General features: G+C 41.8%; 1 protein-coding gene across 2 annotated transcripts; it reads left to right on the forward strand.

Moving 5' to 3' along the window:
• The first annotated feature begins 3,498 nt into the window (after positions 1–3,498).
• Positions 3,499–59,177, forward strand: LOC138260835 (ranaspumin-like). Of its 2 annotated transcripts, XM_069209260.1 has the most exons (11): positions 3,499–3,658; positions 6,781–6,842; positions 7,576–7,641; positions 23,802–23,861; positions 24,158–24,211; positions 25,917–25,982; positions 38,164–38,214; positions 46,433–46,465; positions 46,741–46,770; positions 48,272–48,343; positions 58,997–59,177. In XM_069209260.1, the coding sequence occupies exons 1-10, from the start codon at positions 3,610–3,612 to the stop codon at positions 48,335–48,337; spliced, it is 537 nt and encodes a 178-aa protein (XP_069065361.1). In that variant the 5' UTR covers positions 3,499–3,609; the 3' UTR covers positions 48,338–48,343; positions 58,997–59,177. The 2 variants fall into 2 exon arrangements, with proteins under 2 accessions (XP_069065361.1, XP_069065363.1); XM_069209262.1 differs by lacking the exon at positions 46,433–46,465.
• Positions 59,178–72,089: the final 12,912 nt, after the last annotated feature.

Below are 72,089 nucleotides of genomic sequence, written 5' to 3' on the forward strand. Positions count from 1 at the left end.
TTGATTGAATGATTAATACAAACCGACACCAGTTTCTAAATATAGCTTATATTTTTATGAATAAAATGACACCAAAACAAGTCCAATGTAGGGAACTGGAGTTATGAATTTGTAAAGAATAGATCAAACAATGTGCTTTCTAGTGCCTAAAAAACAACAGTGCCAACTGAGGACATCTGGCCACACTTGACTGGTACCAAGTCACAATTTGAGGCTGACCGCAATGGAGCCCAACTCGGATATGCGGAGCAGGAGGCCTCAGTCAAAGTTTTACCTTCTGACTTATTCGTTTTTCTGGAGCTCTTCCTCTCCTTTTGGGGTGAGGCTCCTCATCAGCCCAGGATTCTATACAACGTCATCGACTTGGCTAAGTGTGAGCTCCTGGTCAACTCCTGGAAGTCTCATTGTCCGGAAAAAGCTCTGGAGTTTGTGTGGGGTGAACCTGAAATTCAGGCAGGGTTGTGGCTTGCCTCTCCTCAACAGGTCCGTCACCTTACGCAGCCTTTTTCCAAAATTGCCCGACAATTCTGGGTCTCCTTCTAGAAGTTCTCCTTTGGGTCTCCAGTGGTCCACAACACCAACCCAAGGGTCTAGAAACTCTGAGATGGCCCTTGAGATGTTGGGACTACATTTCCCAGAATGCACCTGGCAAAAAGTCCACTTGAAGCTGGACAGCTGGGTCCTTGTTGGTACGGAAGTTGCAGGTGACGCTCTTCTAAACTATTGCTTTCAGGGAGTCTACTCCTTCACTTCTGGAAGTCAGGACTTTGTCTGAGCTGTAGTTCCTCACTGTGTAGCAGATGCAGTCAAGCAGAGTGCAGTGTTTTGTGGTTTAGACCAGGGCTCCTGCAGGGCAGTCCTTCTTCCCTTTGTAGTTGCAGACAGTGATCTGAGTTACTGGGCTACTCTCCCATACTTATTCAGTGTTATTGGGCTAACAAGCAGGGGGCACCCCTGGCCAATGGGGTGCCGGCTGTCACACTCTGGGGTAACGACTTCCTGTGAAGTGAAAGCACTATTCTTTCAAAATCCAAAATGGAGAAAGTCTTGCCTTGGCGTTAACCTATGGCTAAGCCAATCCACTGGTGTGGCCTAATTTCTGTAACGTTCCCCTTCCAGCCCCTCTGCTAATCTATTTACTGGGATCCCGTCCAGCTGGGGTGGCAGGACTTGAGAGTGATTCTGGGTCTTGTCCTAACTATGATCTCTACCCACCAGATGTATCTTTGTCTCAATGCAGGCCTCTTCACACCTCATTAAGGGACTGATTTAGGTCTTGTGAGAGAGAAATACTCAATCACAACCAGGACGGATATTCCGGCTGCCGTATTACAATCCCATTATCTCCTTTGAAGATCGTAATATGGTGGATGGCATATCCGTCATGTTTGTGACAGAGTATCACCTCTGCCAAGACCTAAACGAGACCTTAAGGCAGCTTGGCCCAGCCTGGCAGAGGATGGACAATCAAAGAAGAACTGCTGGAAGGCTGGATGTTGGTTCATCAGAAAAGCGAGTTCTATTGCTTCTTTTCTGTGGTAGTTGTAAGAAATTTAACAGTTACAAGTTGTTGGATGTATTCTATCATTTTAAGTCTAATAATGACAGTTATAGCTCTTTCCTAGCACTAATTATACTTTAATAATGTATTCCCATTTTAAACTATGGAGCTCATGTACTACAATGGGGAAAACTAAATTGGTGTTTTTTCGTTCACCAAGGCATATAAAACACATTTCATAATGTTCCTGCTTATTGTTACAAGGCACCCTGCCCATGGGGCACCTAGAGGAGACCTTAGGGGTGACATATATGCTGAATGAAATAAGGTAGTTTGAAACTTTGGAAGTACTTTAATTCCAAAGTCGAATTTGTATATACATTTACTTTAAAAGCAGCCTGCTAAGCAAGGCTGGCTTTTAAAGTGACAGCAGGGCACACAGCAGTGCACACTAAGTGCATTAAATCTGCTGGGCCTCTAAACCTACACACTCTACTATATACTAGGAATGTACAGGTAGGTTGTCATGCCAGTTATAATTATGACTACTTTCCATACACCTTTAATCAGAGACCAGGCCCTGGGTCTGGTTAGCAGAGCCCAGTCAACCCTCAGAGTCAGGAAACCAGCATATAGTAGTCAAAAGTGGCGGCAAAAAGTGGGGGGACACAGCAAAAAGCTCTGGTTTCTCAAACATAGATTATGAGGTGGCCCTGGAAGAAGAGTCTAAGTGCTACCAAAAATATGTGGTCTCCCAAGTTGATGCTGGTCAGCAATCAAGCTTGTCCTGCATGCTTTAGTAAAATTCAGCAAACAAAGAGAGACGGTTGGAAAGACCCAGTGAAATGTCTCAAAAGAAGCCATGAAATATGACAGGGTGGGAGTGTGTTACTAGGACAGGTAAGAATGGATGGCAAGTATGAGAATGAAGCAGAGGTATCCCGACGTGGATGAAGAGGTTGTGCAAGTAAGTAGCAGTGCAAAATAAAGTTAAAAAACAAATATATTTAATCACTAAAAAGTGAAGGAAACAGGAGCTGCCATGTGAACGTAGTTAAATTGAGGTAAGGGAGTCTCTAAATGCCTGATCTAAGCATAAGTGCACAGGCAAATTACTTTCGTGAAATCTGTGCATTTTATATTGTCAAGTAGTCATGTTTTTCTTTTCTGGTATGATCAGAAATGCAATAATGCTTATTTCAGTTCTTGCCATAAAATCCCACATGGGAATCAATGATTTCTAAGTATGGGATTAAGCAAATGGTCAGAAGATATCCTCTTTTGTATTAATGAATGCAGTTGGTCTTTGAGGGGCACATGGTTTGCTGGTGCAGGAAATAACACTCTCATATCTTGTGACATACTATGATGTATTTAAATATGTATTGAGTAGCAGATCACAGCTATTGGGGCTTCCATTCTAGCCCTAAGGAAGGGGCAGTTTCTAAAGTAAATCCAACAAAACATATGTCACTACATCCGGCATAATTCAGACAGAATGATTGAAATAGTTTATCCAGAGAGAAGTCCTTGCTGCAAGAGACTTTTAGACACTAAGGCTGGTTAAGTGTGGTGGGTTTGGGGCAGCTAGTGAATCCTTTACAATGATTTTGCTGCAGAAAATGTATGCTTAATCCCTAACAAATAACAATCCCGGAAAGTAGAAAAACACACACCATCCCACATACATTAGCTGCTAATGCAATTGATTACTTAAGAAAACAGGGGGGTAGAAAGAGAAAAATAATACCATGTCTGTTTGTTTTTAGATTTAATTCCTTCTTTGACGAATAATCTGTTATTCCTTATGCATAAGTGCTTTTTCCACAGGGAACAACAAATATAGACACGAAAGTCACACCTGAGGTTTCCCTAGTTGAAAAGGGAACAAAAGTGAGTGAAACAGGCACCTTTTAAGTTATCCTCACTTGAGCGCATTGGCAAGATTGAATCTGATAAAGTGGTCATTTGATCTATGGTGTGATGTTCTGGGAGGACTCAGAGGCGATGCTTCCAGTATAAATGTAGGTGCCCTGCATTGATGGATTCACCAAGAGTTGGAACAGAGTATTGCTGCCAAATACTCAATATCATCTCATCTCTCAGTCATGAAGATTGCTGTGGTGTTCCTGCTGGTGGGCGTTAGCACTTGCTATGGTAACTAACTTATATTTCACAGAGTGCTTTGTAATGGTAATTAAACGATGGTCTTCATTTAATTGTCTGTTAATGTGTTAACTGGCACCTTCTTTTACCTCCCACGCCTGCAGTTCCTAACAGAGTAGATTTATTGAACTTCCAAGGAAGTGGCATCATGCAAGTTGAATGATGGGAATTCGAAACATAGTAAGCGGGGGATACTGAGATTCACACCACCCATAGCATTACATGTTCACCAGTACAGCTCCCTGTAGTTCAGGCTTGCTGCCAGTGTCTGGTGCACTGGGGGTGAACTGTCAAGGGTTGCGCCCAGAGAGAAAGGGTTCCACATGCTGCAGGTATTTGGAGGAGAAGGTTTGCAGTTTATTTCCCATTTCCAGGAGTTACTTTCTAAATTTCAAACAGGCAGCAGATTTTCTTGAAACCTGTCAGAAAATGACGGCACGGTATAATTGTCATAACTGCATCCAGACCGGAACAGACCGTGTTAGTCCGTACTCTGCAGCGTTCTGTTTAGAGGTGACGCAATGCACCAAGAAACATATATCACAGCCTGGGAGAGTTATTCCAAGAAGACAGTTCTTTGGTGAAGTCTGTCCGAAGGTGGCAGTCAGGATTAGTATACATTTCTAAGCCCGTACAGACATTTTAAGCCTAGCTCCTTGCCCTGACGCCACCAATAGCAAATAAGAGGGAGATCAAGGGCAAAAGGTAGAATGAGAAGTCAAACGTCCGATGTCAGGGATTAGAAGGTGTGTGATGTCACTTCATATCTAGTATTTTGGTGAATTGATATCCACAAAAGGGTTGCATGTGTTCATGAAGAAAGTATGTAGTATTGAAAGGGCTAATGGCAGATTCATAACTAACTTGCATAGAAACCCAATAAACATAAGGCCCCAAAAAGGCACATATACCAATTTCTGAGCCAATAAATTTGAATCTGATTATATGACGAAAGGTCCACATGCTCTATAAAGCCATAACTTCCAATATATTGAATTGATTATTACTAATTCTATAAGGATGCTAAAGTGATCCTAGAACTGATAATGGATAGTATATCCAATGTGAACAGCTGCTTTTATCATTAGGCTTACTTCTTACCCCTCAAGCTTGTTATTAACTCTTGCAACCCTTGTTACACAGGATTTTACTGAAAGTGGAGTTTCCAACTGAGTTCCATGTTGCCAATTTCAAACAAATTCAATAATATTTTATGGACAATAAACAGGAATAATTCCAAAAATGTTGTTGTACTTTATGGAATCAAAACGAATGATCTGCATGCACAGTGTCTATTCCCCAATAATTATGATATGAACTGTAGTTCAGAAGCAAATCACTCAAATGATCTCCTACAGAATATGTTATCACTACAGGCTCTATAGAAGTATCACTTCTAATCAATCATGCATCCTTTTTACATTTAGAATAGCTTTAGCAGCTAACTGTTACATACATTGTTTTCAAAATAATGTTTGTGTTATAAAGAATGTTTTAAGCCGACCAACTGATGTTATGACTTGACCTCTAATGCTTTTAGAAGGATAATGCTGTTTATATTCTGGACCAATGTGTGTATATAAAGATTGATACATCAATTCTAAAATTAAGTGAGTGAATGTGTGAAAAGAAAAATATATGTTGTTGACTACACAAATCTATTTGCGTTCGAGTATTTGAACAATACCAGTGGCAACACATTGTAGACTGAAGTCTTGTGTTTATATTTTTGTTCTAGGTTTTGTTCGCCAACATGGTGGTCATGATTATGTTAATCAAACCGAGGATAGTACAGTTCATAGCATAAGGGGGGTCATTCTGACCACGGCGGTCTCAGACCGCCGGGGCCAGGGTCGGCGGGAGCACCACCGACAGACCGGCGGTGCCCCGCAGGGCATTCTGACCGCGGCAGTTCGGCCGTGGTCAGATGCGGAAAACCGGGGGTCTCCCGCCGGTTTTCCGCTGCCCGTGTGAATCCTCCATGGCGGCGGAGTGCGCTCCGCCGCCATGGGGATTCTGACACCCCCTACCGCCATCCTGTTCCTGGCGGGTCTCCCGCCAGGAACAGGATGGCGGTAGGGGGTGCCGCAGGGTCCCGTGCAGTGCCCATGCCAATGGCATGGGCCCTGCAGGGGCCCCCGTAAGAGGGCCCCACTATGTATTTCAGTGTCTGCTATGCAGACACTGAAATACGCGACGGGTGCCACTGCACCCATCGCACATACCCACTCCGCCGGCTCCATTCGGAGCCGGCTTCCTCGTGGGGAGGGGTTTCCCGCTGGGCTGGCGGGCGGCCTTCTGGCAGTCGCCCGCCAGCCCAGCGGGAAAGCCTGAATGGCCTCCGCGGTCTTCTGACCGCGGAGCGGCCATATGGCGGTTCCCGCGAGGCGGGCGGCTACCGCCGCCCGCCTCACTCAGAATCAGGCCCAAAGTGTCTTATAATAATGACTGAGGTCCTCAAAGTAAATGCATGCACTAAAAATCAAAATCTAATCAAAATCATATTAGAGGAAATCACTGAAATGATCTCTTACAAGTTATTGTGTCACTGTTGGTAACACAGAAGTAGCTCTGTGATCCAGTTACACGTGCTTTGTGCACTTAGAACAATGTTTTCAGCTGAATGTTAAGTCTTTAGAATAGTACATTTGGTGTTCTGTCATTCCTAAACCCATAAAGTGGAAATGGAGAGATTGAAGAATAGTGTCAGAATCCCATATTTTTTAATGTAGTGTGGGATAGTTCATAGATTTTATGTCTGGCCAATGGAGATGCTCTGTTGTATAATTTAGGCTCATTCTATTTGGACATAACAATCTTATGGCTAATATGGCAATTACCCACTTGTCCTACTAAGTAATCTTTGGTCATTACTGGTAATGGCCAAAGATTACTTAGAGGTGTGGGACTTTTATAACTTTACTGCTTCAACGTGATCTTGATATTGAACAATGTATTGTCTGTATTGTTTTAAAGTATATCCAAAGCAGTATCTGAGAGAGTGTAGGTGAAAGGAAAATATATAACGTGCTTACAAAAAATGTAATTGGCTTTATCCGACACTGCAGCATATTTCTGAGAGAGGCACTTACACGCTTTTATTATTGTTTCAGGTCATGTACGCCCACCCAGTGGTGGGAATGTCCCCAACACAAACTGTCTTGAAATAATTCTGGTAAGTTCCACCATTTAAAAGGTGTTGCTGAAAGCAATACTTGAAAAAAGTGAACATTTTAAATTAGTGTATTGTGTGTTAACTAATTTGTAGCTTCTATCGGGATACATTTTTGTGAGATTTTAAGTTCTGAACTGTTCGGGAGATCATTTTATAAGTAGCTCCATGCAAAGAGGGGAGTGTTCAGCGAAGCCTATTAAGTGCTATCACATTTGCTAAGAGTAACTTCAATGAATAACATTCACTGAAAATGAGGATATGTGTCCTAATACAACATTCTCAATAGTGAGATTTTGATGTAGATGTCCATATAAAGTGTAAACCCTTTAAGAGTTTTAGGAAGGATGTATTTTACCTAATGTGTCACATATGCTTGCTTCATATAGGAAATGTCACTGTTTAATTTCGAATTCTGTTGTATATTGAAATTCTAATAAAAAATGTTTATGAAAAAAGGTGTAGTCGGGATATGCTACAAAGATGCACACAGAGACACTTAAGCATCATATTAACACGCATTGGCACATTAACTCCATCCCCAATAATGTTATTCAGACATTTATAATTTAGACATCAGAATGATGCATTAGTGATGATCCTTGGATTTGACATCAAAGACTACGTTATATAGTATGGCACTATGCATCCCTATGGGACCCAGTAGAGAAATCCAGATAGACTAATGCATGATAAATAAACTACTTTTACATATTTTTTTTTAATTCTCTTTTAGAAAAAAGATGTGAAAAACCTTCTGGCTGCCCTACAAAACCTTTTCTGCTCATACAAAAACTGCAAGGTAAAGATATTCTCTTCTCACATTTTGATTCATAGTTACTGTTCACTATTTCCATGAACAGCTCCTCTGGAACTGTGCTGTCTCCACTCAGAGGTTTCAGTGTCTCTGTGGACATTTACATATTTTTATATTTATGTATATATATATATATATATATATATATATATATATATATATATATATATATATATATTTATATATATCACTGTCTCCCTGAGGAAATGCTTCCCACAGAGGAATCCACACTACATGTCATTACCTTTCTCTGTAGTGGTTGTTAGTCTTCTATGATAGCCCTGTCTGGAATACCTAACTAACAATGAAAGAACCACATCAGTGCCCACTTCCTGAGTGCTCCTTCCCACATCCGGTAATCTTTCAATATTGAATAATCAAGTGTTTCTTGGTGCCTAAGTAATGCCTCTGACAATAATAATCATTATCGCAAGCTCATTAATTAGTGATGTGTTACATCACTGAGTTGATTCCTTTTCATAAAAAAATGTTATGTGCATTTTAGTTCAACAGCTTGAATGATATCTTGTCCATTCAAACTTCTGTCATCCCAAGGTAAAAAAATGGAATACCCTTAGCACACTGGATTCTATTACTAATTGTTATTTCAGCCATATAAAATGCTAGACTGGCAGGATTATCAATTAGTAACAACCCTGATTAGTATAATTACCTCTGGCATTCTTTCAGCCAAAATTCCAAAATCACATCACTGCTTTCAGATGAGTTATCCTGATATCTATGCCTTATCACTTTCCACATGAACAAAATTCCACCTAGTATGCTCAAAAATGTCTTCAGTTCTATTCAATTCTACTCAATGGTGAATAATTGTCTTCACATAACTCTCCCTTGTAAAGTCTCCTTTCAAAGCACCAAGTGCTCCAAAACCATGGACTTTCATTTTAGGGGTTGGAGTCCACAAGTTTGACCTACACTGAATTGTGTGTCACTTTGTGTAACCTCTGCCAAATTAGTTTCCATGCTGTGTCCCCTATATCTCACTGTTTACCACCTGGAGTTCCTTTCACCACTCTTCATCCTCTGTTCCTTTTGTGTGCCCTGAAACTCACTGCATAGCTGGGTGTGCCAGACACCTTATCGCTAACCACATTTAGTGCTTTACATCTCAATTCTGGCCATTCTGTGTGTTCTACACTCCATTGCACACAATTCCAGTTTCCCCACAGTAGGGCGTCTCCCACTTTATGTACTCTAAAAACCAGTGCCTCAGAAATGATGTACCCTAGCAGTCAAAAACAATAATTGTTTGGGCCCTACAACTCAGTGGCTGTAACTCTGTGCCCCTCTACCAGAATGTGTTTCTTGCAACTAAACATACTGATCCATTAATCTGTTTACTCTGTTCACAATGTGAACTACATTATTTAACATATGTATAGTTATTCACAAATCTGTAAAACACTGATGTTAGTGTGAATCAGATAGTATAACCTGCATATCCGAGCGAACCAATGGATGCCTGACACTTCACCATTTTAAAATCAATTTATGAATCCAATAGCAAATGTTATTATTTTTAGCTCATTAATGATAACCAACAGTGAACCCTCCTCAGAACCCAGAACTGATTAAAAAACTCTTTAATTGTTTCTGTGGAGGGTTGGCAAGATTTTCCCTATTAATTCATAACAGTAAAACATGTTGATGGTCTTATATAAAATGAAATAATACAAACATATTCACAACTATGATCGCTTTAAAGAATTGATGTTCAGAATTTATTGTGAATAGCCACAAAAGAACCACAGGCGCTTTGCTTTGTAATTAAATTTGCAATACTTTTGCTACAGACAAAATTATCATTCTTTAATGCGAGAAACTGTACTAAGGGACCCCAATTCCCATCATTCTTTGGCAGGCACCTGAGGAGGTGAGCCCTCCAGCGCGATATAATACAATTGACATCTCTGCAACCCATGATGTGAGAAGCTGCACAGTTGGGCTCCAAGCCCCACCACCCTTTGCCAATGACTATAGTGCTACTGTGTAGGAAAGTTGCCTCGTTCTACCTTGGCTACCCCCACTTTTGGCCTGTTTGTCAGTGTGTTTTACTGTGTCTACTGGGATCCTGCTAACCAGGACCTCTGTAGTTATGCTCTCTCCCCTAAATGTAGTTGTTGGTAACTGGTATCACTGTATTTCACCCACAATTGGCACACTGGTGTCCCATTAGAATTCCCTAGTGCATGGTGCCTAGGTACCCAGGGCATTGGTGTTCCAGGGGATCCCAATGGGCTACTGCATATAGTTTGTCACCCATAAAGAGCCCAAGCAAAGGGTTCTGCAAGACTGCCACTGCAGCCTGCGGCCTGCGTGAAAAGGTGCAAACACCCTTTCACTGCCACTTTTCACTACACAAGGTTACTTATAAGTCACCCCTATGGCAGGCCTTCCAGCCCAGAGGGCAGGGTGCAAAGTACCTGTGTGTGAGGGTACCCCTACACTAGCAGAGATGCACCCACGAACTCCAGGTCCATTTTCCAGGACTTCATGAGTTTCAGGACGCCACTTTACACATGTACTGTTGGAATCATACCCCAAGGCTTTTGCAAGCTTTGGTTGTATGACTCCATGCACTCTGGGAGCACCTTAGAGGATCCCCAATATTGCCATTACAGCCTTCTGAGGGATTCCAGGCAGCCCAATCTACTGCCGCCTCCCAGACAGGTTTCTCCCCTCCTGTTGCTTGAGAAGCTCGAGCCCAGGAAGGAAGAACAAAGGATTTCCTTTGGGAGAGGGGTGTTACACCCTTTCCCTTTGAAAATATGTGTTGCAGGCAGTGGAGGAATATCCTCCCAGGCCACTGGAAATGCTTTGAATGGCACACTTGGTGCCCTCCTTGCATAAACCAGTCTACACTGGTTCAGGGACACCGAGTCCCTGCTCTGGCGCGAAACTGGTCAAAGGAAAGGAGAGTGACCACTCCCCTGTCCATCACATCCCAGGATGGTGCTTAGACCTTCTCCAGAGGGTCCCTGGGTTTTGTCATCTTGGAATCAAGATTGACAGGGAACTCCTGGAGCATCTGATTGGCCAGTGCCAGCAGGTGACGTCAGAGCCCCATCCTGATAGGTGGTCACTCGGCTATGTGACCAATCCTCCTTTCAGGGCTATTTAGGGTCTGTCCTTTGGGTGTCTTCAGATTCGGATTGCAAGACTCCAGCAGGCATCCTTTGCACCCTCTACTTCTGACTGAAGAAACTGCATCTGGACTCTTCAGGACCCTACAAGCTGCAACAAAGAAGCAAGACGCCTTCTGCAACATTGGATCTCTGGGGTCTTCCAGCAACTGCAACATTTCCCTAGTCGTGCATCCTCTGAGGACAGTTTGTCTTCAGCCTGCATCAGAAGGAATCTCCCTTGGAGTGAAGGAGTCATTCCCCTGCTTCTGCAGGCACCAACTGCCATGACAACCGGCTGCCTGGATCCCCTCCCCTGCTGAGCTGCATGGATCCTGCATCACGGGTTGTAGACTGAATTGGTCCAGACCGTCCTCTATTCCAACTGTCCAACTTGGGTGAAGGTAAGCCCTTTCCTGACCACGTAGGACAGTACCCCCATGCACTATGTAATTTGCAGCTGCCAATGCTTCTTGGTATTCTTCCTTCAAGATCTTTGTACAACTTGAAGCTCCAGCCCCAGCAATCCTTCCTGCGACACACAGCTCCCTGAGTGTTTCTCTGGCGGCGTGGGAGCCTTTTTTGTGGTGCTGCATGGGCCTCATCTGTGACTTTCTTGTCCCAGTCCTGTGGGACTTCTGTGGGTGCTGGCTGGTCTTCTGTGGACTCTCTGTGTTGTTGAGGGCCCCCTCTGACTCCCTCTCCTGGGTGGAGTCCAACTGGTCCTTCCTGGTCCACTCACAGCAAGCTTTGAGTGTGCTAAAGCTTGTTTGGGGACTCCGATGACACAAACCTGACGGCAATCCTCCATCAGGCGTTGGACATCACCTGCAGCCTCCAGGAACCCAACTTCTTCTTCTTGGGTGCAGTGCTGACTCTTCTTTTCACCGGTGGTTCACCTTTTGCCACTTCATCCAGGTTGGTACAGTCTCCTGCCCTTCCTGGACTCTCCTGTGGTTCTTGGACTTGGTCCCCCTTTTCCACAGGTCCTTTGGTCCAGGAATCCACTATTGGTGGCTTGCAGTTTCTTCTGGGTTTTGCACTATTCTTCTTTACTTCTCTGTGTGTTCTGGGAAACTGTGATTTACTCCTGTTTTCCTGGTCGCTGGGGTGGGTCGTGGTACTTACCTTTGGCCTTTCCTAGTACTCCCAGCTCCCCTCTACACACTACACTTTCCTAGGTGGGGGACTGACTTGTGCATTCCACTTTCTTAGTATATGGTTTGTGCTACCCCCGGCCCATTTCTAACTATTGTGATGTTCACTATTTGCTTTGTTTTCTGACAGTTTTTTGGCCTATTTCTGCATACTAGTGTATATATTTGTGTATTACTTAGGAGAGTATAGACTCTATGGTATTTTTGGTATTTGTGCCACCAAAATAAAGTACCCTTATTTTTGTAACACTGGGGGGGTCATTCTGACCCTGGCGGTCCATGACCACCAGGGCAAGAATGACGGAAGCACCGCCAACAGGCTGGCGGTGCTTCCTACCCCATACCGCCGCGGTCGCACCGCCGGGGCCGGCGGTTTCCCGCCATTTTTCCCCCGGCGGTGATAATCCACCAGGGCAGCGCTGCAAGCAGTGCTGCCCTGGGGATTATGACCCCCTTACCGCCAGCCCGTTTCTGGCGGTTTGCACCGCTAGGAAGAGGCTGACGGTAAGGGGTGTCCTGGGGCCCCTGGGGGCCCCTGCACTGCCCATGCAACTTGCATGGGCAGTGCAGGGGCCCCCTAACAGGGCCCGGCCTGCTTTTCACTGTCTGCATGGCAGACAGTGAAAAGCCCGACGGGTGCAACTGCACCCGTCGCACGGCCGCAACACCACCAGCTCCATTAGGAGCCGGCTCCTGTGTTGCGGCCTCATTCCCGCTGGGCCGGCGGGCGCAAACTTAGTTAGCTTCCGCCGGCCCAGCGGGAATGTCGGAATGGGGGCCGCGTGAGTGCGGGCGCATGGCGGTTTCCGCCTGGCGGGCGGCTGTAGCCGCCCGCCAAGTTTGGAATGACCCCCTGAGTGTTCTCTTTCATGTGTGTAAGTACTAAGTGTTAAAACAGTGGTATTGCATGAGCTTTGCATGTCTCCTATATAAGGCTTGGCTGCTCATCCACAGCTACCTCTAGAGAGCCTGGTTTCTAGACACTGACTACACTACACCAATAAGGGATTTCTGGACCTGGTATAAGGTGTAAATACCATATGTACCCACTGCACACCGGGCCAGCCTCCTACACATTGATGTCCCTGCAGTGCCATTGCTACACCTGTACAAAAGGCAGGGTCAAGGGCCTGCCTGCCCCTGTCAAAGCCAGGATAAGGGAGCGCATGACTACTAGCTCCCTTGAATGTGTTATTACATCTACTTAACAATGGATGATATTTGCTCCATAAGGTACTGTTTGATTCCCCCACCTCTACTATAACAGGTTTCTTCCCCTAAATACTGTGTTCTTGGTGCAGTTTCTGTGATTGTGACTGTAACTGGTTCTGCAGCTACGGTAAAAAGCAAAACAACCTTCACCCTCAGGATCTTCAGGAGCAGGAAAAAGACAAATAAACATACTGCAGAACAATCGGTAGCGGAGGTTATAGATAATTTACTCAAGGAGGCAGAATGGTTGTTGAATGAGCATTGTGTGATGGCTGACAAAGATATTTGAAAATTAGAGTCCCCAAAGCCCTTCCATCTCAACCTCTAACTAAGCAAACCTTGACAGAACTAGCCAATGACAAATGATTACAACCAGTCTACAGAGGGCCCAAAGACACTTTAATCAGATGTGGAGGCTGCCTATCTCTAATCCCATACATTGTTTGTACTAACAGGTTTTCACCCTTGCAGAATGAAGAGTGCAAAAAACCCACAGTTTAGGATTCAGCCCCATGCCAAAACTACATACTCTAGTCCTCCATAGAAGCTGGAGAACTTGACAAGCCTTTAGAAAAAAAGAGCTGACTTAAAGCAAACTATGGTGATGTTGATTGATTTATTTTGTAGTCAGACCCCAGGCTTAATATTGAATGTCCACTCTACAATTGATACCAGTAATAGCAAATGCCTTAATACGTCTGTGCCTAGTATAGATAGAGCTTTACATAGCCAGAGAATTATGACTGAGAAAGCTAGCACAGCAGCACATGTGCTTTATACAAGTGAAAGAGGAATAGTGGGTAGCATCAATACCACACATGATACTTGAATTAGATGCTAACAATGAAAAGTCTCTGGTGATGGAAATGGTAGAAATGTATCAGATATTTATGACCCCTCAGGGCTCAACTGCATTACACACCTATAAACCCATTGAAATGGCCCATGATCGCTAAGACCCATTTTTTTATGCACTGATAATGAAAGGAGCTTGAGGAATGTTAACAGTTTTAATTGGTATTTATCTCCCCTCATTTGGATTCACACACCTAGAGCTAGCAATACCTCTGAGAGTGAGGTCTATATTATTAAAGCCCTTAAGCAAGTTTAGTTGAAGAATTAGGTTTTCTATCATTTAATCGGACATAATTGGTGTGAAAAACTATCCACACCCTAGTGGAGGTTGGGATTATATCAAGATGAACCTTGCCTGCCCTAGATTAGCTAAGGGATTAGTCACGCGTGGCCTGAGGACCGATCCTCCAATTTAAAATGGCCACCAAAAGTGACAAACTCCCTCACCAAAGAATGCTTTGAAACCCTCATGTCCAACTGCTGACACCGTAGAACAGGTCCCAGGTGGAGCACACTGATTTATAAGGAAGGGGATTACCACATCTAATAATGTCCATCTCTAATGTATTAGTTGTACCGCAGTTGGGAAGTACGTACTATTGATGATTTATTTCAAGGAAATCAATCCTGTGACTCAAAAATGGTGTCTAAATTAATGGGTACCTCTTCTACACCCTTAGCCTCAGATTATTGCACCCCATGCTGACCATGTGGTATGTCCAAGTTTATATTTTGAGATTAAATATATTTATAACCCCTCAATCATTAACGGTACTCGTTTTGTTCAGTCTAGTGTGGGCAACGTTGATACTGTTGATATTATGCTGGATAATAAAGTGAGCAGATTAAAATCCATAGTGGTCTCTCAATGTGTAAAACCTAGAAACATCATTATGATAAACTGGAACGTTGTCAGCTTAAAATCAAAACGGTCACATTAAGATTGAGGACATTTTACATCACTATGATAAGATGGAACGTTGTCGGCTTACAATAAAAACTGTCACATAAAGATTGAGGACATTTTACAGGTAGCTTTGTTTTCTGTTTATTCTATGAACTATGAGCTACTGATAGTGCTTATAGGTTGGACTATGGAAACTTCCAAGTTGCAGATGAATATTCAAGTGCAGCCAGGTTTCTGGTGGTTTGGGCATGTGTCTGAGAAACTCCCTACATTGTGATATCTAGAAACGTTTACTGCTCTTCAGAGATACTGGGAAGAAGAGAATTAATAAAGACAGCTGGATTACACAAAGAAAAGCTCTGTGGGTGGCTAAGATACTTTGGGATATACTTCATGGACAAATTGGTGCAAGAAGCCAAGGATAAAAATTCTAAGAAGTTCTTGCATCTGGACACCCATGGAGGCAAGAGGGGCATAATAAGCAAGAGGCGTTTGTGCTAGCTGGTGAGCCGTTGGCTCACTTTAGAGCGCTTTACTCCAAGGAATATTAAGAATTTTCTTGCTCCATCTTCTGTGGGCAATCCTCTGATCAATCACCATCTAACACTAAACAAATACTTAATTTTTCCCTAGGCGACAATGCAGCAGCCCTCATGGCCCACAAAACATGGTCTCACAAAGATCTAGGAAACTATCAACCCATCAGCTTAATAGACAACGTGCAAAACATACTCTGCAAGCAGGTCTGGATAAGCCTATATCCTGAATGTCTGTGTACTCAATGATAAGCCACCTCCAAGCAGGCTTTAGATCAAAAACTAGCATGATAGACCAGGCCTTCTTAATTCAACTGATTAGGTGTAAGACCGTGAATATGGGGAAGGGTAGCCTATACATCACCTTTGTTGATTTGCAAGCGGTATTTGATACAGTCCAAATGGCCAAGCTTTGGCAGGTTTATAGTGATATGGAGATTCTGCTAGACATGGTAACTAGGCGCTTATACACTGGCAACTACGCATGGGCCTGTAGTGACCCTAATAGAGAACTTACAAAGAAAATAGAAATCAATCAAGGGGTCCAACAGGGTTGTGTTTTGGCACCAACAATATCCACCTCTCAAAATGACTCTACAATGATGGATGGACTGAAAATCCAAGCATTATTTTTTGTTGATGATAGAATTTTGATTTCAAAAACACAGAAAGGCCTCCTTACTTTGATTGAGAGATTTAGCCAGTTTTGTGGGACTAATGGCTCTGAATTAAATGCCTTAAAAATGAAACTAATGACTTTTAATGCTAAGGATGCACGCAAGTAGATAATATGAATGGGTACTAATTTAGGAAGATTCAACAACTTTGGTTAACCAGGTATAGGACTGTCTGTTAAGGACAGGTGGGGTGAGCAAATTGAGAAAACAGGTGTTGTTTAAAGCGTAGGGCAACCGCCATTGTCAAGTTCTTTAGGGATTGTAAAAATTACCCAGACCCCCCCATACTAAAGGTTTGTAGAGCTCAGGCTGTTAGTGCTGAGATTAATTGATCCGAAATGTGGGGCCATTGTGGAGTTGAAGCTCTTTTACCACCAGAGAGTTCCTTTATGCATTCCTTATTAAGGCTCCCACAGAGCTGTCCTCTCTTCCGCTTGCATTTAGACCTAGGTGTTCAGGAGATAAATGACCACACCAGATTGAAACCCGACTTGTACTGGATTTAAGTGTGGTCTATCAAAATACTAGCTCACCACAGAGCTAGACTTCGCAATGTGATCAGTAGAACCCAGGTGTTAAATATCCCCTGGCTAAAGTACACACAAGATTGGATAAATAATCTAGCCTTGAGAGAGCCATGGGAGATTCTAACCTCCATTACCCCTAGTACACGCCTAATTGTAAAAAAAATGTTTTAGAAGATGCCCTGAACAGAAAAGTGAACACTCCATCTTGGGGGAGTTTAACGGACACTTTTATAAATATGAAGGTTGATTTTTATTTTGAGGAATTCCCAGATTTGTTTCTATCACCTCTATCTAGGAAATTGCACATCCAGTTAAGGCAGGGTACACTTCCTCTGGCCTCTCTCACAAGATATTGGTTGAACCTAAAGTTTAGCCAAGGTACATGCTCTGCTTGTAATTTAGGTCAAGAAAATGTTGAACCCATTCTTTCTTTTTTTGACCTGCGTATAGCTATCTGCAGTTAAAATGTATTAAATGCTTATCGTTGTCATTTTGGCTTAAGCAGTACTGGGAGTCCTAGAGGGTTGTAGAGCAAATACAATCCCAATGATTGTGATCCATGACTTCAGCTTTTTCTATACTGCATGGTTGGTAAGAATAAAGCCCTTGGAGGCACATATTTACAACCCCCTGCTCAACCATGGAGTCACCTTTTTGGACGCTCCGGCAGCACAGACTGTGATCCATATCTATGAAGCCATGCAAAACCACTTTGCTTGGCTTTGACTGGCCTCATAGATACTGGAGTAAGGCAAGGAAGCACAAGTCACTGCTTGCCTTAATCTGCACCAGGGGGGGCGTTAAATGAGCGTTGCATTGTGTTTTCCCACACAACTTCCATGGGTTTTGACGCATTCCCTGATTTTACAAGGACATAAACCTGGGAATATGTCAAAATCTTCCACCTCCCCAGGGCAGGCGTAATGAGAAGATATATTTTATTTCTTCTTGTTGTTTCTTCTTTCTATGTGTGCTACATTCTGCAGCACAAAGAGAAGTGATGATTTCTTTTTGAAAAGCAAGGATGACCTGGCACTGTGATAGAGATTGGGAATGTCAGCATTGGATGTTTTTTTAATTCATTTTAATCTAGTATTTTCCACCTGTCTTTTATCTGTATTGAATTCTATGTTGCTGATGAATCTGTGAAATTCAAACTGGCAAATTAATAAATATACTGGGATCAAACTTACATTTGCTTTAAATAATATTAAACATTTTTCCTAATTAATATCTATTGCAGCGGTGTAGCATTAGTCCCTACAGCCTCTGCGGTTGCGGGGGAGGCAAGATCCAGCATGCCCAGGGTGTAACAAAAGCCGGTTAAGCCTGAATATTTCTAAGATATATAAGGCTAAGGGGCCCCTCATCACATTCTGCAGCGGGCTCTATCATTTTGTGTTACACCACTAATATACTGCAGAAGCATGAATAAGTATCCAGTCTCTACCTTTACGTTTGCTTGATAGATTTTTAACCTTTTTTTAGCAAGTATTGTCTTATAATTATTTGGGGAGACTTCAATATGTCATTTGAACCATGTGTGCTGGTAATAGATTTAGCAAAGGATGAGGATTCCTATTGGGGCATCCTGGAATTAACTTCACCTCTGAAGACAGAACTTAACAGGTCAGCACTACTACTTGTTGAGCTCACAATATTATATGGTCTATGGGCTTACAACGGCCATTTACCCTCAGAGAGGCACATATAGTAGCAATATTATTTTTTACTTCTTGATGTATGCCTAAGGCAAGAAATGGTTGACATGATGTTCACATGAAAGTGGCCATAACCCTGGGTCCTCCATTTAACTGTATCTTTGATTGATGATTTATCATACACTGGTAACTCTGGAGGCAATGAATAAGTTATCAATAACAATAGAAGGAATGTAAAGTGGGTGGATATAGATGGCACCCCAATGGTCATTATATCATTCTATGAACTTGTAATTTACATTGCTTCCCTCTACCATGCTTGTGTAGGCACAATAACCTGAAATAACGTTTTTGAAAGATATCAGAACAGGGACAGTAGTAGTTTGATTGTGACTGTTGGACAACTAAGAGCCTATTGGTTACTGCTATTAAGCAGGGGAGGGGCAAAGGTAAATAGGAACTAACAGGAAAGGCTTACAAAAACATTTCAAAGGAGCAATGTTCACATACATACAACAATATGTTGAAACATTTTGGTTCACAATAAATGCAGTGGGGGGCATAAGAATGCTATGAGATAAGAAGTTCCTATCCCGTGAAAAGAATGGGTTGTGCATCTTAAAGCTCTTTATAGTGATTATTTAGAAGTGGACACTCATAATGCTCAAATAGAATTTCTTTATGGCCAGCAAAAGAACACTTTTACCTTTGCTATTACTTCGACATGTTCTGAAATGTTATCAGTTGTTACCTTATTTAAATGCCCTCTCAAATACCATAGGAACAGGCGGTCTGGTACTGCACTCATGGAAGAGTGCAAAAATAGTACTACCAATTTTTATACAAGGATGTTGTAATATACCTGGCAACTAGCAATCAATCAGTTTGTTTGATAATATGCAGTAGATATTCTTCAAGCCTGTTCTCAATAGGCTCATAACCTGGATTATTGAAAACGAGATTTTGAATCCATACTAGGCCAGATTTAGACCAAAGACAAGTATGGTTGAATAGATCTTTTGCTTCATTTTGGACTAAATGAAGGAATGTGGACATTGGCCTGAGCACCTTATATGTTGCTTCTTCGATTTACAGGCAGCTTTTAACATGGTCATGGCCCCAGAGTTAAACTATGGAGGGTACCTGCAGAGACAGAAGTTTTTTCAGACTTGTTGGATTTTGTAAGAAGGATTTACACAGACAATTATGCTCTGGTCCGGCAAAATCAATCAATCAATGAATCAATCATGACATTTGTAAAGCACAGCGATATCACCCCTAAGGGTATTAGGGTGCTGAGGGTGCCATGCCTCTGTCAAAAATCCACGTCTCGAGTCTCCTTTTGAAGTCTGCCTGGGAGGGAGCTTTTCAGAGGAGTGGGAGCAGGCTGTTGCAGGACTTGGCTGCTGTGTAGGAGAAGGAGCTGCCTCTGCTGCAGCTGCAATGGATGCAGGGGGTTTGTGAGAGGTTTGGCAAGGTGGAGCTTAGTTGTCTTGCTAGGACGTCGAAGTGGTTGATGTGGGATGAATAGGTTGTGGAGATCTTTGTATGCAAGTGTAAGGATTTTAAATTGGCATCTCTTCTGGATGGGGAGCCAGTGGAGGTTCCTGAGGTGTGGGGTGATGCGTGAGTGCTTGGGGAGGTTGAGGATGAGCCTGCCTGCAGTGCTCTGAAGAGTCTGGAGTTTTAAGCAGCTGGGAGGACACTTGAGTGTAGAGAGCATTGCCATACTTGAGGTGGCTGATGACCAGGGCATGCATGACTGCCTTATTGGTATATGTAGGGATCCATATGAAGACTCAGCGGATCATATGGAAGATGTAGAAGAAGAAGGAGGCGACTTAGTTTACTTGTCGATTCATGGATAGTTGGCAGTCGAGGATGATGTTGAGGCTTCATGCGGGGTCTGATGGAGATCGCATTGGTTGGAATTCTGCTGCCCGCCAGTTGTGGTCCCATATGGAGGTGTTCTTTACAAAGATCAGGAATTCTGTTTTGTTGGTGTTTAGTTTGAGTGAACTGTTTTTGATCCATGTTTCTACGTTGGTCATGGCATTGAGGAAGTTGGATTTGGCGCTCTGGGGGGTCTTGGATGAGTGAGATTATTGGAGTGTTGTCATAGAAGGAGACTATATTGAATCCTTAGGATCTGACTATGTCTGTGAAGGAGGTCATGTAGTTGTTGAAGAGGGTTGGGCTGAGAGAGGATCCCGGGGTACACCACAGGTGATTTATTTTGGGTGTAGAAGTGAAGGAAAGAAGGTGGATGCTCTGCGTGAGGCCTGAGAGAAAAGAGGTGACCCACTTAAGGGAATTCCATTGAATGCCTATGTTGTGGAGTCTGTTGAGGAGAGTGTTGTTGGAGAGTGTATTGAACACTGCAGAGAGGTCAAGAAAGATCAGAGCTTCTGGCTCTCCTTGGTCAAGGAGGGTCCTGATATCGTCTGTGGTGTCAATCAGTGCAATCTTCGTGTTGTGGTTGGCCTTAAATCCTGATTGTGAGGTGTCGAGAAGGTGGTTTCATTCGAGGTAGTCGGTCAGCTGTAGGATGATGGCTTTCTCAAGCACATTGGCCGAGAAGTGAAATAGGGAGCTCAGTCTGTAGTTTTTGAGGTTGCTGGGGTCATCAGAGGGTTTCTTTAGGATGGGACTGACTTCTGCATGCTTCCATTCGTCCGGGAAGGTTGACGTGGAGATGGAGGTGTTGAGGATAGGGGTTAGTTCCTTGCTAATAGCAATGGCTCTGAGGTTGAAAATCCATTGTGCTCTTTTTGCTGTCTTGATATGGTGGTGGTAGTTGTTGAGGGTTGCCTTGTAGGTGACTCTGTTGGAGGGGACGTTGGTCACGTGCATTGTTTCTCAAGTTGGTGGAAGTCACATGTGGAGATTTGAAGTGTACCATCTCACTGGCTTGGCTGTATTGTTGGGTTTAGTTGGTTTAATTGGGGCGACTCTGTTGGAACAGTTGGTGGTCCGAGAGGAGAGGTTTTTGACAGCCTAGTTGGGATGGAGGTATTCCATGGGCTTGGGTTTAGTGGTGCCTATGGCCTGTGCCCATCGGGTCTTAGTTACCTTGTCACAGCTTCAGTGGGGGTGCTAAGGTGCTTTGAGGTGGTGTTCTGGGAAATGGAGATGGTGAAGCAGATGATAACGTGGTCGGTCCTGGTGAGTTCAGTCACATGGGTGAAAATGATCTGTTGCTAGAAGTGAAGATGGCATCCAGTGTGTATCCATCTTTGTGCCTGGGTTTGGTGACCAGTTGGGTGAGGTCGATGTTGCTGAGGTTCTTCATGAGGGAAGTGGAGTTGGTGTCGCTGGGATCGTTAAGCTGGAAATTGAGATCGTCCAATAGGAAGCACTGAAGGGAGTCAATGGTGAGGTAGGCAGTGAGGTTGGCAATGGAGTTGCCGAAGGCTGGGCGTGGTCCCGGTTGCCTGTATGCGAGGCTGCCTCGCCCCCTGGTGTTAGTATCAGTCTGCAGTTAGATCGTCGTCAGTGATGGTGCATTGGATGGTTTCCTTGAAGATGATGGTGATGCTCCTGCCATGTTTGTTGGTGCGATCTCGGTGTACTATGTTATAGCCATCAGGGGTAGCAGAGGCAATGTCTGGGTCTGAGGAGAATGATTGCCATGTTTCAGTGATGAAGGCGATGTTCGGGTCGTTGGTGGTGATGGTGTCCCAGATTTACATGGTGTGTTTACATAAGGAGCAGGCTTTCAGCAGGATGAAGTGGAGTTGTGCTTGGTTGTTTGTAGTCTTCTGTGTAGGTGCAGTGCAGGCGTTAGTGAGTACAGGTGGGTCCGTGTTCCAGAAGAAACAACAAACTGTCCAAAAGGATAGATGTTAGAAGGGCTGATTTTAGCTTTTACCCATATCCTCTTCATTAGTTTACTCTCTGATGATGATTCTTTATTAATATGTAGATCCCAGAAAGGGCTTCAAATTTTGGTACAGAGGTTTGCCACTTTTAGTAGCAATGATGTCTTGCAGATTAACACACCGAAGACTAAATTTAATCCCCATAGAAATTTCAGAACTAAAACGAGGCTGAGAGCGATCTTTTTGGAGAAAGTGATGGTGTTCGATTTTGTTGACATCACACTTTCCGAATCTCAAACATGGCCTGCGCAAATTTAGAAAAGCACATTGATACTGAAACATAGAGGATATGCAATAGTCAGGTTTGCAAAGCACACAGCAACTTTCACTGTTTTTTCGTCTCTCAACATCATAGAGGAAAGGCAGTTAATTCTGCCATGTATGGTTCATATTTATGGTGGCATAGTGCTGCAGAGTCCCTCGGGAAAACCCAAAAATTATTTTGTGAGATACTGGTTGAAACTTCCCCATAGCTCCCCGCTAACTCCCCGCTATTGCCATTGTTATTAGACTGGGACTTAAAAACAATAGATAGAGATGCTAAGTTAAGGCACATTTTATATTGGTTTCAAATCTTGTGAGTGAAGAGATAGAACCATATAGGCAGCGGCTGTATGACGTCATTTCAAAACCACAAGAGCTCAAGATACTTTGGCTGATGCACATACAAATAGTTTAGAAAATCTTGGGTTGAGTGAGTCTTCGACTTCATCTATTACATCCAGAGCCTACAACATTGTGAAAGAGAGGTTCTGGTACTTGGTCTCTGAGAAACAACAGACCTCCCTACCCCTAGGCAGATAGACTAATTGTTTTCTATCTCAGAAATGTGACTATATATTCAAAGCATTTTTGGATTATATGAATTCTTCCTCATCCAGAACTTGGTACATAAAGTTTAGATTTGGCATCCTTCTCATAGTATCCTTTATGTGTATGTTGATGCCCTCTGAATTTCAGTGTACCCTGTGTCCTGTTTTCTACCAATTTGAGAAAACAGAGGGACATGTTTTAAGGCTTTTTTGCGTGGACTATACAAGGTCAAGATCTAGATGGGTTAAGCCACTTTGCCTGGTGCTGGGATTTAGGAACTACCAAGATGCTATAAGAACATGTATGTGTGATCAAGTCTGTGTGCGGCTTTATTCCATCTCAAATATTCTACATGCGGCTTGGCAAACAAGAGCCAAAGTATTACAGTTATGATAATAATTAAATATTGAACTCAATGTATAGATACTAAATTGATCATTTTGAAAATGATTTTTCTCAGCAAATTGAATGTCATTTTATATTGAATGTAAAAATGTGATTTTATATGTGTCATGTATGGATTATTCTTTGATGCTTTTCCTGTCACATATGTGTTTTACTACTGATATTATCCATTGAGTGTGTCACTGCTGGAGTCAGGGAATGATGCCCCTCTTGGAGATAGTGGAACGCCTCTACCTTTAGAGTAGAGATGCAAGTAGGCAGTCAGTATGGTGGCCCTTTATGAGTAAAATATCCTAACTGCAGCCTTCTCGTCTCACTCAGACATGAACTGTATATGCTATTGGTAACCAGTTTCTGAACATTTCCCCCAGACCAATGAATGCAGCCTGGAAGAATGGACACAACTTTTAGCTGAAGTCAAAGAAACCATGGTACAGTGTTGCTGAATTAATATTTTATTAACTGCTATATTTTTGGATGTGTTTGAGGGTATTCTTCCACTGCCAATGAAGGAACATAATTTCAGTGTATTGTAATATTGAAATAGTACATCAATGAAAGTTTTGCAGTCTTTGATCTTTTAAAGTCAACTCAGTAATGACAGCTTTGTATTTATTGTTTTAGTTGTTCACAACATACAGCATATAACATATGCAATTTTCCAATACTGGCTTATTTTCAATGTTTATGGTTATAAGAATATTTTGCATTGTTTTATTATTTCCAGAAAGACACTGGATGTGTGGTTGATCACCTTCTGTTAGGCGGAAATCCAACAGTGGTAAGTTCTTAATTTTTAGCTTGTTCTGTTGTCTGATTCGAGAATTACCGTTCACATCTTATCCCTGATTCAGAGATATGTTCCTAATCCAAATTGTCTGTCTTCAGTAACATCTCCCCTGAGCACCTCAGGACAATACTTAGTGGCTATCTCTGGGGATGTCTCACATCAGTACAGTTCTTGTTGTCTGTCTCTGGTTATGTCTCCCCTGAGAGTCTCAGAACAATACTTGAATGTTTGTCTCTGTGATGTCTCCAACAAGGACCTTAGTTCAGGATTTAGTGGGCATATTTGAAGTGGGGTGGGATACTCTTGAAGATTTTATCATCACTCCAGTGTAGCTCTTTGATAACACTAATGAGGCAGTACCAGCTATGTGCAGATGAAAAGCCTATCTCCCTACCCCAAAAAGTTTAACCCCAGGGTTGGATCAGCTACAACATTACTCTAGTTTTACCTCCGGGCATAACCTGATGTAATTGAGTGGGTATGATATACCGAGCAAAGTAAATGTTTACTCACACATCCTGATGAAAATGGCACAACAATCAAGCACTTTGTGCAAATATTGACCTAATTTTAGATTTTGGTGGTTGGGTTATTCTGTCACAGCGGTGACGGATATCCCTTCAACCGAAATATAAATCCCATTTATGTCCTTGAGTTTTATCCGTCACCCTTGTGATGGAGTAACCCATCCTATGAAATCTAAACCAGGACCATTGTCTGATTTTTTTCTTTTGAGCCTAGTACTGGGTAAAGTGACTATAAGGAAACTGAACATGTGCTTGATGTTCCTGGAGGTTTTTCACCTGTATACCAAGATGGTTTCCAGTGAAAATAGCAATGTGTTGATTGTTATTAGACTTTCTTAAATCTTCTAAACTCTTTCAAATAGTTCAGCAGGATCAGTATGTCATATTGTTGTGGTCAGTGCTTAGGATCATTTAGATTTTTAGAGTGGAGGGTCTCTATGAAAGACGCCAGGCTGATACGTCTCCCTGTTTTTCATGTTAGTAAAAGCCAACATTTTGTCCATCATATTTTTTGCCATGGTCATAAGGTGAGCCCTAGCAGTGCTAAATGAAGATAGTTCTCTGCCACAGTTTATAGCTAACTGATCTGTTAAAAAGTTAAACCGCAGAAGTATTTTCCCACTTACACAGTGGTAAATGGGTGTTTGACACTGGAAATTTAAAAGAGTGTTCCGCCTTTCGCTGGAAATGTAGCAGAATGTGCTGGTGTAGCTAAGCTAAACAACAAAACATAGCACAGTGGCATAACCCAAATCCAAATTGGCAACACAACTGACACATAAAGGGATCAGAACAATACAACAGTTAAAGGTGAATACAAACAGTAAAACACATCAAAAATACAATGTCATGCTAGAGGAACAAAACACAGCAGCACAAACAACAAAATAAAATATCATCATCATTAGAACATGCAACACAACAGATATGTACAAATATTCTTCTCACACAGTACCAGCAATAGAAATGTGTTTTATAAGACAGGGATAAAAGGTGTTTGCACCAAGAAGTTCCAGAAATATTTTCACGGACACGTAATAGACCAGGCCAGAAATGCTTTGTGATGCATCCCTATGTGTTTCATTTGTGAGTCTAATGCACTTTTAATCTTTTTGGATTTGAGGACAATCCAGGCTCAAATCATTAACAGTTTGTCTGTTTTCTTCTAGGAGAAAATTGCAGCCCAAGTTGGAAAGGCTCTGCAACAACTTCGTGACCCTGTCAGAAATCTTCTGGTAATGCTAATTCAGTTGGGGTGAATTTGTGTTATATGCCTTTTTCAATTTATTGTGTGACACACTCACATAAACACACCATTTCAGGACTCTTTGAAATACAAGGTCCATCTTAAGCAAACAATATACAAAGTTAAAGAGAAGGCAGGCCCCGTCCCTGGAAACCCATTGTAAAGGCACAGATTGTTGACTCATAATATAAAAGCACGCATGGGCTGTCTACAGGACCACCTCCCTCATCACTAACCTTTTAACTTCCTAATAAAGATATATCTCCACTAAATACCAGTGCAAACATGCTAGCATTCTCGACTGTACTGTGTAAGCGAAGAAAGGCTCCCTTAAAATACCATGGTGTTCCTTGAAAATGAAACCATAAGGGTTTTGAAGTCTCATTAGAAGTCACTCAAAAATATAATACCATTAACACATTTAAAATGGACGACATCCATAGCTCCATATTAAGGAATGCTATCAGTTCAAATACATGGCCAGATTTAGAGTTTGGCGGATGAGTTACTCTGCCACAAACCTGAGGGATATCCTGTCCACTGTGTTACAATGTCCATAGGACATAATGGAATCGTAATACAGAAGAATCTTTCACGTTTGTTATGGAGTAACCCCATCTGCCAAACTCTATACCCTATGTCCTTGTCCAGACATATGTCCATACAATTGCTCCTCATAATCTCTCTCAAGATGAAAATTCAACCCCACTGAAGTCTCTTTCACTCATCCATCAAGCCAGGTAATAACCCTTATCCTTCAAGTTTTCTTCATTTGGAGTCAGCAGATTTATTGTTTTTGGGTGAAACCTTCTAAAACTGTACAATATTTTTCACACTGATAGATACATGGTGCACATGCATGACTTTGTCTTGAGGCCTTAGTGATATGCTGTGCCTCACAAATCAGCAAAAAATTTAAATGGAGTAAGTAAGCCTATGCAATTTTCCCAGAGGTGGCTGATCCTTGCAACTTTGTCCACACAAAAAAAATGGTTACTAATACAGGGTATTCTGAACCCGTCGACATGCTTGATACCATTCATGACCAAGAATCAGAACCTATGCTGATCTACATATGGTGTCTCTGTATTTAGAGTGGCATAGTGAACAATAATATGGTGAACTGGAATGAGCCCCAACATAATTACCAGTGGCTCAGTTTAAATCAAACATACTACTTCTTATTTTTTCATTTCTCCCATTTAAATGTCCGACCATTTTCAGTTTTTAAAAAGTGTTCATATTTTCTGCTTGAAATAGGGCTACACAAACTAAAAAGATTTATAAGATGGAATATGACCCACCCTGTGTGTGTGCAGAAATCCTTTCCATTTCTCAGAGTTAGACAATATTAATTTCAGTGTAATTGGAGAAGTAAATGGAGAACCACAAATGGAAGATAAAATGAGGTCTGCCTGAACTGATTTATGTGGAGGTGGCCACCAAGGTGATGTCAGTCTTTGCCAACCTCCCTCAGATTTCACTTTTAAGCTATGGTTGTTGTAAGAAATTGCCTCTTTCGACCTGGCAGACCCCCATTTTATGCGTGGAGAATGATGTGATTTCAAACTGTGAGTGCCCTGGGCACCTGCTAAACAGATTCCCAAAGCCAGATTTATTTTCCCAACATTGGACTATGCTTGACACTTCAGCCACCTTTGTTAGTCCCTTGTGAATGGTACCCCTAGTACGTAGTACATGGGTCCTGAAGAGGGCCCCCCACAGAGCTGCACCACCAATTGTGCCACTCTGAGAGGCCCCACACCAGTCTCATACAGACTGAAATTGCAAGTGTATTACAATGTGTAACCAAAGTTGCAGACTTGACGTGGCACTCACCAAGAGTGCCATGCCCAATAACAATGCATGCAATATAGGTAACTCACCCGTCTGGCAGGCCTTGCAGCTCTAAAGGCAGGGTGCACTATAAAGCATGTGAGGGATATGTGTGCATGAGCAAATATGTCCCTACTGTGTCTTTGCTAATTCTTAGACATAGTAAGTGTACAGGGAAGCCATAGCAAAAATCATGTGCAGGACACTGGTCATTACAAGTTCCCCAGCTACATGATGGCATCTCTGAACCCTGGGTTTTTTGGTATCAAACAACTCAGAATAATAAACCCACACTGATGTCAGTGTTGGATTTATTATAAAATGTACCCTGAGGGCACCTTAGAGGTGCCTCCTGCAAAACCTAACAGCCCTGGCATGGTTGCTGACTGGCCCTATCTAGTTTGCCCCAACCAGACATGATTTCGGACTCCTGGGATGAAAGGTTTTTGCTCTCAGGAACCAGAACACAAAGCCTTTCATGGGAGGAGGTGTTGCACCTCCTCTCCCAAGCAGGCACTCAGGCATTTTGCAGCAGCGGGCAGCTTTAAAGGCGATGCTGCATTTGAAATCTGATATCTGCCTCTGCTGCTAGTAGTAGGTGGCCACCCAATGGTTTTACCCCCACTTTAGCTTGGAAAATCAGCTGGGACCATAGCAAGAATATGAGGAGTAGCCATCCTCAGCCTGCACCACCCCTCAGGTGTGGCAGGTGAGGTGACCACTCCATTTCATTTTCCTCCATTTTGGATATCAGGAAAATATCAAATAAGGGTTAGGGATGTGACCCCCTCTCACAGGAAGCAGTCATTTAGTGGGTGTAGCAACCTTATGGTAGGTGGCCCATTGGCCACTACCAGGTACTCCCCCTAACACACCCTAAATACATTATTTAGAGTGCATCCTTGGAGCAAGACCTCATATTTGATGGACAGAATGAAGACCAGTACAATGAGGATCCAACGCACAAGAACTGAAGCCCTGCTGCACAAAAAAAGACACCAAACCCTGCTTGCTGCTCCAAGGACTCGACTATTGCCACTGAGGTTTCGCCTGGAAAGCAGAGGGACTCTACAAAACCCCAGAGCACCTCCAGCCTTCTAAAAATCACCAAGAACCTCGCACTGAGTGAAGGTTTCACTCCATGCACCCAGCAGGCAAGGAAACCACAAATTCAGGTTAAGTGGCCATCTTCTGACCAATGACTCAGAGCCAGCAGCCAAGCCAAATTCTGTACAACAGCCCTTGAGGGCAAGATCTGCCATTATGCCAAGTTTGGTGGCACTGTAACTATCCAGGGCTGTGGCATACCACTATCCGTGGTACCAGACCCCCACCATTGAACACCCAGAAGCAAAGTCCCCTCTAAACTCCCAAAAGCCCAGACGCAAGCACCCGTTGAGGGACTTCAGGACGCCCAAGAACCAACCCCAAAGTGTCCCTGCTGACCTGCAGTCCACCCTCCAAGTGACCTGCTCCTGACTCCAAGGACTCCAAGATTCACGACTCATAGCTGACCTATCTGCGCTGCATCTGTCTTCCCTGGCCTTTGCATCAACAAACCAGCTGTGCTGTAGGGGTCCTTAACCCCTTGTGATCTCCAGCCTCCAAGGGGACCCACTAGACTTACCTTTAAGTCCACCTTTGCAGTGGCCGCCATCTCCTTTGGGCGCCATCTCTAAGACCGTTAGCCAGCTGCTGCTTCTGATTGAAACGGGAACTGCTGGATGTTCTCTGGCTGGCCCTTTGGACACTTTGATGACCTCGACCTAAAACTAGAAGGTGATTTTTGTGAGAGCATTGCCTGATTTTCTATGCATTTTTAAAGTTGTTCCCATTGATTCCTATTGAGCTTAATTGAGAACAGAAATGCAACATTTTCTAAACTTTGAAAAATCATAACTAAAAAAGTACTTACCTTATATTGGTGTCCTTGGTCTTGAAATATTTTTAAAAACCTATATCATTTTTTAAAATTGGCCTCAAGTTATTCTTCCGAGTGTGATACTGTACAACAAATGCTTAGCACATCTCCTAGATTATCCTAACTGCTCACCCATTCTACAACAAAAACAGAGCATTAGGTGGTCTGCTTTTTTGTCTCTGGATGCCAAAGTGGGGTTGCAAGGACTCTCTGCACATGTCACATCTTTTTTGTATGCTATATAGAGAGCGGCCTCCTACAATTGTGATGTACTAGATGCCTTGATAAAGCAATGCATCTGAAGCCTGAGCAAGAACCTCTTGGAAGTTCTTGACAAGTTTTGACCAACCTGAATTGATACTATAAGGAAGTTTGAGTCCACAACTTCTTTTGGACCTTTGGTTGATGGACCAGCCTGAATAGGTGTGTGGAGTCCACAATAATGGTCAACTCAGTAGAGGTGGGACAATATGGCATGCTACACCTGGAGACTTAGAGTGGCGGGTAGGAGACTATAAAGGCTGAAGTGACTACTTTATACTTGCCGCATTAGTACAATCCAAGCATAGACTCCTGTCTTGTCCCAACATTTCTATTGTCTTTCTTATGCTCCTGCAAGATAACGGAAGAGTAAGCGCATGCCTTCCAAATGTGTCTTAATTGTTCACTCCACTATATTTTATCTTTTCACATTATGGCTTCTTATACATAGCTCTGGTGTGTTGCCGGACCACAGTTTAGTTATATGAGTGTACTTTTATGATTCTGAAGGGGAGAAAATGAGAGGCAAAGTCATTGCTAACAGACATGCTAGCAGCGAGGTTGATGTGTTTGCATAGGTTATAAGTATAGCAATTTCATGGTATTCATGTTTTCCAGTCCTTTATAGATGGTCCCACTGACACAGCAATACATTTCCACAGTGATACACACCACCCACTCTAGTTACCAGCATCAGCATGCAAAGAGCTGTTCCATGGTTCTATGAAGGTGTAGATGGACCATGGCAGCACAAATTGCTGGAACAGCCCTTGTATTGAACTTCAGCAGCGATGGTTCTACTGACAAGCTTGTGCCTCATCTTTTAAGGCCTGGCATTAGCCAAAACCTTTCAAGTTTATCAAATTTATGTGCACATATAATGTAGCCTTTGTACAAAGTTGGAGTATAAATTGATGAGGGTGACTACCCACCTCAAATAAAAATTCACAATCCTTGCCAGGATGACCTGCTGGAGTTACTACATAAACCTAAGCCTAGCCCGGTGGGAACATTGTAATATGACCGGGGGGAGGTAGCCTGTATGATGGCTGCCTCCTCCCCACAGCTTTGGCGGTCGGGCTGTAATGAGGCCCTTAGTCTATCAAATGTAAGTCAGAAATCTTTAGTGGGGCAAGACAGCAGGATATGGCCAAAAGGGGCTCCACAATGTCAGATTGCTGTTGGACGAGGTCCCAGTGAAGTGTTGACTTTTGGCTGGAAAGTTCTGAGCAGTTGTTCAGACTTAGGGGGTTATTCGAACTTTGGAGGAGTGTTAATCCGTCGCAAAAGTGACGGTAAAGTGAGGGATATACCACCACCTGCGTATACCACCACCTGCGTATACCTGCGTATTACGAGTTCCATAGGATATAATGGACTCGTAATGCGGCTGGTGGTAAATCCGTCACTTTTCCGTCACTTTTGGGACGGATTAACACCTCCTCCAAAGTTAGAATAACCCCCTTAGTTTCTTTTCTTTGGACTTGGATTCCTCCAGCAGGGTAAGGCTGTAGGCTGTTGCCGAAGAGGGCCCCGCAAGGCCAGATACATTCCAATCAAGGTCCTGCTGAATCAGATTAGAGGTCAGCTTTATAACCCTAATAGACCACATATTTGTCCTGGGTACACAAGACAGCATGTCCAGCCCTTCATTGCCCTTCTCAGGTAACAGACAGCAGGTTTAGACCCTTTCTGATATTTCCACAGGTATAGTAGTGCCTGGCAACATCTTCGTCCAGCATTGCCTGGCAACAGTCTGTTGGTAGGGTGATTCCTGGCCCCGCCCCTAATGAATAGGGCAAACGTTCACATGGGTAAGCAACATTTCCTGTCTGCCCTCCTGCAGACAATCCCACAGTGCCCCTCTCTGCATAAATCCAAGATGGTGAAACCCTTTTCCCCTTGTGCAGAGCCTGTGTGCCCACCACATTGGTGTGGCAATGGCATTGAAAAAAACCTCCTCTATTAGCACTCTAAACCAGTTCTGAGGACAGCTCCCCTCCCCATGTGATTGGAGCCTGCCTTGCTGGGGGAGCCAAGAAGCACCCTGCCCAGGTTCCAGCTATTCGTTGCCTGTGACAGAGTGGGTATTTTTAGAGTTTATCAAGTTCCTGGCCACAGCCTACTGGCTCTTCTGTTGAGGAAACAACATCTCCCACACCCAAGGCCTTTGCCTCTGCTCTGAGGACAGTTTCCCCACATCATCAAAAGGGTATTCAACTGCTTGGTGACAGATGGAGCTCATGCAGACATACTCCCAGAGATATTAGGCAGGGTAAAATGTAACTTTCTAAAAGTACCTTTACCTTAATAATTAATCAAAAACAATTTTACCATTAAATTGCATTTTTCATAACTATTAAAATGAGTCCTTGAATTAGATTTCTGGCTGCTTCCTAACTGAAAGCATCATTTTTAAATGTAATGTAATAAGGTTAACCACTGTTTTCCTTTGGAGTAGTCAGCCTTGCCACAGTGAAAATAGCTTTTGGGACCTTTTTATCCTTGTTTAATATTTAACTTTTACATGTAATACTTTTAATACCACAACATCTGCCTTATAAGGCTTACTAAAGGGGACATGTAAGTATTTAAAAGAAAGGTTTTGACCTGACAAACGTGGTTATGTTGACAGGTCAAATTTGCAGTTTTAAAACTCTTTTTTGTACTATCACTGTAGTAGATGGCACAATAGTTACGGTAGCCCAGTAGTGACATTTAACTTACAAGATATTGGTACACTTTGTACCAAATACTACAGTCTTACGGGTAAGTTAAATGTGCCAATTACGAGCATACCATTTAATCATGTTGAATGAGGGAGCACAGGCACTAAACCACTCATTTACACGGGGTAAAGTGCACAGAGTTCTACAGCCAGAAAACACAGATAAGGCAAAAATCTGGGAAAACATGATGCAAAAGATGGTCATGTAGGAGGTTTCAGTAATCTCTCATCATCTGTTCATTATTCACATTTTTAGGGTGCCCACCGGAAGGTCAGCCAACTTCAGCCATTGATTTGCCTCTCTGTGAGTGACAACATTCCAATCTTGCACAATGTACACATACCCAAAAAGTAGTCCACTTCTACAGTATTACAAAACCCTTCCTGAACATTAGCAACACCAAACATTTGGCATGTAGCACCAGACCTGCTGACTTTACCAATGCTTGCTCATTTTGTAAATTGGATGGTAGCAATGAAGCCTATAGCAGGCAACATATAGATCCAGGGTCACCAGGTCAGTCAAAGGAAGCAGACAAAAAAACAACCATGATCATAACTAAACAAAATGGCCCAAAAACATTTTCCCTTACCTGTTGTTTGACTAATGAATATTCTTAAACTGGCTTCTCTGACTTTCACAGAATTTTACCTTATTCACTTTGTCTTGGTCATTAGTATCTCCTGCAGCCAGTATAGTTTTTTTGTGTACCTCTGTCCGTCTAAAAACATTGCTATTTTGAGTGTATGCTTTTTGAGCTGGCCTTATGACCCCTTGTAGGAAAGTACCATCTTGCCTGGCATGTTACCCACATATTTCACTGTATATATGTGGTTTTAGTTGTATGTGTCACTGGGACCCTGCCAGCCAGGGCCCCAGTGCTCATAAGTGTACCCTGTATGTGTTCCCTGTGTGATGACTAACTGTCTCACTGAGGCTCTGCTAACCAGAACCTCAGTGGTTATGCTCTCTCTTTGCTTTCCAAATTGTCACTAACAGGCTAGTGACCAATTTCACCAATTCACATTGGCATAATGGAACACACTTATAATTCCCTAGTATATGGTACTGAGATACCCAGGGTATTGGGGTTCCAGGAGATCCCTATGGGCTGCAGTATTTCTTTTGCCACCCATAGGAAGCTGTGACAATTCTTACACAGGCCTGCCATTGCAGTCTGAGTGAAATAACGTCCACGTTATTTCACAGCCATTTACCACTGCACTTAAGTAACTTATAATTCACCTATATGTCTAACCTTTACCTGGTAAAGGTTGGGTGCTAAGTTACATCCTGGCACTAGCCAAGGTGCCCCCACATAGTTCAGGGCAAATTCCCCGGACTTTGTGAGTGCGGGGACACCATTACACGTGTGCACTATACATAGGTCACTGCCTATGTATAGCGTCACAATGGTAACTTCGAACATGGCCATGTAACATGTCTAAGATCATGGAATTGTCACCCCAATGCCATTCTGGCATTGGGAAGACAATTCCATGATCCCCTGAGTCTCTAGCACAGACCCGGGTACTGCCAAACTGCCTTTCCTGGGGTTTTACTGCAGGTGCTGCTGCTGCCAACCCCTCAGAGAGGTTTCTGCCCTCCCTGGGTCCAGCCAGGCTTGGCCCAGGAAGGAAGAACAAAGGACTTCCTCAGAGAGAGGGTGTTACACCCTCTCCCTTTGGAAAAAGGTGTCAGGGCTGGGAGGAGTAGCCTCCCCCAGCCTCTGGAAATGCTTTGATGGGCACAGATGGTGCCCATCTTTGCATAAGCCAGTCTACACCGGTTCAGGGATCCCCCAGCCCTGCTCTGGCACGAAACTGGACAAAGGAAAGGGGAGTGACCACTCCCCTGACCTGCACCTCCCCTGGGAGGTGCCCAGAGCTCCTCCAGTGTGCTCCAGACCTTTGCCATCTTGGAAACAGAGGTGCTGCTGGCACACTGGACTGCTCTGAGTGACCAGTGCCATCAGGTGATGTCAGAAACTCCTTCTGATAGGCTCTTACCTGTGTTGCTAGCCTATCCTCCTTCCTAGGTAGCCAAACTTCCTTTTCTGGCTATTTAGGGTCTCTGCTTTGGGGAATTCTTTAGATAACGAATGCAAGAGCTCATCAGAGTTCCTCTGCATCTCTCTCTTCACCTTCTGCCAAGGAATCGACCGCTGACTGCTCTGGACGCCTGCAAAACTGCAACAAAGTAGCAAAGACGACTACTGCAACCTTGTATCGCTGATCCGGCCACCTTCTCGACTGTTTTCCTGGTGGTGCATGCTGTGGGGGTAGTCTGCCTCCTCTCTGCACTAGAAGCTCCGAAGAAATCTTCCCCCTGCAACCGCAGGCACCAAAAGACTGCATCACCGGTCCTCTGGGTGCCCTCTCAGCACGACGAGCGTGGTCCCTAGAACTCAGCAACTCTGTCCAAGTGACTCCCACAGTCCAGTGACTCTTCAGTCCAAGTTTGGTGGAGGTAAGTCCTTGCCTCCCCATGCTAGACTGCACTGCTGGGTGCAGCGTGATTTGCAGCTGCTCCGGCTCCTGTGCACTCTTCCAGGATTTCCTTTGTGCACAGCCAAGCCGGGGTCCCCGACACTCTAATCTGCAGTGCACGACCTCCTGAGTTGTCCTCCGGCGTCGTGGGATCTTCTTTTGTGACTTCGGGTGAGCTCCGGTTCACTCCTCTTTGTAGTGCCTGTTCCGGCACTTCTGCGGGTGCTGCCTGCTTCTGAGAGGGCTCCTTGTCTTGCTGGGCGCCCCCTCTGTCTCCTCACGCAATTGGCGACATCCTGGTCCCTCCTGGGCCACAGCAGCACCCAAAAACCCTAACCGCGACCCTTGCAGCTAGCAAGGCTTGTTTGCAGTTTTCTGCATGGGAATACCTCTGCAAGCTTCTTCACGATATGGGACATCCATCCTCCAAAGGGGAAGTTCCTAGTCCTCTTTGTTCTTGCAGAAACCACAGCTTCTACCATCCAGTGGCAGCTTCTTTGCAACCTCAGCTGGCATTTCATGGGCATCTGCCCACTCCCGACTTGATCGTGACTCTTGGACTTGGTCCCCTTGTTCCACAGGTACTCTGGTCCGGAAATCCATTGTTGTTGCATTGCTGGTGTTGGTCTTCCTTGCAGAATTCCCCTATCACGACTTCTGTGCTCTCTGGGGAACTTAGGTGCACTTTACACCTACTTTTCAGGGTTTTGGGATGGGCTATTTTTCTAACCCTCACTGTTTTCTTACAGTCCCAGAGACCCTCTACAAGCTCACATAGGTTTGGGGTCCATTTGTGGTTCGCATTCCACTTCTAGAGTATATGGTTTGTTTTGCACCTAAAGCAAAGTGCTCTCATTGCAATCTATTGTGACTGTACATTGCTTGCATTGCTTTCTATTGCTATTACTGCATATTTTTGGCATTGTGTACATATCTCTTGTGTATATTTGCTATCCTCATACTGAGGGTACTCACTGAGATACTTTTGGCATATTGTCATAAAAATAAAGTCCCTTTATTTTTAGTATATCTGTGTATTGTGTTTTCTTATGATATTGTGCATATGACACCAGTGGTATAGTGGGAGCTTTGCATGTCTCCTAGTTCAGCCTAAGCTGCTCTGCTAAGCTACCCTTTTCTATCAGCCAAAGCTGCTAGACACCTCTTCTACACTAATAAGGGATACCTGGACCTGGTGCAGAGTGTAAGTACCCCTTGGTACTCACTACAAACCAGGCCAGCTTCTTACACCCCTCCTCCCCACTAGCTCTTATTCAGTATATAAAGTTATGTAGGATTCTTAATGTGTTCCAACTTGAGATTTGGGATATTTCCCATTACTCACATTGAATATTTCACAAACTAGACTATTTTCAGGCTAAACCAGTTCTACCACTCACACACGCTGCTATGGAACTATGGAAAACTCCCAACTACTGATGAAACTTTGAATTGTATGCTGCCCAGTGCATTTTTTGGGCACCACATTTTCTACTCTTGTCCTTCTGTCTCCCTTGTACCTCCACCTGCATAGATCATGTGGCATATAGAGCGGTATCCTGTCTATGCCAGCAGTGGCACGTCATGTTTATAGCTCTGCAATTTATAGCTCATATGTTTTTTTTGCGTTAACATTCGACCGTCTGATATGTGATATTGCTTCCATCTTAATATCATCTTGCCATTTTCCAATAGTTCAAACTTAAACTGCTTTGGAATACTGACAAAAAGCAAGATGCATTATTTTGAAATAATTTCTTGAGAACTTTGAATTAAATGAAAGTTTTTCCAATTTTTTGTTAAAAATCATTTCTCCCATTTACAAAATGAAACATTATATGATCATTTATTATTAAAAAAATTAATTCCAGGGAAGAACTTAAAGACTGCAACCCCGTAGAAAACAGGGTACTCTTTGAAGGGATGGCCTCTAAGACTGTGCTGTATACTTACTGCACATTCAGAAATAACTGACCTGACAATCTCTACCCCCTCAGGTTCAAGATTGGGGCTGAACTGGGACCGATGAAAGACAAAGACCGGGAAGCAGTCCTAATGCGTCATCAGGAAGTGATAATAGAAAAAATCGTGAGACTTAGGCTACTGAGGTTCTGCACAGAGTCTATTATCACAAACACTGGTTGTGTAAGATGGGGAGGGCACAGGCTCCAAATTATTTATAATGTAAGAATGGAAGGGGTAATTTTATCTTACCGTTGGGGAATGCTGCCGTAATAAATCATACTGGAAGACATTAACCTCAATGTTGACCTGCGTTGTGGGGATACAGGTCCCTCACACCTCCCACTTCCTTATATTAGGTATACCCAATGCTGTGGACCTACCAAGGATACAGCATCTTTTCAGCACACTAGGTTTTTGCCCTGGCAAAATGAGACATAGCCAGAAGATGGGGCAGGACATCTCTTTCACTGACTTAGTGAGCAATGGGCATGAGACAATATACAACACACTATATAGAGATGGAGACAGCAGTCTATAGTGCATCAAGCTTCCAGAATAAAACAGTGTGGGGACCCCGGAGAGCTATTTTGATCTAGACTAGTATTCCAAAACATATCGAAATACCCTGATGGGGAGCGATATCCCCCTATGGGAGGAAGACCCCTCGGTGCCACTCGGACAATGACTTGAAGATTGCTGTGGATGGAGCAGGAGAAGAGGGCCTGTCGTCGGCTAGACCATATCCTTTTGTCACTGTCTATTGAGGCTATATATTACTTCAAAGCAGGATTGCTTCTGTACTTTTATCCAATGTGTGATGATTGTACAAGTCATGGTGTTTAAGTTTTTACTGTTGTAACAAGGCAAAAACCAAATAAAACAGATTAAAACAATAAATGGTTGGAAAGCAATGCATTTTGGTATTCTGTCAAAAACACATCTCACTGTGATTGCCTTTCTACTTTTCAGAAAAACCTTAAAATTGAGGAACCAGTTTTTGATCTGCTGTGTGAACTACTGGTAAGTCGCTCCTCTTTTGGTTTATCTGATGGTTTCCTAAAAGGAAAGAACATTGGCCTGTCACTTACTTTATATCAGATACCTAGGATGTCTGTTTCATCAGCGATAAGGGTTCTGAACTCCTCTGGCCTAGTCCTTCTGGTTCAAAACGTTCTGCAGCAGCTAAAGCTTGTGTTTCTGTGCTGGGAAGCCACCTTAAAATAAATTACGGTTAAATTACTCACCTACTTGTCTGGCTTTGTATTACAAGTGAATGATGGAATGTCCTCTGACATATACTAAAGACAGTAGTACTTAACTATGAATATACTTTAGTAAATAATGCATTATCTTATGATAGCACCAAGTCTCATTGCACTCAGGACGGAAGAAAAACCAAGGGCTAGTAAGGCATGCCCTTCAACACAAAGAGCTCTATCCCAAGTCAAAACAAAGTAATTCCACTATATGTGTTTTGTATTATATGAACAACAGTAAATTTCGGCCGCCACAGGACTAATCACACTATATCATGTGCAGAAGGCTTACATCTTCTAGCCAATAAAGAAGGCATGTGTTAAGGTCTAGGTGAGAGATCTGATGCATCAGACAAATTAATTGTCTTCATGATAAATTATTATTTTGTTGTCAAGCTACGGATATGTTACCAAAAGGAGGTTTCTTGGAGTCATGACTGCAGAAATATTGGGTGAATATTTGTGCCAATGTTCCAAGACAATGAACAGCTCACTAGTTCTGATCTTCTTGTAGACAATGACCCTTATTGACAAAACATCCAACTTAGAAGCTGTAGCCATCATGTTGTCTTTTTGATCTATGACCTGGGATAATTTGTTGTATGCATTCCTCTCCTTTAGAACATTTTCTGCAACACATTTTCTCCCATCATTAATCACCCTTGCATGCTTTAGACATGTGGAGGTCTTTGCTGGATTTTGGACACATAGTGCAATATAGTTTTTTTTGGGTGGGCATTCTGTACCTACAATACAGCATACATCATTTTAGTTGGCAATTACATTATTAATCAACATTTTATGGCAAGACCCAGAAGCTAACATTATGCAAGTTTAATGCTTTTCTAATAAACAACTTGCTACATTCACAACTGGTTTTAAGTAAAATGTCCTAAAAGTCACAAAATTTGACCAATTAACACCATGCAGAATATCTTGCAATGAAACTCCCATCATGAAAGCCATAGAAACAGCCTCTTCTCTCACTGAGTGTGCATCAAACACACTAATGGCCACGACTTGCTCTACTCATTATCTGTTTCACCGATTTTGCATGCATTGGAGAAGAAACTGCTTTAAGTAACTCATACACTCCATGCGGTCTCATCTGCGCCCTTCTCTTTCATACTTCTTTACACACTTAATCACATATAAAGTCTCTTCGTCTTCAAAAAAAGGATGTAATATTGAATATTAATTTATTTTTATTCTTTTAGTTAGATAGTAACACATACCCTCCGGTGAATAAATTCTACTTGTTATATCAAGCACTTTCACATCAGTAAGCCTTTTAAATGAAACCAAGCACAACAAAATTGTCAATTACGTGGATACATCTTTTAGGGGTAACAACTCATTTGACTCACAACCAATCAGAAATTCAAAATTTTTAGACACATCTCATACTGAGTTATACTGATAAACTGGAGGCTTTGCTAGTCTTATACTTCTCATCAACTTACGTACTACTATATCTTGTCCTACAGAAGATCCATTAACCAACTGATGTCCTGCAGCAATTGATGATCTAAACACATTCACTGTTCTATGAGACAAGCCATCCTCAAGCTTCTCAGCCAAACAGTTTAGCACCTCCACTGAAGACACTGAATTGGGATCACAGTCTCTCTCCATGCTCCTGCAAACCTATTTTGGTATGCCAATCTATATATCATTCTTGTACCAGGAGCCCATGATTCCTTAGTAAGTGATGAAACCTGGTCTGAAAGACATGGCACTACCCATACTCTCTGGAAATTCTCCATGACACTAACCTCAACTGATGTGAGATTACTAGCTCACAAAACCCTCCTGCAGGACACTTTAGGAGGGCTGGAAAGCACAGTAACATATTTAAAACATCCACTGACACCTCCAGCAGAATAGGGTACCATACCTGAGCTCTCCAGAGTGGAGTTATGTAAGCAATATTCTTCTAGTAGAAAAGAAAGGCAAAGCAAGATACCAGTTATAAATCTGAGATATCTGAATGATTGGGTAGAGTACCATCATTTCAAGATGGAAGGGATGCATATTCTGAGAGATGTTTTACAGACAGGAGATTGGCTGACTCATCTGGGTCTGAAGGATGCTTATCTGACAGTCCCAATTTGGAACCACATAAAAAATGCCTACCGTTCAAGTGGAATGGAAAGATTTGAAAGTTTGTCAGTCTTCCTTTTGGGCTATCTTCTACTCCATGGTCTTTTACAAAGGTGCTTTGCTCCCTGGTGACGTACTTAAGAGAATGAGGTGTGCATCTGCTGATTTATTTGGACAACATTTTAATAATGGATCAGGACAGGTTAAACGTGGAAGTCAAGTGAGGATGGCTGTGCAGTTGTTGGAGGATCTAGGTTTGCAGTGAACAAACAGAAGGCGTGTCTGACCATGAACCAGGAATCACTGTTTTTATGATTTTTGGTGGGTACAGTGGAGGGTCAGTTGAACCTACCCAAGGAAAAATTAAAGAAAATAAGAAAAGAGATTCCAAAAGTATTCAGTTTGGATCCGATTTCATGAAAACTGTAAGTAAGAATGGTAGGTCTGTTGTCTTCCATGATTCAAGCTAATTTTCCTGGACCATAACTGTAGAGGCATCCTCTATCCCTGGAGAACTGAACTTTGGGTGTTTCTCCATGGATTGCAGTGGGCCGTATTCAGGTATGTTAGATCGTCAGCTATATTAGTGGGTGCACAAAGAGACCCTGTATTGTTTTTCAGACCATTTCCCCTCTGGTGAGTGAAGTCCAGTCCTGGACAATTTAACTATCAACTTAAGAACGTTAAGGGTTGAACATGCCTTGTTGGAGAATAAACATTGGGCAGGGAATGAAAAAGTAAATTTTTTGCCATGAGGAGTCATCTCTGTAAAGGCCATTACCAGCTCTGCGACCACTCTGAAAATTGCTCTACTGTTCCATGCCTCCATATTTTTCAACTACCATCTGAGCACATCCCTCACCTCTGATTTCATACCCTTTCTTAAATGTACCACTTCTAATTTCTTAAGAGCGCAGTTATTCAAAGGAGCAGGTTAAATAGCCTGAATTGTAGATAACAAAAGGTCATCCTCACAAGCCTACATCCTCAAAAAATCTGATCATGTTTTAAAACGTTCTGAATTTCTTTTCTTTTCCTTTTTTAGCTTTTCTTTTAGTAACTTCAAAACCCTTTCTACAACATTCATTGGAAATTCTGGAAACTGAGGTGGTCATTTTGAATTTTGTGGGCGGTGGAGGCAGCCCGCCAAACTCAACCCACCACCTGACTGCTAGTGCTGCCAGGACACCGCCTGCCCTATTCCAAGCTCACCACAGGGACGGCAGACGTGAAAACAGTGTTTCCGGCCACCGCCCCTGCGGTGAAGTGGGGTGGCACTAATGTGGCAGTGCAGGGGGTGCAGCAGCACCCGTCGTGCATTTCACTGCCAGTAATTCGGGTATTGAAATGCACAATGGGGTTGTGGATGCGGGGCCCTGCACTGCCCATGCCAAGTGCATGGGCAGTGCAGGGACCCGTAGGGGCCCCAGGCACTCCCATTCCACCAGCTTTTCCACTGCAATGTAAACCGCCATGGAAAGGCTGGTGGCTGGGGACTCGAAATTCAGAGCAGTGCTGCCCTGGGGGATTACAACCTTTGGAAACGCCAGACTGACTGCAATCTGTTGGTGTCGGCAGTTGAACAGCGGCAGCTCAGCCTCGGTCAGAATAGGGCAGAGTGGACCGCCATGGTCTCAGGTCCGCCAGACCCGGAATGACTCCCTGAGTCTCCTGTCATGGTACTAAACAAGATTGTTCCTGTTGACCACAAAATCTAATGATTCTAGAAACTGACAGCCATCTGTGCAGCCATCTGAGTATGTTCCTTCACATTGCTCTGATCCATGATCAAAATATCTTTTAGATACATAATCAATCAAATCCCTCTCTCAGATAAGATGCTTCAAGACATAAAATCGTTATGAAACACCATGGGGCAGACAATAGACCAAACAAAGGCAAACTAATTTCCAAGTCTTTCCACCTGAACATAAGGTACTTCTGGTGAAGTTCCCAAATCAGAACCATCCAATAAGCATATTTCAGATCCAGTCGTGTCATCCAATCTGCTTGTAGCATGTCCCTTAACATATGCATACCTTCGATTGGTGATGCACCACTCAGTCGTTGGGACTGCTCAAGTTTATCACCAGTCTCATTCCCTTGTCTTTCTTTTCCACTAAGAAAATATTGCTTACAAAACCTCCTTGTTTCTGGCTCAGCTCAACCCTACCTGTTCTGGACTTAACTGAACTTCCTTGGGAACCCAACTTTGAACTGGTTCCTCTGAAAATCCATGCAATACCCTTGTACCATAAGTAACACCCTTGGGTCTTTGGTCACTCAAAATCAGTTGTGATAAAACTGGGCAGGTCTGCTGACCAATTTTACAGAGATAACAGTAAGGGCTAACCTTACCTGATCCTCTGTTCCGATGATAGCTATCCCCCCCACGTACTCTTGGATGCTGACATTGTGGGTAGAAGGGTGATTTCCAAGAACTATTTGTGGGTCCATATCCAGAGGTAAATGATGCTCTCATATTTCGCAATCCTCAGCTCAAAAACAACCCCTTGTTCTTCCAGCCCCACTAAAAAACATGATCCTGAAATACTTTCTTAATATCCCTCTGTGACTTTTGGATAGAGGAATAGGCTCCTACAAACTTAGACATAGCTTTAATGAATTTGTCTCCAAATAAAAGCCCCTTTGCTGAACGACCTGCCTCATTATTCACCAAACCTACCAATTTGGGTTCTATTAGCAGTATGCCTTTCCTCCATTCCATGGAGAGGGCAGTATTTTCGTTTCCTAAAAAACATACCACCCCCTAAGACCGATTGAGGAAGATCCTCAATGTCCACCATTTGATTATTAATATATGCCTCTTCAACAATATCAAAAATCTTTGTCAGTGGTCCAACAACATCTGAAAGGCAGTGCTGGCACATTTTCAGTCCTTTATCTTAACCCCAAATGCAGGTTACGCCCCTCTTTGCCAAAAAAGCCAAGATTTTAGGATCCAATATAGGAGTCACCAAAACTTTATCCTCTAAACAAGGTCTAGGACGTTCCAAACTTAACCTGACCTCATTAGGAATTTTTTTTCTCATTCAAGCATGCAGATAGTTTCCAACATGTTCCAGAGAGGACCACTCTGGTGAAGGAGGAGGCCTTATAAGGAAAGGAACAAAGATTGAATCAAACATGAGATTGAATAAACCGTCACTAGAAGCATCTTTCCCCGTTTTCATTTGCCTCCTTAATTGTAACTACATATCACTCTCTGACTCAACTGATTCAAAATTAGAAGAGCAGCTTATTTCAACTTCGGCACTACCCGAAGATTTGTCACAATGTACCATCTTATGTTTATGACCTTTCTTCTTATTTTTAGTTTCTCTGCTTGGGCCTTTATATTGCCTCCTGTGTGTGTCCTCAACACTCTCTTGGCTCATGTAAGCACAACTTCCATGTTCTGCCAATATAGTTTTCCTTTTTTAAGATTATGAAAACTCCTAAAACAGGTGCTTTCTCTTTCTTGACACCTTTCCTTGCTTAATACTGTGGGTGGTCTTACCCGCAGACCAACATTTTTCCACTTGAGGGGTGACTTTATAACATGACATCATAGCCTCAATTTGTTTCTTCATTTCTGAACTTAAGTCTAAGGAGACTTTCTCTAAAGCAATCTTTAACTTGTCTTTCAGCATTGTCTCCTCATCTGCGTAAAACCTGTCCTCACTCATAATGCCAAATTCAAATTTTTCTAATAATAACTTTAATCTAATATCTAAATATCTCTGCAAGCATAATACCAGCTTTTCTCAAATCTATTGACTTAAAATCCTGAACACCCACTGGCAGTTCTACTAGATGCAACAGATCTCATTCCATTAGCAGTAACTTCCATTTATAAATGTCATCTTAAAACTCCATGTTTTTCCAGAAAGACATCCAGAGTTTCCTAATCTTTAAATATGGCTGCCCTAAATGATCTTCAGCCAATGAAATGGAATCTACTCTAATAGATTTCGCTTTCAGAATCTAAACATTTAGTTTGAGTGCATTAAAGAAAAAGTGTGGGATGCAACTCAAAATGGCTTTTGAAATCTACTCACTAACATCCTAGCGGCAAAACTCTCACTCAACATCCAAGCGGCAAGAGAAGGAAAATGCCAACTGCACTTTCTTCCCAGTCATAACCAACCATGAGGAATAGTGCATATAAATATTTCCGGCGAGATACAAGAGCCACAGAAACCTACGTGGCTTGCAGGAGGATAGAATTCAAGAATCATTGTCATAAGTCAAGAGTCCCCTCCGCAAGCTCTCAACATGGAAAAGACAGCACAGTCAGCACGTATTTATCATAACACTGGTCTGCGTGAGGTCACTCCACAATGAACAGTCCCAACGGATAAAACATGAAACACAGTAAATATCAGAAAACGTCAGCACTTCAGAAACATAGAAACAAATAAAACATCCTAAATGTCCATGCCTATATAAATCGAGAAACATTTATAAAACATACAATGAACCATTTAAAAGGATTAAATGAATTCTGTGATGAAATGACTGCACCTTGAACATAATACTAATAAAACATAACATATAGATAGAAAATATTAATTAAGTAATCACTCAATCTATTTACCATTCACAACCCACTCATAATACTTAACTGCAGGAGCAGCAGCAAAAAAGAAAACTGAGGATTGGGGGGTTCTCTGGCTTTGTTATATTGGAATTCTAAGTTCTATATTCTCCGAAGGAGCTGCTGTGAGTGGTGGCAATAGAGAAATATGCATAATGTTAGCCTCCGGGTCTTGCCATAAAATTGTCATTCAAATGTTGCTTCTGTCCACCACAGAATAACGCTTGGGGTAAGAGATCATCCCAATTGAGTAACTGGCTTTACTTTATGCAAGCGATGACAATTTACTTGTGAACCATGGGCATATCTGCCATACAAATAGCACCTTTCAGTTCTAGGGCCAGGTGGAAAATGTGTACTTTACTTTTTAAAATATTTTTTCTTTTAAAATATTTACTTCTTTTATTTATTTTTGTGATGACCTGGAAGCTCCACAGACATTCCTAACAGGCTCTCACTGCCTCTTTCAGTGCACACACCCATTTACTACTTCTGGATGTGAGCATCAAAGCACATACCTTTCTGCTACTTCTTGAAAGTAAAGTATTTAAAAATTAAAGTCAGAAATCTTTGAATGTTTTTTTCCATATAGTACAGTAAAAACCATTCCAAGAAGTGTTCTCCTAAGAGCAGATGCAACAAACATTTGCTGCCTTCTTTCAATGTTTTTGTCATACTTTATTATTTTATACGATTCCACGATGGCCAATGCCGTGCTTCCAATGCATCGGACATCTTCAAACAATGAAGTAATAATAAAGTAATGACATGGAACAAGTATCTGAACAGGACTTCTCCATGATGCTTAACAATAAAAAGTGGCCTGTGTGAAATTAATGTTAATGTTAATGTGACATATTCAAAGCATCTTGAACATACTCTGTAGTACGCTGCAGTAAGTCCATCTAGCATGTAACAAACATGTTTAGCTGTTTTAATCAATCACTTTCCATTTAAGTTAATGGTCTCCTGGACTTTCTCTCACAATTATATGAGTGTCTTTCCATTAATGATGTTATTTATACAGTGGTTTTAACATTTCCACAGCAAAGCTCAAAACCAAAGTTTTAAAACATTCCATTACTCATAGAAAGCCTACATAATGTATTTCTGCTATAGATGTTTTTCCATCTTAGTGATGTCTAGTTGAGCCATATATAGGGGGGAGTTTAGAATTATTCATATTTGATGTGTTCATCAGAATTCGAATGCTGAGTGGTTACCTTAATCATTACAATTTACATTTCTAACTATATTGTAACTGCATTTTCCTCTCCAGGGTGATCTTTTGTTAAAGGTTGGAGAGCTTCTGGTAAGGCCAAGTGAACTGTAATTTTGGTACATGCACAATATCTTGGATAATATGTATTCTGTACAAGTGAAGAATTTGCAAAGTTACCTCCTGAATACAATGTACAACAAAAATATCAGAGTTGCTTTTTTTTTCCAAAGCAAGACGTCATATGATTCTGTAAGACATACTTTTACAAATACAGTGGCATTACATAAACAATACATGTGATCATTGGATGCTACAGAACATTTTTCTTCTTTTCAGTACAGTCACAATGTAATTGGTTTTTTTAGACCAACCTCACTGACGAGCTAAATCTCGGGGTAAGTCATTTAACTTGTTTCTCATGTTGCATGGTTACCTCAAATAAAAATAAAATACAGGCTTTCATTGTAATCAAAATATCAGCTCAATTACTTATAATGAGCTTTCCAGACTGACAACAGTCTGGAAAGATAGGGGTGACACACACAGTGGGTCCTCTGACTTGAGACAGTGCTAAATACATCTCATTGCCTCTCTCCCTCTGTCATCTTGCATTCTCCAGTCTCATCTTCCCTCCATCACAGTTTCTATATCTCTCCCCCATGAACCTCCCCTTCCTCTAGTGTTTAATACTTTCTCACTCAGTGTGCTCGTTCTCTACAGTCTCATCTTCCCAGCTAGACAAACTCACATACATTTTATCTGGCCTTTATTTCAATTCTCAAATATCTTTACAAGGTAGAAGTGATATTTAAGTGACTGAATGTCTTATTTTTATGAAGTAACTAGCCTCACATATAAGATTATATTACCCATGTTTACCTTTTGTGCTATCAATCTCAATAGTAGGTCACCTTTTTGATGTTAAACTAAAATCTATAGGATTTGTACATATTTTCCTTAAATAATAACATTGATTATCATAATGAAGATGAGGATGATGCTATAATTATTCATATTTTCTGACTTCATATTTAATGATTGACTTTCTCCTTGTCAACACGATGGACCCAGTATTTTAGGGACTATTGTGAAACATTCTTAAGCAAGACATATTTCCTTGCTGCAAAAAGTCCTATAACTCTTTTAAGCTTATAAAAAACTTTATAAACCCTTTTTCCTTCTTCTAAAACGTGATATTCTAAAGAGGTCTTCATGGGATCTGAATCTGACTGTGTTGCTAAGGTTATATTTACACGTTAATGGTGAGGAAGTGCCTCAGGTGGTAGAACACTCTAATGATGAGTGTATATACAACAATACTTGATTAATGACCAACTTCTCCGATGACAGATCTCTAACTCTTCTCCATACAGATTGTAAGTATTGTTTGAAGGCAGTGGACAAGTGTTGTATTTGATGAGGAGTACAACACTATCCACCATCGATTCTATCATCTCTACAATGAGGTACTCGCTCTGTAAATAATTAGTCATATTCTCACACTAACATAGCCAGGATTAGTAACACTCAATACAAAAACAATTCAAACCCCTTCAGCACTGAATCATTCTTTCATTTTTTCAAGCTCATTACTATTGAGCTGGATACTTACCAAATCTAATATTCAAACACATTAAGACATTTCACAATGGAGGTGTCTTTATCATCATTATTATACTGAATTTCACCTCTATTTGAGTAGTCAGTCACACACACTACACCATAGTATTCAACTAAAACACACAGCTGCATCTCAGCTTTCACATTGTGAATTAATATGAATGAGAACCAGAATGATTTCACCCTCAGCTGGTTGATAATGTTTTGTTTTCATGTATTGCATTTTGCTGAAAAATACTTCTCTTTAATAATAAGGCATTTTCTTTTCAATACAAGGGCATCACTGGTGGCCTTCTTGGTAGTGGTGGCATTCTCAGTGGCGGTGGCCTTCTTGGCAAATGAATCAAGGTAACGCCAACCTCTGGTTTCTATACATTCATCCTTCATGATGATGTCAACCCTGCACTACAGCTCTTACCACAGGGGCTGTCACAGTTCAACTCCTTTGTGTGATGAACAGGTGGTACAAAAAAAGGCATCAGCTTAAGCCATGGACCTAATATAAATGCAAATCTTCAGGAAATACTGTACTTTTCTTCAGTAATTCCAAAGACAATGATAGGAATGTCTTCACATCACCACCTTCAAATAAGGAGACTCAGAGACTAAAAACAAATACAAGGGTTTTAAAAAGTGGGTCTCTAGTTGGCAGAGGTATGCACCCTGTCTGCGTAGGGAACACAATCCTAGTCTGGGTAAGTCACAACACAACCTAAATTATCCTGTGCTTACCCTCTGATAGCTTGGCACAGAGCAGGCATGCTTAACTTAGAAGGCATTGTGTGAAGTATTTGTGGAATAACTCATTCAGTAACACAGTGAAAACACCTCAAAAAGTACTCCAAACAATAGATAATATTTATCTAAATAAAATAAGACCAGAACGACAATAATTCAATATGCATAAATCAAGATATCACTTTCTGAAGGTTTAGATGAGCCTCAGTTCTTAAGAATCAGTGGGTGTATCCTTTTAACACAAAGTACCTGGAATGCATCTAAAACTATGACGCGGAGGGCTACAGAGGAGGAGATGTGTTGGAAAGTTAATAGATGCGTTGGTTCTTCCGGCACTGTGAAGGTGATGCGTCATTTCTATTCACGCAGCGAGATAATGCGCCGATTTCTGGGAGGTCAGCCTGGGTTCCTCACTGCAATAACTGGATATTTTGACCCACAGTGGCGATGCCTGGAAAATCCAACATGTGCTGTGGATGAGTAACAGGTGCTGCATCGATCTGGCAGGCGATGCAGCGATTTTTCAGCTGCAAGACAGACGCTGTGCCAATTCTGCAGGTGTTGCCTTAAATTTTGCTGGTGTTGCATCAGTTTTTCCGCCACTGTGAAATTTCTCCTTCAGATGAAGTATTTGATGGTCCTGGGACTTTAGAAAAATGGGGCAAGCTCAGTCCAGGCCCTTGTGGAACACTTGTGGGAGGAAGGCAGAGTCAGGGGCCAGCAGGCAGCAGGGCAACAAGCAGCAGAGTAATCCTTCCAGAAAAGCAGTCCAGATAAGGCCTTTGGGCAGCACGGCAGTCCCTATGACAGAGACAAGTTGCAAGTCCAGAAGTGGGTGATTTTAGGGGGTCACAGACCCTGTATATATACCCAAAGGTGCCTTTGAAGTGGAGGAGATTTCAAAGAGTGGTTCTGAAGTGCACAAGTTCCCCTTTCAACCCAGTCCTGTCTGCCAGGTTATCTGTGGGGGGTTATTAGTCCTTTGTGTGTTGTCAGGCCACTAGAGTTTAAAGTGCAATTGAGAGCCCCTCCACCCTTCCTGCCTTAGAAGACCCATCCGTATGCAGTTAAGAGCAGATGCAGATGAGTGGCTGCGTTTATGGCTGACTGAGTGGAATGCACAACGGGGGCTGTCAACCAGCACTGACCAGGCATGGATTGAAGATAGGAAGTAAGGCACATAGAGCAGTATGTGCAGAGAAATGCCTACTTCGTAAAAGTGGCATTTCTAAAACAGTAATGTTAAATCCACCATCACCAGTCCGCAGGATTTCTGACTGCCATTCCAACCATACCAAACATGACAATGCCACTCCTTTCAAATCAGAAATTACAACTTAAAAGTATATAAGGAAATTTACAAGCTGTCCCATGAGAGGAGCAGGTTTCACAGTAGTGAAATCTGATTTTTGTAGCATTTCACTACCTGGACAAGTAAAACTCCCAAGTACATGTTCTGCCTTTACTTAAATAACACTCTGCCATGTGGGCTTCCTAGGGCCTAACGTAGGTGTGATTTGTATGTAATAAAAAGGGAGTTTCAGGCTTGGAAAGTAGTTTTAAAAACCAAATCAAAGAGACAGTGAAACTGCACACACATCCCTTATAATGGCAGGCCTGTGGCATGGTTAAGGGGCTACTTAAGTAGGCTGGCACAATCAGTGCTGTAGGCCCACTAGCAGCATTTAATTTACAGGCCCTGGGCACATGTAGTACACTGTACTAGGGACTTACAAGTAAAGTAAATATGCCAACTGCATATGAGTCATTGTGACCAAGTTTTAGGGAGAGAGCACATCCACTTTAGCACTGGATAGCAGTGGTAAAGTCCCCTGAGTTATGAAGCCAACAAAAATGATGTCAGAAAAAGAGGAGGAGGAAGGCAAAAATGTTGGGGTGACCCTTCAGAGAGGGCCATTTTCTGACAAAAGGCACCCCACGTAATTGCTCCATCTACAAATGCACGTGATATCTTCATGAACCCTTTATAAACCCAGGTGCCAGGGCCACATGTAGAAACAATGGTGTACTCCCTGAGTACTCACTGCCTAATTAGCAGAGCAGTTTACAACAAAACATAATTTATGCAATATGTAAATCTGTGCAGTAATTCTAAAACATTTAATTTGGCACCTAACCTATGCTTGTGGCACTTATGCAGTGCGTCAATACCTACCTTTGGCTTGAACATAGACAGTTGACAAACTAATTTCTGTAATCCTCCAAGCATTTGACTCACAAAATGTTTTAATTAGCACTGTGTTGAATTATAATATTTATAACATATAACACAGAGAACAACACAATTCTTTCAAATTTCTAATCAGTCAGTATGTGCATTTCTTTAACAACTCTCTTTCCCAGGCATAAAAGTTACTTTCACTTGGACAAAGCGTTGTTCATTAGCCCTCTCGCTGGTACTGCTATACCTGGTTAGCCTTTCCTTCAATACAGATTAGGATCATGCTGTTTAGGGGTTCTTAGCATGTGCCTGCACCACACCTTATAGCTTCAGCATGTACAGGCTCGAAGGTTGCAAGTCACAGTGTTGCATCACCATACCGTGGCTTGGAGGGAAGTGAAGTTGTTTTCTCCTCAGTGAAAGATTAGTTAGTGGTCTCTAGATAGGCAGACCCAAATGACAGTCCTTGGAAAACATTAAGCCCATATTTAAGAAAAAGTGGTGCATCAGATCAGATACACCACGTTTACCGCGCCCCCCTATCAGCACCTAATGACACCATGGTTGAGCAGTATTTAATATATGCTGCACCATGGAGATCATTAGCGCAATAGCATCAACATTTTTGACACTATTGTGGCGCTTTGCTACATTAGCGTCAATTTTTTTTAATCTAGTTTGGCAAAGTGCAAGGAGGCCCGTAAGTTTCTATGGGAGCATCATTTTAACACCTGCTCTGAGCAGGTGTTAAAAATGACGTTAAAAGTGACGCAGTGAAGTCCATAAAATGTTGCTGTGCCATTTTTGCGTGCCTTCTAGCTCAGGAAGGCCCCTTAAATTCTATGAGGTGCTGGATGCAAAATACATGTTGGGATTAACCAAGCCATGAAAATCAAGATGAGTAAGGATATGCATGTTATTTTAGTAGTGCTGTCTTGCGTTACCCAGCATCGGGGAGGCTTTACATCGGTACAGCATGGACATTCCTGTCCATCTGCCCATGTATTCTGATGGACACCTATGTTTACTTAGCTCAGTAAACATGGGTTTGAAGCAATATAATGCACCTGCCTGTGGCTGCCGTAATGAGGAGAAACATCTTTATTTGCACTTATTACTTCCTCTTTGAATATGTGCAAATGTGTTCTGGCACATAAGCCTCCAACAATAGCTTTTATGCAATAAGGTATACCTTGTTACATACAACTACACTGACTACAACTCAGGTACTCTTGCTTCATTGCACTAAGCAGTGCACCAGCATCATAGAAAAGCAGAAATATACTATATCTTAGTAGACATTGCACATTCCTGCTCTCTTTCTCTTGTGACAGGCCTCTTTGAAGTTAATAAAGTTCCTGAGCGTCCCCTAACTGTCTTCCTGCAGGGAAAAGAAAAGCACTGCTAGGCACCCATGCCAGTGTCTCTCCTCTATGAGAAGTTTTCACACCACATTCAGGCCAAGTACAATCTGTACAATTGAACATATGTAATGACATTTTACTTCGCCATTAGATTGGATTTTTATTAAATATACAAAATAATCTTTGAACGTCTTTGAATGTAGTTTATAGCTGGTGCAGATCAACAGGTACATATAAAAGTGTATCCTATATAGTTTGACTATCCCAAGTGCTTGTAACAGTCTCACCAGGGACAATGTCAGTTTAGGCCAAACAAAGGGGGACAAGGAGGTTTTAAGGAGGAGGGTCTATCCTCCTTGAAGCTACAGTAAACATATTTAGAGATCCAAACTAGAAGGGTAAACTTCCAATGAAAAAAGTTTTTTTGTTAGAAAAACCCTCACCCACCAAGGTTACCCCATGGTGGCATGCATCATCATTGGGTTTCCTCCCCTTCTGCTGCAGAAAGAGGTGCGCTGTGAGCGATGGAATTTGTGGGAGCACTGTTGGTATCAACAAGGTGAAATGCTAGGAAAGGAAAGAGTGGTGGGGCCTTGGCAAGTTAAAAATACTACCCTCTGGATGATACTACTAATTTAATATGTCTCACAGTATTGTTAGGAGGGTGGGTATATTATGATCCTGTCCTCCTTAGTGGTCTACATGTTTCGGAGTTTACCCCTAAACTCCTCATCAGGACCAAAGTGATCTCCCCAGTATCACTCCTTGTGAGCCTACCACTAATGGAAGTACTATTACTATTCACTGTAGTAAGGTGATATATACAATTAAATTAAGTACTACCTATCAGCGTCAATGTTCTGCTGGGCAAATCTGTGGAAGAAAGAGGGAAAAATAAAATACGTAAATGCATCTCTCAGGGGTGTGGTGCCCTTGTCACCATCATCCAGCCAAATGGCACCAGTAAATATACATAAAAACGAATAACAAGACGTACTATATAACACTACAAAACACTTAAAACATGTGAGGCACATCTAAGAAAACACACGTGCATGTGTGACCTACTTTCAATGTTTATGGTAATGGCATCATAGGTCCTCCGGGAGAGGGGATGTGCTTGTAGTCACACATAGGAAAATATATATAAATAAAAATAAATTAATATGCGGTGAAAGTCAGACCCAACAAGCGTGTTGCTACCACTGTAGGTGTTCTAGAGCATAGTACACACTTACTTCTTCAAAGCGATACTACCGCCAATAACTTACTTCTCACCTCACTGCGGCCTGAATTCTACCGCAATCCCTGTAGGGATCCAGTATTTGTAATGGAGAACTACTTGCGCGTCCAGGCTTGTCGGCGTGTAAAAGACTAGACCGACGACCTTCAAAGATGGCGGTCGTCTGTGGCCTAAGGAAGGACTGCGAGGGCCCCGAAATATGGGTGCCCCTCCAGATGCCTGCATTGATATGGCATCAGTTAACTTAAAAAAGGTCACACAACAAGGCCAGAAAAAAGGGGGGGTGGGGGCAGGGGAGTGGGTATGTGGGAAAGGAAAGAAAAATGAAGGAAAATTACAGAAAGTGAAAGGGAGAAAAAAGGGAAAAAAGAGGAGAGAGGGAAAAAAAGAGAAAGGGGAAGGGAGAAAAGAGTGAGGGAGAAAGAGGGAGGATTATACAACATAAGAAAAATTTACATGCAAGAAAAGCATTTCTCTAGTTAGGGCTGAATAAAAGGGTCGAGAAGTGTCTTAATGGTAATTGAGGAATCCAAATGAGTTAAGTCCACATATGATGTTGGACATCTAGGTGTCTTGCTCAAGTAGGGGGAACAGTTATTAATGTTGCATTAGTTGTCCCCATGGGATGTTTTCATTGAGACCATGTTAATGAGTGCGCGTAGTTTGAAGACCCAGCGTTGTTCCATTTTAAGAAGGAAGGACTTACACTTATACATCTATCCTCTTTCTTGAGTATTTTGGTATTTAGTCTGTTATAAATATACATCATACTCATTGATGGATTGATTGAGCTCCTCTAAGGGTTATTTGAGAGCCCCTGTTGACATAGATGCTTTCAGGCGAACCTCAATGGTGAGTATTTCGGTTTTTAGCTCCTCTGCAAGACGCGTGGCCGTTTTTATAATCAAAATCAACCAATTGCGAGTGCAATGCCATGATATAAGTGACCAATCACCAAACGGGGTTGATGATGCTAGGATCCTCTCAACCGGAAATTCACCCTAACGAAGAGCAAAGAACAACTGGCAATGAATGGCACTCTAAAAACCACTAACCATGAGAAACCAACAGCCAAGAACTATTTGCTACTATTTGACAGTGCATACCCACGCCATCTGAGAGAGAATCTCCCATTTGGCCAGTTCATCAGACTCAGAGAAACTGTTCCAAGGTATCCGATTACAAACAGCAAGCTCAGAACCTGGCATCCAAATTGGAGTCTAGGAGCTACCCCCCAAGAATCATCAGCCATGCTATGAAACAAGCATGCAACAACAACAAGCAGGCCCTTTTGAACACCCCACCTTCGAAAGAGAAAGGAGAAAGGGCCATATGTATCACCACATTTAATCTAGCCTCCAATCTGGTACATAAGATTATTAACAAACATTGGCGCATTCTGAACAGCGGCCGCCTGAACCTTCCCAAACCTATGTTTTCCCAAAGACATGGCAAAATCATAAAGGACATTCTGGTACACACCCAACTATGCCAACCCAAGAGAGGGTTGAATACCACCAACCTCCTACTACCACCCACAGGACATTATCCATGTGGCAACTGCAGTGTATGCTGTTTGACACGTGCAACCAAGAGGGTCACTTTCAATAAAGACTCCACATGGGATATCAGAGGTTTTAACAATTGATGCACCCAAGGAGTAGTTTCTATGATTACATGCCCATGCAATCTGCATTACATTGGAATGACTACCTGAAAAGCAAAGATTCGCATAGGGGAACATCGCAGTAACTTAAGGTGTGGCCGCGCTATGACAAAAATGTCCTCCCATTACATCGCTAGCGCCCACACAGTAGATGATTACCAATGGGTCATCCTCGACATCACAAGGAGGTTACGTCTGAGTCCTTCCTCTTGAAAGGGAACAACGCTGGGTCTTCAAATGACGCACTCATCAACATGGTCTCAACAAAAACATCCCATGGGGACAACTAATGCAACATTAATAACTGTTCCCCCTACTTGAGGAAGACAACTAAATGTCGAGCACCATATTTGGACTTAACTCATTTGGACTCCTCAATCACCATTAAGACACTTCTCTACCCTTTTTTTCAGCCCTAACTATAGCCATTTTTTTCTTGCATATATATTTTTCGTATGTTGGGTAATCCTCCCTCTTTATCCTCACTCTTTTTCCCCCTTCCCCCTTCCCCCTTCTCTTTTTTTGACCTCTCCTTTTTTTCTCCCTTTATTTATTCTTCTGTAATGTTCCTTCATTTTTCTTTCCTTTCCCACATACCCTCTCCCCTGCCCCCCCTTTTTTTCCTGCCTCGGTGAGGAGTAGGTTACTGGCGGGAGTGTCGCTTTGAAGAAGTAAGAGTGCACTATGCTCTAGACCACCTGCAGTGGTAACAATCTGCTCGTTGGGTCTGACTTCCATTGCATATTTATTTATTTTTATTGATATATATTTTCCAGTGTGTGACTACAAGTACCCCCCCCTCCGGAGGACCTATGATGCCATTAGCATAAACACTGAAAGTAGGTCACGCATGCACAACGTGTGTTTTATTAGAGGGGCCTCATGTTTTTTAAGTGTTTGTAGTGTTTCTTATATGTAGTACGTCTTGTATTCGTTTTTATGTATAGTTACTGGTGGCATTCGGCTGGGTGATGGTGACAACGGCACCACACCCCAGAGAGATGCAATTATGTCTTTTATTTTTCCCTCTTTCTTCCACAGATTTGCCCAGCAGAACATTGACACTGATGGGTAGTATTTAATTTAATTGCATATGTCACCTTACCATAGTGAATAGTAATAGTATTTCCATTAGTGGTAGGCGCACAAGGAGTGATACTAGGGAGATCACTTTGGTCCTGATGAGGAGTTTAGGGGTAAACTCTGAAACATGTAGACCACTAAGGAGGACAGGTACATAATATACCCACTCTCTTAACACCCCTTTTTAATCATACCGCCCCTGTGAGACATATTAAATTAATAGTATCATCCAGAGGGTAGTATTTTTGACTTACCAAGGACCCACCACTCCTATCTTTTTCTAGCATTTCACATCGTTCATACCAACAGTGCTCCCACGTATTCTGTCGCTCGCAGCATCCCTCGTTCTGCAGCAGAATGGGAGGAAACCCAATGATGAAGCATGCCACCAAGGGTAACTCTGGTGGGTCAGGTTTTTTCTAACAAAAAACCTTTTTTTGTATGAAATTTACCCTTCTGGGTTGGGTCTCTAAATATGTTTAATGTCAGTTTTAGGCCTAGTCAGTGGTAGAACATGCCATTTCTACTTTGTCAGAATTTTCGCCATTAACTATTATGCACCCTACCTTGTGAGCAGCAAGGTTTGCTCAGGAGTAATTTGTTTAATATTTGATATCAGGTTTTCCTAACCTGTCAAAATGGTTATTTATTTCACAGACTAGACTCCCCTACACTACTCCAGTTGCTTCCAGATTTCTAGAAAAGCTTTACATATTTGTCAATCAAGATATGGACAGATAACCAGTGCTTCTTTGAAAATAATTGGGCATTTGTACAATTTAAGGGTGATTATAAACACATTTTCAAAAGCTCCTCTTTTTCAACACTTGACAAACAGAATTACACAAAATAATATTGTTTTTACATTTTCTATATATACTTCAGAATACATTGTCTGGAATGTTTTTTTGCTTGAGCCCAACCACAATTCTCTGCACTCTGTGGGGTAGAGGTCCATATGGGATCTCCTTTGTGATGCTGAGTAGAAGAACGTAAGATTGCGGCAGGGCCTTACCAGTTAGGCACGCTTAGTAGTGTGCATCCAAGTTGATGGCAGTGAACAATAGTCATTCTCAACACAACATGAACACTCTCTCTTGTTCAATTGGCACTCATTAGGTGACAACGGATATTTAAATGCCATATATGGTAAAAAGATGGTGGTCCATAATCACTGCCCACACACCAGTGGTTTGGGATTGGGAAATGGAAATGGTCAAATTAGAATGAACAGTATTCCAACTAGTAACTAGTTCAGCCTATTCAACCTTAAAGACATGGAAGCATGTGGGAAGTGGGACATGTATAGGATCTCCAAACTCAAAGATGTTTGTGCTAGTCATCTATGATTTTATTTAATCAACTATGCAATTTATTAGTGCTACTCAAGTCCCCAGCAATTAGGTAACTGCAGCTAGGGCATGCTTTGAGAAAGTGTATTCATTGAAATAGCAACATCCCAAATACGTTCTTAACGCAAATATGGTGTTGGCTGACAACAAAGGAAATGTCCTAGATATACAAACTGCTAGTTCATAACTCACCCCACAAAATAAGTCTCCTGAGGACTCAGTGGCAGAAAGGCCTGACCAATTTAAATATGTAAAGGGGAGTGGCACAATTTTACCCAAGTGATGTAGCAATCGAAAGTGGACTCAGACAGGTGCAACAGAAAATTGTTCATAGGGATTTACTGCACACTCACACAGATATGTTTGGGAAGACAAATGATGATCTATGCTCTAAGGTTAGGTGAGCATTTTTTTTCCAAAATTTGGTAGTACTATAGGAGTAAGGTGTTTTGTGGTAAAGTGAAAAAAACACCTTCCAATCAAACCCCACAAAAATATATTCAACTGTTGTGTGATAGGACCGTTGGTTGCATATTGAGGCATTGTGAAGATAACAACTAGAATTGAATTAAAATGTTTTGATAAAATATGGCTGCTACGGAACAAATACAATTGATTAGCATATAGAGGTACTACTGATGTTTGGGTGAACTCTCACCGCTGTAATTGGAATTAATGTGAGAGATGCTTTATCACTGTTGCATTTGATACTGTATGCTGTTCTCTGATTGCCTACATTGATAGGACTTAATGTAACTTATTGGTATATACCTGACCTTATATTGAATACTTACTTGATCATTGTTGTATTCATAACAACAGAAACCAATAACAATAAAAAATCATTCCTAGGTACTAGGTAATGTACAAGGTATATCAGACAGGTTCAAGCAAATAGATTATACTAACAAACTGTCAACTACTTAACTTTACTACAAGCACCTATATCTGATGGCTGTGTAGACCTTCACTACCTGTCATTTCGATGACTGGAAAGGGTAAGCAATTCTCTATTAAAGTGAGAGCCTAATAGGATTGTTCATAAGAATGGCCTAAGGATGAACTATTTAACTCAGCATCATACTAACTCAGATGATTCCTTGATTAACTACTCAATTCTTTATCATAAACATAGATCCTTCATTTATTGTAACCTGGTTAAATTCCAAAACTCCAACTCATTTAGCAACACAACCACATGCATGCAGTTTGTACAATTATACAAACTATAAAGCAGTTACTTTAATACATGAGTGAAGTTTTGTGAACTCTCATCATCAGCCTCAGTTCAACTTCATTTTCACTCAGTAACTGAACTATCTTCACTATACTCAGTGAACTGCTTAGTATTTATGGTTGTTTTCTCTTTCCAGGGATGACAGTCTCTGGTCTGTGCACCAGTAGAAGGATTCTGATGATGGCTGCCTGATCCTTCTCTCTTCTACACTTCTATTCAAGAGATTGCCTTCAATTCAAGTGCACATCATGCATATTGTTCACTTTGAATGTTGTATTATCCTGCTGTGTTTTGTGCCAATACTTCAATAAAGTAGCAAAAGCATACTAAATACTGTCTCATCCAAGTTACTGTGCCCCCTCTACAAAGGTTACAATGTTCATTAATTAGGTCAGAAGAATACTGTCTTAAGTAGAAAAGAGTTTTGGAGTGCATTGGTAACACTTCTATTTACAGCACATATAAAATGAATGTGTGGTATGAAGATCTACAGGAAGAACAATTGTTATTACATTATTATTATTATTGCTGATAGCTGTAGGCTGTAATATTCTGACTCACTGCAAACCTTCCCTTAATGAGTTGTTTTGGCCATAAGATGACATCTTTATCATAGGATTGGAGATCCTTCTTGGCATGTATGACACTTTTAATTTCAGTAGGTAAATGCCAAATCTGTTAATTGTGTGTGTATTTTTGCAAGTACATCACACATAAGGCCTGATGTCTGATACTCTTTTGCTGTCTGAAGACATGGAACCCACAAACTCATAGGCTCTGTGAGCAGAAAACAAAAGTACAAAAGATATCTTAGAGCTCGTTCATTCAGTTTTGCTTCTCATTTTGAATTATAAAGAGGTGGGGATACAAAAGAATACCAATCCTCCTTTGGAATCCCAGTGAAATGTATCAATAGTTTCTAACAGGGAGTAAGCAATAGTAGGGGAAGTAAGTAGTGGTTGGGATGACTACAGCCTGCTCCCCTGAAAGTGTTCCCAAATGGGAAACAGTTTTTTTTAAATCAATACATGTCATTTTAGTAGACAAAGGTCACTTTAAAAATGTTTCATATGTTAAAGAAGTCTCTTGCAGGCCACCATCCCTACATTCACATGGCTTTACAAGCGGCTAAAATTGTGATCTGCATGGCTAATATGGAGTTTGCAATGGGACTTCTTTGTTCATTGGTCACATGTCAAATTGCTTTGCAATTCACAACCAGCTGGCTTACAATTTGGACATCCTGGTTAAATAATAGGGATTAGCACATTAGGCCCGTAGGGACAAACAAAGAAGCATCTCTGGCAGTGATTTCTTTTGATAGCGAAGCAAAAACGAATATTAGGTCCAATGTTAAACAAGTCATTCAGAAATACTTGGGAGGACCCACCTTAAAAAAGCAGAAATGGACTGATGGGTTTTGAGGACTGCCTCAATTATACTAAACCAACAGACAACATGTACCTAGGAAATGGGTGCCGTCCACTGAGTAGCTGGATCCTTTTTCTATGAAAACGGAGATAAGAGAAATTTTAAAACCCTAAAGATAGGAAACAAAACAATGCGTATTAGTAACTTAGCGAACTATTTTGTTTCTCACACAGACTGTAAGAAAACTAGGAAGGCATTTAAAGTTGAAATAAAATACCTTTGACACTACCCTGGGAAAATATTAGATAAGGCACAAATGGAATCTTCAGAAGAGCTTAAATTGCAATAACAATACACAAGAACCTTACATATAGTTCCATGAACTGTCACACTTTAAAGGAAGGAATGATTGATGCCTTCTGACATTAAAACACATCCCTGTGTTGTACTTTAATTTCCTTTACCTATTTCTTTCTCTCTTTGTCTTTCTAGCACTCTCTCTTTCTTTCTCTCTTTCTCTCACATGTGCTCTTCTAAACCTCACAAATATGTTCTCTATATCATAGAGAGTGAATGTTTTGTTGTGGCAATTTGACATCAAAGGACCAGATTCATTAGATCTAGATGTGGGGCCACTCATGACAAAATTCAATCCGGATAACAGTAGAGCACAAAAAAAAAACTGTACGTCTGAGTAGGAGAAAATGGCTTTGAAGCAGCAACTATCATCGTACATGTCTAAACAACTGTCAGCATCCACTGTTCAAATGTTTTGTTGGGATAGTTAGATAAAGCTATGAAATATGAAGTTGTAGCCATTAAGATGACCTATATGTACTGAGGGGTGTAGGCCCTGGCCCTACTTTCCTCAACAGAGGTGTAGTACAGCTAATGTGACTCATGGTGATGAACTAAAACCTAATCACCAGTAATACAATGACAAACAATTGAGACACTTGTTAGAGCATTGTCACTAAGATACTTAGATCACACTTTACATCAATCTATCAAGTCAATTCCTGCACATATTTATCTCAGGTTTTGACTAGTCTGCAGCCACAAGTGGGGGACAAACTTAGTACCATTTCAGAGCAATATACTTTTGAAATAGCTGTAGGCTCCACCAAGTAGGTATCACTCACTTTCTTACTTAATCATAGCACTGCCCACATTTATTTATGTATTTAGACATTATAGGGGTCATTACAAGTGTTCTCTGCCAGCCTTTTCATGGCAGTAACACCACCATGAAAAGGCTGATGGGGAGCAGGTACAGGGGGCCCCCTGCCGAGCACCATCGCAGTGTTCACTGTCTGCTGTACAGACAGTTAACATAGTGAGGGTACTGGTGCACCTGGCTTGGTACAGTATTGCCGCTGGCTTGATCATGAGCCGGTGACAATGCTGTTGTCTGTGCCCCGCTAGGCCAGTGGGCGGAAACGTAGGTTTCTGCCCTCCGACCTAGTAGGAATCTCTTAATGACTACGACGGAGAGGTCACCGCGTAGGTGGCAGCCACTCCGTTGGGAGTTTGGTGGACTGACTTTTCCGTCCGTCAAACTCGTGATGACCCCCATATGTTAATGATATATGAGTAATTAATTTAAATATTTATATCACAGCTTAATAACTTACTCCTCATCTAAGTAAGCCTAGCTAATTAAAGTAGAAATACATTAATTTACTATTGAAGGGAGAGATTGCAATTAACTACTAAGTCCAAATTGTGGGTAAAGAGGACATTGCTTATAATGGCCACACACTAGAAAGGCATATGAATAATCTTCATTTGTCGTAATGTTTGTCTGCTGAAATTGGCCATCGAAGTAGAAAGGGATTTGGCACCCCACATTGGTCAGCTATCATTGAATATGATCTGGATATTACTCAAAACTGGTTTTGTATGAAGAATATGAACACGTAGAGCTCACCTTCCATTGATGATATACCACATTCTTCTGAATCAACATGGCACAAGGTTTCTTGTTGAAATCCTCTGATGCTGTAAGTGATGCAGAACACTGAGAGATGTGAATTTGACAAGCATGAGCTTAGGTTTGTTTGCCATTTCCTTTCCTAGCAAGGAATACAGGTGGAGCCATGAGACACGTGGAAATACCTCTTCATCAGTAGATGAGTTAGACCTCAGATCATTTCTGGGTATGGCAAGCTATTTTTCTCACCACAAGAACTCTGTTCACACCCTAAACAAGACATAGCATTCAACAGGTCATGCAAATGTTAACTGGCATCAGAAGACCTGAGACGGTCTTCTCGCAGGCTATGTATTAAAATTTGACTCTCATCTTTGCACAGAACTCATAGAAAATGTCAGTGCAGTGTGTTTAGTTACCAATGTTTTTCAACGCATGCCCAGTGAGGAGTGAGTAAGGAAAGTGTTCACTTCAAACCCTCAATGCCTGCAGAAGTCTTTATATTAATGTAAAAAGACCTGTAAAACCAATACTTGGAGATCAATAGTGTATAATCTGCAAATAGGAATGCACGAGTATTATGAAGGGTACAATTTTGTCAGAGAAACCTATCTCCTTTAAAACTAGCCAAAATGTTTCTTGCTGTATCAGGTCAAAAGCAAACCTAAGGCGTCCTTTGCCATGTACCACAGTTTTACAGTATAACAGCATAAATCTAAAAATTTGATCAAACATGTTTTTTTCTAAAACCAGTTCTTAGGTCTGAGAGGATGCCATACTCGTCTGTCCAGTCTCATAGTTTATCTAGTATTTGTCTACAAAAAGACTTTGGAGACTATTTATAAACCTGGGAAGTCAATATTTGCCTGGACTGTTCCTCTGTCCCTTTTCATAATTAGAATAATCTCTGCACCTAGACCATGTGGTAGGAAGTTTACTACTATTTAAGGTTCTATTAGACAATGTGTTCACCTAAGTGCTTCATATTTATATGTCTGAAGGAAAGAAATAGCCTGGTATCTTATCAAGACCAGGTGCCAATGCCTTTGATTGCTTGTAGGGTATCTGCTAGGGTTATTTCCAAAGGTTTTCTTTGTTTAGAGACATAAGATCAACTTGAGTCATATGTCACTACCTGGATGATCATTTGAAAGATATAGACTAGTAAAATGGTCAAGGCACTTTCAGTCACTATGTGCTACTTAGTGCAAAGATAGCTTGTTTTTGTTTCCTTGGCTGCATTTACCCTATTATTATGATCCAATTCCCTTTTTGCTGTCATCAAAGTGTTTTCATTTAGATAACTTGCATTTATGAAACAGTCACCATTTTTTGTCCAAATTGCAGCCCTCTTATACTGTATATCATCATATCCAGATCTGCATTCCTTACCTTTCTAAGAGATTATTTTAGAAAAGGTAGTATTCTACTTCATCTCACTATAAGAAAAGTTCCGTAAGGAGATGAAGATTTCTTCATGAACCTTAATAACCATATCATGACCAGACTGTTTTTGCCACATTTTGTCCAGGCCCTCCTTTTGTACATCCTAGATATTGTTTCTGGATAAAGGCCCCCCAATTGATTTCTAATCTGTTATTTGAGATACAGAGTGCCCTTTCTAGCATTATAGTGTCTGAGATTTTGCTGTGCAGAAGAGTGCCTTTAAAAGTCAGACTAAGGACATTCTGGTCTCTATCATGTGGCTCGATAATAGCCATATCATTATGACCAGCAAAAGGTAGTCTAACTCACTAATATGGCTAGATCTATTATAAGTATGATTTCCAACAGTGTCAGAGCAGCTTTGACTATTGAAAGGCCTAAGTCCCTACAAAAGTGTTAGGGCATTTAGCTGAATGGCAGGTGGTGACCATTGTTTATTAAAAGGGATTTGTAGTTCAGGAATTCATCCTCCTCTGCAGTGTTTGAAAAGTCTCCAGTTTCCAGTGGATTATAAGCTTTATTGAAATCTCCGGCTACAATCAGTAAGTCCTAGCTTTAATATTATCAGCGCGTGTTTCTTGCTGACTGATTGTTACAAAGCTTTTGTTACCCCTAGCTGAGCGACTATATAAACTAGAGATGTAGTATATTTGGACATCACATGTATTGGTACTGATGCCTAGGATGTCATATGAATCAAAGTCTGAAGATCTGATTGATTCTAGCAATGCAACGCTAGCTAATATATTTTGATCCCAATAAGACCCGTCCCTTAAAAAGGGTGTTTCTGCTATAGTTCCTAAATGCAGAGCAAAAAATCGCTTTGAGATACCAGGAAAATGCATAAATCAAATTTGTAAAATAAAATGAGATCATTCAGCGTTAGACAGATTCAATTGTAATCCTGCTAAATTCCAAGATAATATCTACCCTTGGTGTAATTCACTAGAAAAAGAATCAAGCAGTTCAGCTACATAACTAGAACCTAACTTATTACATTCTGGACCTAGATCAACAATCAAATAGATATTATCTTCAGCACTACAGCTATTTGTAGAAACTTTACTTGTGCTTCTAGGCACCTCTTTATCTGTCATTTTCCATTGAAGTCCTACATTTTCCATGGCTTCTCAAGCAAGTCAATCGACATCCTTAAAAGCAGAGTCCTCACTTAATGAATATTTTTCTGTAGAGCCACAGACGTTTGTCAAGGGGAGCATATACTGCTCCAAGGGTGGATAACTTTACTTAAATTGGCGGGCGGTGTCCATTACAGGGAGCGTGAAAGGTCTAGGACACCAGATCATCAATTGTTTCTCATCTGTTGACAACAAATCAATGTAATGGTACTCACCTTGTAAAATATGTCGATTTCTTTTCAAAATATTAAACCACACCTCCGAGTGACAGTGACCAACATTCCTTTTGCTAGCTTAGTGACATTAATCATGCATAATGGTCTACTGCTGGCACCACCATTCTTTTGATAAAGTCAGTTATAAATGCCTGGGTTTTCCCTTGGTACTTTTGCACCCCTCCGCACTCCATCCTGTAGGAAAGTACCATCTTTCTTGGCATGTTACCCCCATTTGTACCTGTATTTCAGTATATTTTTTGCCTGTCTCACTGGGATCCTGCTAGTCGGGATCCCAATGCGCATAGTTTATGGCCTAATGCGTGTGTCTGTATAGAGCGTAACTGTATCACTAAGGCTCTGCTAATCCGAAACAGTGCTTATGCTCTCTCTGCTTTTAAATGTGTCAGTGTAGGATAGTGACTTCATCTACTTCATGGACCCCCTTATAAGTCCCTAGTATATGGTACCTTTATACCCAGGGCATTGGGGTTCCAGGAGATCCTCATGGGCTACAGCATTTCTTTTGCCACCCATAAAGAGCTCAGACAAACCCTTTCACAGGACTGCCACTGCATCCTGTGTGAAATAACACACACGTTATTTCACAACCATTTTCACTGCACTAATGTAACTTATAAGTCACCTATATGTCTAACCGTCACTTGCTGAAGGTTAGGTGCAAAGTTATTAAGTGTGAGGGCACCCTTGCACTAGCAAAGGTGCTCCCACATAGTTCAGGGCCATTTCCCGGGACTTTGTGAGTGCGGGAAGCCATTATACGCGTGCACTACATATAGGTCAATACCTATATGTAGCTTCACAACGGTAACGCCGAATATGGCCATGTAAGGTGTCTAAGATCATGGAATTGTCCCACAATTCCAAATCCGGTATCGGGGAGCCAATTCCATGCATCCTGGGAGTTCCACTATGGACCCCCAGTACTGCCATTCCAGCTCTCTGAGGCTTGCACTGCAGCTACAGCTGCTGCCACCTCACAGACACGGTTCTGCCCTCCTGGGGTCTGAGCAGCTCAGTCCCTGGAAGGCAGAACAAAGCATTTCCTTTGGGAGCAGGGTGTTACACCCTCTCCCTTTGGAAATAGGTGTTACAGGCTGGGGAGGGGTAGCCTTCCCCAGCCTCTGGAAATGCTTTGAAGGGCACAGATGGTACCCTCCTTGCATAAGCCAGTCTACACCGGTTCAGGGACCCCTTGTCCCCTGCTCTGGCGTGAAGCTGGACAAAGGAAAGGGGAGTGACCACTCCCCTGTCCATCACCACCCTAGGTGTGGTGCCCAGAGCTCCTCCAGTGTGTCCCAGACTTCAATCATCTTGCTTTGCAAGGTGTGGGGGCACTCTAGAGGGCTATGAGTGGTCAGTAGCCAATCCCCCTCTCAGGGCTATTTAGGGTCTCTCCTGTGGGTTCTCCTCAGATTCTACTTGCAAGTTTCCAGAAGGAATCCTCTGCATCTACTACTTCAACCTCTGACCTCGGATTGACTGCAGACTGCTCCAGGAACCGCTGTAACAGCAATAAAGTATCCACAAGGGATACTTTTCTTCTTCAACTTCAGCTCCAGCCAGCAACTGCAACAGTTTCCATGGTGTGCACGCTCTGAGGATTCCCTGTCTTAACCCTGCACCAGAAGAACCGAAGAAATCTCCGGTGGGGTGATGGAGTCACTCCCCTGTTCACACAGGCACCTTCTAAGTCGACGACTGGTTCTCTTGGACTCCTTTCACAGTGACGAGCATTCTCCTTGGAACACAGTGGGTAGACCCCATCGACACAGACTGTCCTGAGGTCTTGCTGACGTAATTTGGAGGCGGTAAGACCTTACCTTCTCTGAGAGCGACAGTACCCCATGCACTGTGTCTTCTTCACCTCCTGAGGCGTCTGTGCACTATTTGCAAAATTCCTTCATGCACAACCGGGTCCTGGTCCCAAGCACTCTATCCTGTGACACTCATCTCGCTGAGTTGACCTCAGGCGGCATGGGACCCTTCTTTGCAGTGCTGCACCCCCCCGTTTTGTACCTCCTTTGTCCCCGTGTCCTGGGACTCCTGTGGTCTCCGCTGTCTGGTGTCCTGAGGGCTCTCTAATGTGCTGAGAGCCCCCTCTTCCTCCTCACATAGTTGAGGCCCCCAGGTCCCTCCTGGGTCCAGGAAGCGCCATTTTGACGCAAAACACAACTTTGTCATAACGAAGGCTTGTTGGTGACTTCCAACTCAAAATCATGTCTGCAACAATCTTCACGTCGTGGGACATCCATTGCATCATGCAGGAACCCGCTGGTATCTTCCTAGGGTGCATTTCTGCAGTCTTTATCAAACCGGGTACTCTTCTTCTGTACCCTCTTCTGGGTTCAAAGGGGCTCCTGCCCTTCCTGGAACTTCTTTCGACTTCTGGACTTGGTCCCCTTCTTTTGCAGGTCTTCAGGTCCAGGAATCCAGCAGTTGTTGTTTGCAGACTTGGTTGGTTATTGCAATAATTCCAATCACGAGGGGTAGTGTGTCCTAAGGAAACTTGCAGTATTTTACTCCTGCTTTTTGGGCTCTGGGGTGGGGTAATTTAATTACCTTTAATGTCTTCTTACTCTCCCAGTGAGTCTGCACACACTACACTTGTCTAGGGGGGAATTCGTGGTTTGCATTCCATTTTATTAGTATATGGTTTGTGTTGCCCCTAGACATATTTTCTCCCTTTGCATTCTATAGCATTTCCTATTCTTTGCACTATCTTATGTCTAATTACTTACCTTATTTTTGGTATCTAGTGTATATATTGTGTATAATACTTACCGCCAGAAGGAGTATTGCCTCTAAGGAATTTATGGTACTGTGTCACCCAAATAAACTACCTTTATTTTTGGTGACACTGAGTATTGTCTTCACTTGTGTATCAGTACTGTGTAACTATAATGGTATTGCATGAGCTTTGCATGTCTCCTAGTTCAGCCTAAGCTGCTCTGCTACACCTATCTCTATCAGCCTAAACTGCTAGAACCCTACTACTTAAATAATAGGGGATAACTGGACCTGGTATAAGTTGTAAGTACCCAAGGTACCCACTACAAACCGGGCGAGGTTCCTACACCTCCCCCCCCACACACACAAACATACACATGTTAGATTATACCATTTTCAGGGGCATACATTATATGAGAAGCAGGGAGCATGAAAGGGGCCTAGAGGCAGTGTAAAAGAAGAGGAATGTGGTTTGAGTTGTAACAGAAAAACACAATATTTTGTTAAATAACCAATATGTTCGAGGACTTTCAATACAGAGAGAAAGGCATGTGTGCATTTTTGTCTGTGTGTATGTACAAATTTGTGGTGAACTTCGACTAACATCTCACTATACCCAACTGAAAGCACTTGTACCCAACTATTCAGAAAATACATTTATTAGGGAGGTGTAACAACCCAAATGCCTTCCTGATCATTTGTAGCTATTTCTATTATTCCCCATGGAGTCTTCTTGGCCCGGTCTTGCTATTGTCTTCATGGGGGTGTTTTGCCTCGGGTTGGCTGATTCCGTACTGTCAACATACCTTTATTGCATCTCTCCCACAAACTCCTACCTTGATCGTTTTTGGTCATCTGAAAATTCCATTTGTTATCCGGAGCTTAATGAAGGGAGAGAGAGCCTACTCTAACCCCATCGCCTGCTTCCATGCAGTAGGTTTTTCACAATTATACTTTACAGTCAAGCTCTACTAGTGATTTACAATCTCTTCAAAGCCGAAATGCCGCCACAAATAAAAGGAAGGAAATATTACTGTAAGAGTATGGTTTCAATTGTTTTTACAAATTGTGATGGAACATATTCATGCTGATTGCATACTCTGATACTCCTTGCATCTGAGAACCTTACATTCTTGATTATCAGAGGAATACCTTAATATTGTGGCACAACTGGGGATCCCAGCAAAAATATTGACAGCAAAAATTATAGTACAGACAACAAAAGATCACACATTCCAGAAGGTATGCCAAGTAACGAGTTAAAGAGAAAAAGATGTGCCATTGAAGTCAAATTATCAAGTGTTCAGTCAAAAGAACTGAAATCATTCAGATTACTGACTTACTGTTATCAATATTTGATGGGGTCAGTCTTACTATGGATGACATTGGCAGCAAGTCATTTTCATTTAGCACAGAAGAGTGATTGCTACTCAATCAATCAATCAGAGAATTTGTAAAGCGCACTACCTACCCGTGAGGGTCTCAAGGCACTAAAAAACAAAAACAAAATAAAGACATGCTTGATTTGCCACAGGTCTAGCAGGCACCAGTATCCAAAGCCACTGAAAATGTCCCTACGTTCATGTACTGCTTAAATGTCTCTGGCAACTGACTCCCATGGACCTCTCCACTCAGAAAATTACGTTCTTGTAATTTCTTTGATCCTTCTAGTGCTATTTCCAGGTTATTTCTTTCACAAACATTTTTTCCCCTATCATCTTAAACTCCCTACTCTAAAATAACAAATCTGTGGAATAATTACCAACATTCCAGTCACCCTTCTCTCAATTGGCACGCTGAGAAGAAAGTGATATTACAACAACAGCAATGTGTTTCTCTAGAAAGTATAACTAGCAAGAAAAAAGTGATGACGAACAGTGGTGGACATAACTCATGTTGTTTTTCTGTGGCATAACTGCTGAATAAAGTACTGCAAAGACTATGGAAGATTACTCAGAATTATGCAAGGAGCATAACCCAGCATTTAGTGCAAAATGCATTGTTGCATCCAAAATTGACTCAGGGATACATTTTGCACCAAGAAAATAGAGCGAAATGCAACAAAACATGAACAGCGGCAGCCCGAGGTTGCTGGTGATCTATTTAGAATGCAGACGCCAAAAATGTAACCCTATACTTCGCTCTACATCCCCTGGTCTCTATCTATTTTATCACCACTTCAACAACAATACCCCACAACCTACCCTGACAACACAGCCATACACAGACACTGTCACTCATATTGTGTTCTATCCCTCCCGCCATACTAACCTTCCACTTAATTCTGCAACTAAAATGATCATATCTAAAACTGGATCCCTGTTTCAAATATATACTCCAATATCCAAGCCTCTAAACCAGTATCTACCATTTCAATTGTTTACATGAAATAATCCATATTTTCCACCTTAAGCCTGCTTGCAAATGAATTGTCCCTGTCATAGAATGTGAATCTTCTTCCCACATCTCAAGAGAGCGACAAAATAGATTAGACCTTTGCTCCTGCTATTGACCACGATTCTAGACTATTTTGCTTCCTAGCATTCACCCCTACCTCTTAGTTGTCATTTTTTCTTAAGGATGGGCAATGACTCTGAGGCAAAGCTTCCCATCATCCAAGAAAACACCCAGCCACCTGGTTAGGATATGGAGGAAAACCTGCATCCCAGGAAAAAGAGGGAATAGACAAAATATGTCAAGTACCATGTTTAAGTCTGGTGATGCAGCTTCTCGGGAAAGAATAGGCAGGCAGTAACAAAGAATGACTCACACAGAACTCTTGATTAGGACAAAATCACACATTACACTAAAAGAGTGTATAAATAGACACAATTTATGCTCATTGGTGAATTACCGAAGAAAATGGTAAATCTATGGCGATAACTTCAATAAGGGTGAAGCAGGCTAGATGATGTAGAATGAATGCCACATGTAAATAGTGGCAGGACTGGAGGTTTTAGCCAAAACAATCTAAACATCTAAAATCTGAAACAAAAGTATAAGTAAACGCAATATCAAGAATAAACTAAAACATAAGAGACATGACCAAGCAATGTAAACACAAATTTTATTAACAAAAATATTGCTACCCATCATTTAAAACAAATTTTGAAAAAATAGCAGCTTCTTTCTTACTCTAAACAATATATATATATATATATATATATATATATATATATATAGAGAGAGAGAGAGAGAGATATAGAGATATAGATATATAGATATATTAATGTGTATATATATATATATATATATATATATATATATATATATATATATATATCCGGAAGTAATATGACTTGGGATTATTGAAATGTATGTTACCAATAAGGATGGATGTGAAACCTTTGCAATATTGTAAATTGTATGTTTATCTAATTAATTATTGCTAGAAAGTCACCACAGGCTCTCTCTTTCGTGCAAGTACCAAAATGTATACCATGTTAATAGAATCCAGTTTGGTCCTTTCGTGTTGTTGTTCACTATGATGCAGAGGACGAAATGTGAAAAGGAAGAGGCAATATGGAGCCACTATCGTGATCAATGTTACAGAGGGACCGAAACGCGTAGATGCAGAATGACTAAATAAATAAAGATTTTTTGCAGACCTCTGGTGTACTGTGAGTGCCGCTTCATTTCCCCGTACGAAGTAACACGCATACACATTGAAAACAATAATCTTGCCTTACGCGTTTCGGGCTACCAAGCCCTTGATCACAGGCTAGTTGAAAGGCATTGTGACCTCCATGGCGGAGTACTGATTTTATCTGCCATTTGCCTTTAGTGCCCTCCGGTGGGCCTCCCAGATGAGTTTATTTTACAGCATGATGGGATCAGTAGTTCTGTTGTGTGGATTATACCCCTCCATTGGGGACTCTGTGCCAAACAATGTCCAGTCACAATGTCACATGTTGGATTGTTTTAAAACTTTTCTCGCCAAATCTAATGTTCCATTATTTGGTCGTTTTCATTTCAGCACCAAATCGGACCCACATATGACAGTTACCGTAGTGGTGCAATCTTCGCGGCTTGATTACCGTTTTATATTCGCATATATATATATATATATATATATATATATATATATATATATATTCACAGAAAAAAAACTTTACAGAGACACTATAGTTAGGAAATAGAATTCAAAACACCATATAAATTCACTTAAAAAAACAAAGGTTACAGAGGTGTTATAGTTAGACTCATAATTTAAATGTACAAAACCATAGAGATTCAGCTGTTAGAGTTATAACTCTTGCTCTAAGGTAACTATGACTCATCACGCACCGTTTTCTCATCAATAATGGTACTACAAATGTCACAGTGATATTATCACAGATGTTATAAAAGATGTCAATAGTGCAGCAATATCTG

Source organism: Pleurodeles waltl, chromosome 10, assembly GCF_031143425.1.
Source record: "Pleurodeles waltl isolate 20211129_DDA chromosome 10, aPleWal1.hap1.20221129, whole genome shotgun sequence".
Taxonomy (NCBI): Eukaryota; Metazoa; Chordata; class Amphibia; order Caudata; family Salamandridae; genus Pleurodeles; species Pleurodeles waltl.

Excerpts from the sequence above, each read along its gene's own strand:
- LOC138260835 (XM_069209260.1), top strand. The coding sequence starts at position 3,610 with ATGAAGATTGCTGTGGTGTTCCTGCTGGTGGGCGTTAGCACTTGCTAT. Across the intron at positions 3,659-6,780 it reads GGGCGTTAGCACTTGCTATG|GTCATGTACGCCCACCCAGT; the intron begins GTAACTAACTTA and ends TTATTGTTTCAG. Across the intron at positions 24,212-25,916 it reads TAGGCGGAAATCCAACAGTG|GAGAAAATTGCAGCCCAAGT; the intron begins GTAAGTTCTTAA and ends GTTTTCTTCTAG.